Raw genomic sequence first — 72,089 nt, forward strand, 5'->3', positions numbered from 1 at the left:
GACGGTCTATGTGTACCACTTTGAATGTCCCTCTTGGTTGCTTTTGAATCCTGTAAGTCACATCATTCAGTCGGGTAACCACTTTGTATGGACCGTCCCACTTGGTCTGCAACTTTGGCGATTTCCCTTTCCGGCGGGTTGGGTTATGCAGCCACACCAGTGACCCTTCCTTGAAGCCGGTCGTGTTCGATTTCCGGTCGTATCTGGTTTTCATGTTCTCGCTTGAATGTAACCCATTTTCCCGAACCAAGGCGTGTATATAGCGCATTTTTTCCCTTAAATCGCTGACATAGTCTTGTACGGTATTTGGTCCCTCCGGTGCCCCTCCAGTCAATAGGTCTACTGGTATTCGTAATTCTCTACCGTAATTGACATACGCCGGGGTAGCTTTTATGCTCTCATGCTCGGCGGTTCGGTACGACAGAAGGAAGAGTGGTATATACTTGTCCCAATCTTTTTGTTTGTCGTCTACCAATTTCGCCAAATGCCTCTCCAGAGTCTGGTTAAATCTCTCAACCATTCCATCAGACTGTGGATGGTACGCGGTGGTCCTCGTCTTATACATGCCCAAAATTCTGCACACTTCCTGGAATACTTGCGATTCGAAGTTCCTGCCCTGATCGGAATGGATTTCTAGAGGCACGCCAAAGCGACATATCACTTCTTCGACTAACTTAGAAGCGACTGTTGTAGCTTCTTGGTTTGGTATGGCGAACACTTCGGGCCATTTGGTGAAGTAGTCCATGACGACCATAAAATACTTGTTTCCCGATTCCATTACAGGAAATGGCCCCGCTACGTCAACTGCAATTCGTTCCCACGGTGCACCGACGTTATACAACCGCAGATTCCCACGGCTCCTGGTCTGTGGTCCTTTTACAGCAGCGCAAGTAGTACATTTGCGGCACCAATCCTGTACATCATCTCGACAATGCAACCAGTAGAATCGTTTTCGCACTTTTGTTAACGTCCTCTCGACACCTAGATGACCTCCTGATACGCCATCATGTATTTCACGGAGAACATCTGGTACTCTCGTTCTTGGGACAATTATCTGAAGGTGGAACTCTCTGCCGTTAGTCTTCTCCCATTTCCGGTAGAGTATTCCGTTTTGAAGTATCAGACTGTCCCATTGAGCCCAGTACGCCTTAGTGACAGCGCCAGTGGGTGCAACCTCACTCCAGATTGGTTTTACGTCACCCCGTTTCTTCCATGTGATGATGTGCTGAAGGTCGTCATCTCTTTCTTGAGCTTCCCTCATAGCATCACTCTCCCAGATACCCAAAGGACTTGTTCTTGTTAGCTTTAATGTTACTTCATTAGATTCTTGCTTAACACAATGTTTGCAGTCTTCCGAACACGGCCTTCGTGAGAGTGCATCGGCATTCCCATGCATCTTTCCGCTGCGGTGTTCCACCTTGAAGTCGTACTCCTGAAGCTGCTCAATCCATCGAGCTACTTGACCTTCTGGGTTCTTGAATTGCAGTAGCCACTTCAAGGCTGCGTGATCAGTTCGCAGTAAGAACTGTCTGCCGATGAGATACTTGTTGAAATGTTGTAGCGTCTTTACAACAGCCAAGAGTTCTCTTCTTGTCACACAGTAGTTTCTCTCTGGCTTGGATAAAGATTTGCTGAAATATGCAATAACTACTTCTCTTTCACCCTGTTTTTGAGATAACACCCCTCCAATGGCCGTGTTGCTTGCATCCGTGTCGACTATAAATCGACCTTCGGTTTGTGGATATCCCAGGATTGGTGTTTCACACAGATGTTTTTTTAGTTTCTGAAAAGAATCTTCACAAGTCCCATCCCAACTAAATTGTCGTTTATCTTCTGTCAGCCGATGTAATGGCTTGGCTATCTCTGAGAATCCTTTAACAAAACGCCTGTAGTATGAGCACAGTCCGAGGAATGCCCGCACTTCGGTTTTGTCCTTAGGGCATTTTTGGACTGCTTCCAGTTTCTCCGGGTCTGTCTGGATTCCATCACTGGAGATAACATGGCCGAGATAACTGACCTTATTCCTGAATAAACAACACTTTTTCAGGTTCAACTTTAATTTGGCCCCCTCTATTTTAGCGAAAACTCGCTCCAAGTTTTGCAAATGGTCCTCGAAGTCACGGCCGACAATGATGACGTCATCTAAATAGACTAAGCAAGCCTCTCCAACTAAGCCTGCCAGTACACACTCCATGAGTCGCTCGAATGTGGCAGGCATTGCACAATCCGAAGGGCATGACTTTAAATTGCCATAAACCTTTACCGGTCGAGAAAGCTATCTTCTCCTTGTCTTTTGGATGAATTTCCACCTGCCAGTATCCAGATTTTAGATCCAGGGTTGAGAACCATTTCATGCCACTCAGGGTATCCAAAGTGTCGTCAATTCGAGGTAACGGGTAACTGTCCTTCTTAGAGACATCATTGAGACGCCTATAGTCCACACAAAATCTCGTGCTACCATCTTTCTTTTTCACCAATACAACAGGTGAGCACCACGGGCTTGCAGACGGTTCAATAATCTTATTCCTTCTCATGTCCTCCAAAAGGACTTCAACTTCTTTTTCCTTTGCGATTGGTATCCGTCTTGCTCGTTGACGAATTGGTCTCTCGCTTCCGATATCTATCCTGTGCTGGACCACCGACGTTCTTCCAAGGTCCCCTTCGTGACTGGAGAAGATATTCGCGTAGCGCTGTAAAAACTTCTTGGCTTTCATGCTCTGCGAATAAGTAAGATTACTCTTGCAGTCATCGAGTAGCTCAGTCACTAATTCGTAGTTGTTGCTCTTTGCCAAGTCTGCGCCTGTCATCGAACTACACTTTTTCATCCAGACAACTTCTTCACATGTGGCGACATCTATCGCGCGAAATACGAACGACTACAAACTACGTAATTAGAGAAAACTGACGTATGCTACATCGCGCTATCAGAGTTTTCAAAGTGATTAAGTATATATATAAGATCCCGACAACAACCGTCAGGGGCCAGTAGCCCGCCAGACACAACACCCGTCTGGCCGGAGGATCCTCCCTTTTCGATGGCGGACGCGATTCTTCACACTACGTTCACACGCTTCGCCAAACACATTTTCCAATGACGTCACCTTTGTTCAAGCAGATCTCGCGATCATCAAGGTTCAAAACCTTGACCACAGCGTTACTGCTTCCACTAACAAGGGTTCTCGCCGTCATCAGTTTTTGCGCCGATGTCTTGGTAGGTGTGTCTTCGATCAACACGCATCTGTTTGACTTTTTCTTTCCAGTTGTCGGTAGTTTCACCAACACCCGAGCTTCCGCTCTTCCAGGTATAATGACTTTCTTTACACATGCAACTTTCCCGCAAGCACCGCCAAGAATGAAGATTTCTTCTTCACCACACTTGAAAACTCCGTCAGTGACATTAATTCTGCAGTTGTGTTTCTTCATAAAATCCAAACCCAAGATGCAATCATCCATAATCTCAGCCACGATAACGTTATGAGAGTATGAGGACCCCCCTACATACATCGTAACTGACATTTCTCCCAGGACGGGTATTGGCTGACCGGAGGCCGTAAGAAGCCGACAGTTAATTCTCCTCTTGTGTCCCCTTGCGGCTTTTACCAGCTTTGGGTTCACTATTGTTCTAGAGGCTCCTGTGTCTAGAGTCATTTTGCAATCCGTCCCGTTAATAGTCCCCTGAATCGCAAGACTATTCCCGCTGCATGCCTGGGAGATAACAGTTATTGGGGCTTCCTCCGCGTCAGCCAGTACTCGCCCCTTAGTCCTGGCTTTTATTCGTTTCCCTGCTCCCGGGCAGGGGACGAAGCCCCATGTTTCTTCAGCTCCTCTATTCGTTCCTCGATCCTTTTCATCCTTGCTATCTGGGTCTCCTTCTGCGGGCAGTTGAGCTGAAGATGGCCGCTTTCGCCGCACTTGTAGCACATGACTCCATAGCTTTTCTTCGTAGGAGCCTTGACCTCCTTAACTTCCTCAGAGACCTCGCGGATCTTATGGGTCTGCCGTATGTCATGGCGAACAGCCTCTACCTCCAAAGCATGCGCCAATGCTTCCTTTAACGAGGTATGGTGTCGAAGTCTCACTGCAGCTCTAACCTCCAGGTCTTTGATTCCGTCAACAAATGCTTGAACAATATTCGGTCTACCATCTTGGTGTCGGCTCCTGGGTGTGCCTTCCTGACGAGTTTTTCAATTTCCAACGCCCATTGTGGTAGTCCTTCTCTCCTGAGCGTTGGACTCTGTCACGCAGTTGGGCACGGAACACGTGTTCCAGGTGTCGCTCTCCGTATCGGGATTCAAGTGCCTCAATCAAGCCGTGGAACTCGTTTCCTGTATGTGGCAGTGCTTCCAGAACCGACAAAGCTTGCCCTCTGAGCGCAACAGTGAGAGCGGTCAGGCATTGCTCTTCCGTCCATCCGTTGGCAGTAGCAACAGTCTGGAATTGTTGACGATAAGCGTTCCACGGAGTAGTGCCGTCGTACGGAGGCACTTTCACTCTCGGTCCTTGCGCCACTCCGGTACTTCCACTAGACATCGCGACTCCCGTGGTTTCAAGGCGCACTACTTTCTTCTGTAATTCAGTGAGGCCGGTTTTCACATTTTCAACATCCAATCCTAACCCGGTAACTCGTTCTTCCACTACGTCGACATCTTTTCGAAGCTTGGTCACCGCGTCACTAACATCTTTTACAGCCCCAAGCGTTTTTTCTTGGAGCTCTTTTTGTTGCTCTTGTAATTCTTGCAAAGCACCACGAATTTCAGCCTTTTGTTGCTCTTGTGATTTTTGCAAAGCACCACGAATTTCAGCCTTTTGTTGCTCTTGTGATTCTTGCAAAGCACGAATTTCAGCCTTTTGTTGCTCTTGTGATTTTTGCAAAGCACCACGAATTTCAGCCTTTTGTTGCTCTTGTGATTTTTGCAAAGCACCACGAATTTCAGCCTTTTGTTGCTCTTGTGATTCTTGTAAAGCACCACGAATTTCAGCCTTTTGCAGCTTCATTAATTTAATTAAACTTGCTAATTGAAGAGCCACTTGAGAGTCTGTAGAAGTTACGGTGTCACTGGTGGGCGCGGTAAGGTGGACGGGTCCGGTGGGCGGGGCTTGATACAAAGTGGGCAGGGCCTGTGTCCGAGTGGGCGGGGCCTGACTCGGAGTGGGCGGGGCCTGAGCCTGGGTGGGCGGGGCCCGGTGGGCGTGGTCAGTGGGCGGGGCATGATATGCGGGGTCAGTGGGCGGGGCTTGGTCCACGGTGGGCGGAGCTTGGTCCCCAGTAGGTGTGGCCTCCGCAGCTCGTTGCGCCCTTGTCCTGACGCCCTTGACGTCCTTAAAGTCTTCTCTCGGAGTCAATGGCATCTCCAAATCTCACTTCCGACACCAGTTGTTACGTGTTAGGGTTCGAAGGATTTGGAGAGAAAGACCTGCTGACTCTTTTCAAGACTTTATTCACTAACACTAGGTCCAACACAAAGCACTAGGTTCAAACACTAAGCACTAACGATGTCCTAAGTCGTAGCCAATGTCGTAGGTTTCGCTGGTATCACTCTTGATCACTAGTTTTCACTCTTGAAGTCGCCTCGAAGATCGCTCAAACTGAACTGTCTCGCTCGCCTCGCTGCGGCTATTTATATCGCCCGAGACGAGGTCCAGACCATTCTGGAAAGTTCGCGCATGTACCCGGTTTTCGAGACTATACTTCTATATAGTTCCACAGTTGCTCCTCTAACGCCATCTAGTATTGAGTAGAGAGTTTCATGTGGTCTCCTGTCTTTGCGTGGTTTCAATGGTTGCCGCTAGATGGCGCTAGTTTCTTTGTGTGTCCTTAACAATATTTAATTCTATAATATATATATATATATATATATATTATAGAATTAAATATTTATGTACGTACGGTACGTATATTAAACCTATAATAATCTCTATCTATATATATATCTAATCTCTATATATATATATATATATATATATATATATATATATATATATATATAGGAAGTCACGAGATAATCAATTAAGTACCTAATTTAAAAAATATGATTCCATCAATTAACTAATTTAGAAATAACTAAATTAGAAAAGAAAAAATGCTCCAAAAACCTGTTTTAACATAAAAAAATTTGCTATAACTAAAAGTTAATGTATCGATATTTCTTAGTAGAAACAGTTCTTAAAAATGATAGTTCGGTGCACTTTGATATGACTTTGAATATACGAGTACCTCATTCTAATTTTAAAACTAAACATTACAATACTAGTTAAATTATCACGGTTATTAGTGTTAATAGACACGTCCGTTAGCTACAAATAAGGATGAGTACAAACTATACAAACGAAAGTGAACACGAGAAAATGAACTTTGCAAATGATTTTTGTAATAGTTAACATAAAAGTGGGGAAGTATCTGTCGGTTCGAGTTTGCTCGCGTGTTTGTACTTAGCCTTAAGTTGCATTGTCTGACAGACAGTCTTGTGCATTCCGTTGACCAAACGACACATACGTTGTTTTTATTTTTATTTTCCATTTTGAAAATTATATCTTTTTATCAACAAATATAATTTGATAAAAGTTTTGATTGAATTCTTTTTGAAAATAGTCATCGAAATGGACTCCAACGGACATTCTTTCTTGGACAGGGTTATTGCGATCCTGAAGGAAGAAGCATCTGATCAAGTTCCACTTATTAATTTTAAGCACCCTAAGGAGTTGGAGGTGAGAAAAAAAAATGTGTTCAAATTAAAATTAATATTGATATATATTTAATAATTGAATATTATTACTATCTATTCAAAACATTTTTGGTACTTTGTGGAATACATACCAAGTTAAATCTTGAATTTAAAGTAGTTAAGAAGAATCGAAAGTAATTTCTTTGACCCCATTAGGAAGTTTAAATAGAAATGATCTTTTTTGTCAAGTTATATATTCTATTTTAATTTTTAACACTAACATTTTATAAAGAAAAGACTTATTTTTTGTTATTACACTACCAATCTAAGAACGTTTTATATTTTCTAATTTATATGATTATTAATTATATAATATATATAATATATATATATATATATATATATATATATATATATATATATATATATATATATATATATTATATAATTAATAATCATATAAATTATCATTATATAAATCATATAAATATAAAAATAATATATATATATATATATATATATATATATATATATATTATTAATAATAATACAGGAACTTTTCCTTAGATAAAGTTCCTGTTAATTGTAAAACATATAGCAGTGGAAACTTTACTTTAAATTAAAACAGTGATAGAATGTATTCTATGTATATTATAGAGGTATATAATTATATAGGTACATTAAGGAAATTTCGAAATTTTTGGTATTGCCCTTTGATTCTATAATTGATATTGATACGAAAAATGTATTCTTTTATTGTTTTCGAATGGATTTGAGTGCAATTTGGCACACATTTTCTATACTATGTGCAAGGAAACTTAAACCCGATTCGCTTTGTTTCCCCTGGGAGAAGGAAAAAAAACCGGCCAAGTGCGAGTCGGACTCGCGCACCGAAGGTTCCGTACAAACAAAATTATTGAAAATATTTTTATTAATAATTATATTTAATTATAAAAAAAAATTATGCTTTTTTGCAATTTTTCTTTATCTGTGTTATATAAGCCAGACGCTGCGTTGGCGCAGCGGTCACAACCATGGATTGTACCTGTTGCGCTGGCGGTTGTGGGTTCGAACCCCGCACACGACAAACATTTGTATTGGCCATACAGGTGTTTGCCGTGCTCTGGGTGTTTGTGCAGTCCTAGTGGGTCTCCCCACCGTGCCTCGGAGAGCACGTTAAGCCGTCGGCCCCGGTTGTTATTATGTACACCTGATAGCGATCGTTACTCATAGTAGGGAATATATCCGCCAACTCGCATTGGAGCAGCGTGGTGGATTAAACTCTGATCCATCTCCTACATGGGGAAAGAGGCTTATGCCCAGTAGTGGGATATTAGCGGCTGATGTGATAAGATATATACAAGACATTGCTTATACATTGCTTCGTACCAAATTTCAAGCTTCTGGCTTAGAAGTTTGATTTTTTTAAAACTTTAAGAGACAGTAGACTTGAGTATTTGATATGAATCTCAGCTTGGTTACAACCACTCCACGCGTTTTTGAGTAAAAGAGTCTTAACAGACAGACGGACAACAAAGTGATGCTATAAGGGTTCCGTTTTTTCCTTTTGAGGTACGGAACCCTAAAAAACAAAATACGTAATCGTGAATGCAAAACGAAGCTGCGGGTACAACTTGAGTAACGATATGTTTAAATATAAAAATCATAAATAAATATATTTAACCTACATATATTTTATATATGTAACAGCCAGCCGCACTGCACACCGTGTGCAGTTTGATCCAACTTGAAAGATAGGGTATATTTTGTTTTGATATATGTAATTATTATATTTAAGAAAAAAAATAAAGCGATACGAAGTTTGCCAGGTCAGCTAGTATATATATATATTAATATCGAGTATCGTATTCAGAACTAGCAAACTGCGCCAACGTCAAACTCATATGAAGTATGTAATCGTGGTGTCATAAATTACGATAACACAATTAATTATATATTAAGTATCATTATTTCTAACATTCAATTCTTATGACAGAAATATTTCCGTATTTATATTAGAATAAATTATTTACATTACGTATTCTCTTAATTACTTATGCGCAAGACAAAGAATGTTGTCCTTTTAAAACTAGAAGTCTTTCGTATATAATCTAGTTTAGAATTCTGCTTATGAGCTTGAAAATACTTATATTGCTACTTATAGCTTATATTCAACTAGCTGTGCCCGCAACTTCGTCCGCGCGGAATTAAAGGAAATGTTGTTCACTTAGAATATAAAAAAGAATCTAAAATAAAAGTAGCCCTAGTTACTAATTACATCAGCTATCTGCTAGTGAAAGTCCCGTCAAAATTGGTCCACCCGTTTCAGAGATTAGCCGGAACAAACAAAATACACCTATATAGCTGAAACATCTGCAACTGACACAGGTGCTACTATCATGTTAAAGGAAAAACAACCAACTTTCAGTGCTTTGAGTTCGATGGAATCAGAGGACCGTACCCGACGGTCCAACCTACAAACGTAGAAGCCGTGAGAGCGTTTTTGCCTCAGTACAGATAAATAGATATATTTGCAGTTCGTTAAAAAGCCGGCTGGGAAAAGAAACTATATTTTTTTTTCTTAAAATCGTATTTTCAACAATTTATGATTTAATTATTATTTTGTTAGGAAACAAATTACAATTGTTAAATTAAGAGTATATATGACGTGTCAAATAAAATTTATAGTAACATATAATATGATATAATAAACAAAAACCTGTAGTTTCAACTCGATTATAAAATATTATTTTAAGAGTGCGGGATTGATCCATCGCGCGTTTCGATTTAATGTTTCGATTGATTGCAATCCCTATTTATTATACTTGGACTGACAATTACGTTGTTATAAAATTATTACTGATGTACTTATTTGGGACTTAAGATTAGCAAATATTGCAGTTGCCTTATATGTGATAGAGATTAGAATGAATATAACAAAGAACAAACTTAAAATTATAAAATAAAATTTTATAACATGATTATTTCTAAGGAATATATAATTTTTTCTAAGGAAATTTTGAAAGAAGATTTGGATATCTCCCAACCAGTAAATGATAACGCACTGGAGCGATCCGTCAGAAGAATGCTGCAATACAGTGTGAAAACGAACAAAGCGACATTTAGGAACCAACTTTATGGTGGCACAGATCGTTATGGCCTTGCTGGGTCTTGGATTGCTGAGGCATTCAACACTAGTCAGTAAGTATACTCGTAATTACGTGTATCTAATATGTATAAAGTATAATAGACAGTCTAGTTTATACGACTATTCGACCTGTGAGATTCCACTGCTAGGCATAGGCTTCAAGTTTATACAGAAACAGATGAGAATAAATAAGGAATTTCTTATTTAATTTATGAATTAAAAAAACCTTTGCTTCATTTGGTATTATTAACCGACTTCAAAAAAGGAGGAAGTTACTCAATTCGACCGTGTAAATATATATATATATATATATATATATTTTATATTTTTTTAAATGTATTTTCGGGCATAACTTCGTCATATATGAACCGATTTTATAATTCTTTTTTTGTTGAAAAGGGGATATTCCAAGGGTGGTACAATGATAAGGGGCCCAGGATCTGATGATGAAATCCCAGAGAAATCGAGGGGGACCCTCGAAAATCGTAGTGACGAACTAGTACGTTTGTTATTTTTTTTTTCGTCTACTGATGTAATTCGAGATTTCGTCTGCTAGTAAACACAATCATTATGTTATGTACGAGTAAGTATGAGCAAAATGGGTTTATTGAAAGTCAGGGCGAGTAAAGCAGGGAACATCCGAAGTACCTCAACCTTACAGAAGATCACACATCGTGTTCCTGTAAGGTGTGAACTCTGTGTAGGGTATCTAGAGCTTCTGGGGATCTTGTAGGCATCCATAGGTTACAGTAACCACTTACGTTCAGGTAGACCATACGCTTGGTGGCCATCCTACTGATACGAAAATTGATTCATAAGATCAGGACTATAATAGCTAATATTTATTCCTAGCATATAGCATATGTAGCATAGCAAAATGCGAAAGTATTGGGAGTACCCAATAAATCTAATTTCAATTATAGTATTTTAATTTATGTACCTTTTTCATTAAAAATGTTCATTTATTTATAGATACACATTCGAGGTAGCACCAGTTTTTACACTCGTAGAAATTAAAATCATGAAACACATTCTAAAATTGTTTGGTATTCCTGATGGGGATGGAATCTTTAGTCCTGGAGGTAGCATATCGATGTTGTACGCATTAGTGGCAGCAAGGTACAAAGCTTTTCCTGAAGTTAAGGCTAAAGGAATGCGGAATCTTCCAGAGATGATAATATTTACTTCTGAAGATGTAAGGAGCTTTTGCATGTAATATATAAATATAATAAACGTTAACGCCTCACACTTAACGGCCCTAGTAGGATTTACTGCTGTATCAGAGATCCGGAAACACACAATACACAAGCACAAAAGCGCAGACTAAAGAAAAACATCTATATGGCCAATACAAATGTATGCCGTGTGTGGTGATCGAACTCGAAGCCACCAGTGCAACAGTCATGAGCAAATGCCGTAGCCGTTGTGCCAGCGCTTATAATATTACAAACATTAAAACAAGATTTAAGACTAAACAAAACCAAATAAATTATACCCAAATAAATTTACTTCGTTACAGAGTTTATCTATTATCAATACAGCATTGGCATGGAAACCAATTAATTAAAAAAAAAGAAATAATTAATTATAAACAATTAATTTTCAGAGTCATTATTCAATAAGAAAAGCGGCTCATTGGCTTGGTTTTGGAACCGAAAATGTTAGATTGATAAAAACTAACAGTCTTGGTCAGATCGAAATTTCAGAACTAGATTCTGCTATACAGAAAGAATTAGCTATGGGAAAGTACCCAATAATGGTAAATGCAACAGCTGGTACTACAGTACTAGGAGCTATTGACGACTTGGATGCCGCGGCAGACATATGCAGGAAATATGGAATTTGGATGCATGTCGATGTAAATTATCTTTGGAATTTTCAGTATATTTAAAAAAAGAAGCCTTAGGTCGTTAATATTATTTATCAAATATTTCAGGCGTGTTGGGGCGGATCTTTAATTTTGTCGAGCAAGCTGCGAGACAGATTAAAAGGCATTGAACGGTATGTACTCAAATAAAAATGTGTTTATTGAATAGATATTTGTGCAATTGTAACTGAAAATTATTTTTTCATTTCTACGTTAAAGATGCTGACTGTTATTAACAGAGGTTTTACTGAGGTAGGGTACAGTAGGATATATCCTGCTCAAAAACTGGAGCAGCAAGACTAATGAAGTACTTTAACCTTATAGAAGACCACAAAATAATAAGCTAAATTACATTGCCCTTAAGTAGCGTTAGGTTCTTTTGGTGAGTAAGGTGGCTAAAGTTCCTGAGGAGGGTCGGGACAGAGTCGACAACGCGCTTGCGATGGATCTGGTGTTGCAGGCGTCTATAGGCTACGTAACCATTTACTATCAACTGGGCGGTATTAACATACCCTAGTATTTCATATCTATTAATATAAATGGTATGGTCACCAATCCACCTGCCCAGCGTGGTGAATATGGGCAACACAAATGAGTTCACGCCATTTTTGGCGCGAACTTGTGGAGACATATGTCCAGCAGTGGGCTGCGATAGGCTGAAGTGATGATGTTGATGATGACTAATATAAAAATAAAACAGAAATCTTTTAAATTTAACGTCTACTAAGTAAATCTATTTGTTATAAAACTATAACCAAGCATTTTTTTTATTTAAGCGCAAACTCAATATCATGGAATCCACATAAAATGATGGGAGTACCGTTACAGTGTTCAGCATTTCTGCTTCGGGAGAAAGGTCTACTGCACGAGACTAACGCTGCTGCTGCTCAGTACCTGTTCCAACAGGATAAGTTCTATGATGTGAGATATGACACGGGGGACAAAAGTATTCAGTGTGGGAGAAAGGTAATTAAAAATTTAATAATACATAATATTTAACAAGTTCTAAACGATTTATTACTTTTGGGGTATTTTTACCTGTAACCGCCAAAATCCGCAGTATAGCAGCGTTATAGAATAAACTCCTAGCCTTCTATTATATGGAGAAGTAAGCCTTTTTGTTTGTAACACAGTTGCAAGAATGAGTATTTTGAATGAAATACCGTAAGATTAGTTACTCCAAGTAATTGTTGCGTCCTCGTTTTTATTTTATTGTTATTAATTGTTATAACAGTTACTTATAACTAACAAGGCGCTCATGTAGAGAGCTCGCATTGAGTTTTGATACCGAGAGATTGTTGACTGAATTGTAATTTAGTTACTTTTCCATTTCTACAAGTTATAATATGGTGTTTTGTAGTCTTCCACAATAAATAACTTTTTTAAGTGGACTTTGATCTTAAAAGTGTTGCGTTCAAATAATCCAACACTATCTACAGCTGCATACATCCAAGGCTCAATTTTATCTCGCGAAATTAATCTTCCGTTAATAACCAATTGAAAATTTTAATTAAGTTTAAACGGTTGCAAATTATTTTGTCTTATCGTTAAATGTATATCAAACTTTACTATCAATTCCTTAAGTTGTGACTGTTGATTACGGAAAATAATGTATGAAAATAATAAACCATGGAATATATCACATTATGAGGTTGTTCGCTTGTCGTAACTAATCGTCAGCATACAATTGCGATAGGAGAAACAATACGCTTGCGAAATGATAAATGTAATAATAAATACTTAATTACCGTTCGATAATAATGTTTATTTGTTCTTAATTGCTCATCATAAATTTCTGTATTTATTATTACTAGTGCTCGCCCAGAGGTCGAAATTCGACCATAATTAAAAATTTAAATTAAAGAAAACAAAAAAATTATGAAAATAAAGAACCTTTTCTAAAAAAATTCAATTTGACTACAGACTTTGACAATCAACAAAAGAGTATAATATACGTCTGTGTGTCAAATACATGGTAATGTGTGTAATGTTTTTTTTTGATTTAATATATTTTTATGCTTAATTAAAAAAAATTAGCATTCTGCACTTGTCTTCTGTATAACCTATAAGTGTACGAAATTTCATACTCCTCCGTTTCCGCTTCGGTCACGTAGAAATTGATAATATTTACAAAGATAGTAGTATAGGGGCTAAAATAGTGTATCATAATTATATTACAACAATCTACAATATCTTTGTATACCACATTTACGGTTCAGATTTGTACGCTAGAACTACAAGACTGCTCACAGAGCTTCTTCTCAATCACGCTTAATGGAATAGTCGCGCGAAAAACAGTCTTCCATTAGGTCTTCTTATTTAGGTATAGGTCTTAGGTATTTTCAAGCCATTTTTACCAATTTCAGTAATACGTAATCTCCCATTTTATCAAACAGCAATACAAGCGATTTAATACTTATTTTTATTAAAAAAATTATGCTTCTAAAATTTATTACTTTTTAATTTATTACTTTTTAATTTATTACTTTACAAATTTTCTACCCCTGATATCCTTCAGAGGTATAATTTTTCAAAATCTATTCTTAGTGGACGTCTGTTAACTATAGATAACATAATAAATGGCCGCGTTGGCGCAACGGTTACAGCCATAGATTGTAACTGTTGCGCTGGCGGTTGCGAGTTCGATCCCCGCACATGACAAACATTTTGTATTGGCCATACAGTGGCCAGTAGGGTAGTGGTTTGTATATCCTTGTGGGTCTCCCCACCGTACCTCGGAGAGCACGTTAAGCCGTCGGTCCCTGTTGTTATCATGTACACCTGATAGCGATCGTTACTCATAGTAGGAAATATATCGGCCAACCCGCATTGGAGCAGCGTGATGGATTAAGCTCTGATCCTTCTCCTACATGGGGAAAGAGGCCTATGCCCAGTAGTGGGATATTACAGGCTGAAGCTCAACATAATAAATGAAGGAATTTCATAAAAACTTGTGAAAACCCTTAGGATACCACAATCTGGTCCTGTCACAAAGTTCGTTCTTAGCAGACGTTTGCTAATTATAAACCACACCAATTCAAGTTTGTAACATAAAAAATATATTATTTTAATAAAATGTTCAAGCGCCCTTAGAGTCTAGCTTTTTAGAACGCCCTATCGCAAAATGCGTTCTTGGTGGACTTACACTAATTATAAACTATTTCTCGGTCAAATTTTAAGTTCATATCACAAAAGATTAAGGACTTTTGTAAAAACTTGACCTAGTTGAAAAAATCCGTCATTAGCGGACGTTTACTAACTACACAATACGCTCCTGCCAGATTTCATCTTAAGCGTCCTTGTATCTTATGCGTCCTGCAGTTTTTGAGCTTTCGTGATCAGCGAATAGTAGATTTTGAATACATAGATTAAAAAAAGTTACTGCATCAAGTTCAAGAATTATATACCAATTTTGCTTTTAATTATAATTGAATTAAATGAAGAGTTATGAACTTTCAATTACTTTCTTTTTCAGTTCTGACTATTTTACACTCTTCCTAACAATTCCAAAAAAATATTTTTATTGTCTCTTGATGTTACTAAGTTCCTTTTTTATATTTATTTTTCTTTATAATTGATTCAGACGTAAAAAACAGGCTTTTTGACATGCGATCATCGTCCGATACCCGATAACGGTATGTCCTTCAGTATCCTATCTGTATCGAATGTAAAATGTTTTTAATTGGCTAAAGTAGTGAAATTTTATTTTTAAACACGTTTCTTGAATAAAATGTTGATAAAAAATGAGGTTCTTAACGTATGACGTAGTTTTTGGTATTTAATTTATGACTTATAAAATATTTTAAAAAGAAGATTTGGTTTATAATATTGTTACGTGTTAGGGTTCGAAGGATTTGGAGAGAAAGACCTGCTGACTCTTTACAAGACTTTATTCACTAGCACTAGGTCCAACACAAAGCACTAGGTTCAAACACTAAGCACTAAGTTCAAACACTAAGCACTCACGATGTCCTCAGTCGTAGCCAATGTCGTAGGTTTCGCTAGTACCACTCTTGATCACTAGTTTTCACTCTTGAAGTCGCTTCGAAGATCGCTCAAACTGAACTGTACTCGCTCGCCTACCTGCGGCTATTTATATCGGCCGACGCGAGGCCCAGACCATTCTGGAAAGTTCGCGCATGTACCCAGTTTTCGAGACTATACTTCTATATAGTTCCACAGTAGTACCTCTAACGCCATCTAGTATTGAGTAGAGAGTTTCATGCGGTCTCTGTATTTGCGTGGTTTCAATGGTTGCCGCTAGATGGCGCTAGTTTCTTTGTGTGTCCTTAACACTACTCCCCTCTTAGAGATGCTCGTCCCGAGCATCGTTGTTACTGCCATGGTAACGCGCCAGACGGTCTATGTGTACCACTTTGAATGTCCCTCTTGGTTGCTTTTGAATCCTGTAAGTCACATCATTCAGTCGGGTAACCACTTTGTATGGACCGTCCCACTTGGTCTGCAACTTTGGCGATTTCCCTTTCCGGCGGGTTGCATGCGGGAAATGTTATGCAGCCACACCAGTGACCCTTCCTTGAAGCCGCTCGTGTTCGATTTCCGGTCGTATCTGGTTTTCATGTTCTCGCTTGAATGTAACCCATTTTCCCGAACCAAGGCGTGTATATAGCGCATTTTTTCCCTTAAATCGCTGACATAGTCTTGTACGGTATTTGGTCCCTCCGGTGCCCCTCCAGTCAATAGGTCTACTGGTATTCGTAATTCTCTACCGTAATTGACATACGCCGGGGTAGCTTTTATGCTCTCATGCTCGGCGGTTCGGTACGACAGAAGGAAGAGTGGTATATACTTGTCCCAATCGTTTTGTTTGTCGTCTACCAATTTCGCCAAATGCCTCTCAAGGGTCTGGTTAAATCTCTCAACCATTCCATCTGACTGTGGATGGTACGCGGTGGTCCTCGTCTTATGCATGCCCAAAATTCTGCACACTTTCTGGAATACTTGCGATTCGAAGTTCCTGCCCTGATCGGAATGGATTTCTAGAGGCACGCCAAAGCGACATATCACTTCTTCGACTAACTTAGAAGCGACTGTTGTAGCTTCTTGGTTTGGTATGGCGAACACTTCGGGTCATTTGGTGAAGTAGTCCATGACGACCATAAAATACTTGTTTCCCGATTCCGTTACAGGAAATGGCCCCGCTACGTCAACTGCAATTCGTTCCCACGGTGCACCGACGTTATACAACCGCAGATTCCCACGGCCCCTGGTCTGTGGTCCTTTTACAGCAGCGCAAGTAGTACATTTGCGGCACCAATCCTGTACATCATCCCGACAATGCAACCAGTAGAATCGTTCTCGCACTTTTGTTAACGTCCTCTTGATACCTAGATGACCTCCTGATACGCCATCATGTATTTCACGGAAAACATCTGGTACTCTCGTTCTTGGGACAATTATCTGAAGGTGGAACTCTCTGCCGTTAGTCTTCTCCCATTTCCGGTAGAGTATTCCGTTTTGAAGTATCAGACTGTCCCATTGAGCCCAGTACGCCTTAGTGACAGCGCCAGTGGGTGCAACCTCACTCCAGATTGGTTTTACGTCACCCCGTTTCTTCCATGTGATGATGTGCCGAAGGTCGTCATCTCTTTCTTGAGCCTCCCTCATAGCATCACTCTCCCCGATACCCGAAGGACTTGTTCTTGTTAGCTTTAATGTGACTTCATTAGATTCTTGCTTAACACAATGTTTGCAGTCTTCCGAACACGGCCTTCGTGAGAGTGCGTCGGCATTCCCATGCAACTTTCCGCTGCGGTGTTTCGTCTTGAAGTCATACTCTTGATCCCGGGCAGGAGGCGAAGCCCTTTGCTTCTTCAGCTCCTCTATTTGTTCCTCGATCCTTTTCATCCTTGCTATCTGGGTCTTCTTTTGCAGACAGTTGAGCTGAAGATGGCCCCTCTCGCCGCACTTGTAGCACATGACCCCAGAACTTTTCTTCGTAGGAGCCTTAACTACTTTGACTTCCTCAGAGACCTCGCGGATCTTATGGGTCTGCCGTATGTCATGGCGAACAGCCTCGACCTCCAAAGCATGCGCCAATGCTTCCTTTAACGAGGTGTGGTGACGAAGCCTCACTGCAGCTCTGACCTCCAGGTCTTTGATTCCGTCGACAAATGCTTGAACAATATTCGTGTCTACCATCTTGGTGTCTGCTCCTGGGTGTGCCTTCCTGACGAGTTTCTCAATTTCCAACGCCCATTGTTGTAGTCCTTCTCCTGAGCGTTGAACTCTGTCACGTAGTTGGGCACGGAACACGTGCTCCAGGTGTCGCTCCCCGTATCGGGATTCAAGTGCCTCCATCAAGTCTTGGAACCCGTTTCCTGTATGTGGCAGTGCTTCCAAAATCGACAAAGCTTGCCCTCTGAGCGCAACAGTGAGAGCAGTCAGGCATTGCTCTTCCGTCCATCCGTTGGCAGTAGCAACAGTCTGGAATTGTTGACGATAAGCGTTCCACGGAGTAGTGCCATCGTACGGAGGCACTTTCACTCTTGGTCCTTGCGCCACTCCGGTACTTCCACTAGACATCGCGACTCCCGTGGTTTCAAGGCGCACTACTTTCTTCTGTAGTTCAGTGAGGCCGGTTTTCACATTTTCAACATCCAATCCTAACCCGGTAACTCGTTCTTCCACTACGTCGACATCTTTTCGAAGCTTAGTCACCGCGTCGCTAACATCTTTTATAGCCCAAAGCGTTTTTTCTTGGAGCTCTTTTTGTTGCTCTTGTAATTCTTGCAAAGCACCACGAATTTCAGCCTTTTGTTGCTCTTGTGATTTTTGCAAAGCACCACGAATTTCAGCCTTTTGTTGCTCTTGTGATTCTTGCAATTTGAAATTTGTTTGTTCTTGTAATTCTTGCAATTTAAAACTTGTTTGCTCTTGTGATTCTTGCAAAGCACTACGAATTTCAGCCCTTTGCAGCTCCATTAATTTAATTAAACTTCCTAATTGAAGAGCCACTTGAGGGTCTGTAGAAGTTACGGTGTCTGGTGGGCGTGGTAAGGTGGACGGGTCCGGTGGGCGGGGCCTGATACAAAGTGGGCGGGGTTGAGCCCGAGTGGGCGGGGCCTGTATCCTAGTGGGCGGAGCCTGACTCTGAGTGGGCGGGGCCTGACTCTGAGTGGGCGGAGCCTGACTCTGAGTGGGCGGGGCCTGTGTCCGAGTGGGCGGAGCCTGACTCTGAATGGGCGGGGCCTGACTCTGAGTGGGCAGAGCCTGACTCTGAGTGGGCGGGGCCTGAGCCCGAGTAGGTGTGGCCTCCGCAGCTCGTTGCGCCCTTGTCCTGACGCCCTTGACGTCCTTAAAGTCTTCTCTCGGAGTCAATGGCATCTCCAAATCTCACTTCCGACACCAGTTGTTACGTGTTAGGGTTCGAAGGATTTGGAGAGAAAGACCTGCTGACTCTTTACAAGACTTTATTCACTAGCACTAGGTCCAACACAAAGCACTAGGTTCAAACACTAAGCACTAAGTTCAAACACTAAGCACTCACGATGTCCTCAGTCGTAGCCAATGTCGTAGGTTTCGCTAGTACCACTCTTGATCACTAGTTTTCACTCTTGAAGTCGCTTCGAAGATCGCTCAAACTGAACTGTACTCGCTCGCCTACCTGCGGCTATTTATATCGGCCGACGCGAGGCCCAGACCATTCTGGAAAGTTCGCGCATGTACCCAGTTTTCGAGACTATACTTCTATATAGTTCCACAGTAGTACCTCTAACGCCATCTAGTATTGAGTAGAGAGTTTCATGCGGTCTCTGTATTTGCGTGGTTTCAATGGTTGCCGCTAGATGGCGCTAGTTTCTTTGTGTGTCCTTAACAATATGCAGTGGTTCGAAGCGTTTTTCCATGGAAAAGTGTCAAACAGCTGCTGATGTTATATTTAATACGTTTGCAACAAAATTATTGGTAACCAGCTCATACACTGTTACGTCTTAATTTTATACGAATTATTTCAGATAGACGCTTTCAAGCTTTGGATGATATGGAAAGCCCGAAGTGATATCGGTCTCGAACACTTAACTGACCACGTGATGGAAATAGCAGAGTTTTGTTTAGGTGCTATTGCTCGTAAGGACGGCTTCAGACTAGTCACGGCACCAATTCAGTGTCCAAATGTATGCTTTTGGTATATACCTACTTTCATGAGGGATAAAGAGGAGGATGAGAAATGGTGGGACACAATGCATAAGGTTAGTTTCACTTATGTTTAAATCAAAATGTCCTAGTCCACGGTAGCCTGACTGGGGAAGTACCCTGTGGGAATATAATTCAAGCTTATAGAAGATCATAACTAAATATGCTTTGATGCTTTCAAGCCGTATTATCTTCCGGAGGTAGTGAGTTGAGTGTGGAAGTCACAGCTCTTGGTGATGTGCTGGTGTTGACAGCGGGGGTAGGCTTTCCAATGCACTTGTGATGCTTCTGTTGTATTGTAGGCGTCTCAAGATTACGGTTATCACTTCCCCCAGCTAGACCGTACGCATTATTGCCTCCTTAGTAGTGTAAAAATCACCAGAACTCGCGTATTGAACTATAAATCGAAGTTAAGTATGCTTTTCACGGTTTTCTAATAATTATTTATAAACATATTAGAACTGAACGAATATATTTGTATGTTTTTAAGAGTATACTTATAATATCCGTGCAAAGTTATTAAAATAAGTGTAAATTAAAATATAATATATACCCATATACTTGTACCTATGAATCTCTTTCTATTTTATTTTATAAGGAAGTATTAATGAAATATGGCACTATATAAATTCGAGTTATTGTGTCTTTCAGATTACTCCGAAAATTAAGGAACTCCTTACGATGAGTTCCAGTCTGATGGTCGCTTATTCTCCACTGCATCATCACAAGAATTTCTTCAGACTGGCTTTTACTTTCCATCCAGTATTGGAAGAAAAGCAAGTCTTGGAAATGTTGCAATCTATTGAAGAGTGCGGTGAGAAGGTTACGTTATCCATGCTTCAAATTTGAATTGTCAAATAATTGGCTGTAGTATATTATTTATCAAATAAAGAAAACATTATAGTACTTCTTTAATTATTTGTTGAATATTCGGATATTCCACAAAGCCTGTTGATTTAGTTCATCCGTAATACATGTCAAATCAATATTTGCTTCACACACACATAAATCAGCCTATCGCAGTTCACTGCTGAACATAGGCTTCCACAAGTTCGCGCCAAAAATGGCGTGAACTCATGTGTGTTGCCCATAGTCACCACGCTGGGCAGGTGGGTTGGTGACCGCAGGGCTGGCTTTGTCGCACCGAAGACGCTGCTGCCCGTCTTCGGCCTGTGAATTTCAAAGCCAGCAGTTGGATGTCTATCCCGCCATCGGTCGGCTTTAGAAGTTCCAAGGTGGTAGTGGAACTGTGTTATCTCTTAGTCGCCTCTTACGACACCCACGGGAAGAGAGGGGGTGGCTATATTCTTTGGATATTTTATAATATTTGCTTAAGACATCTTTATGTTTCACTCTATAAACCCAAGTTCTTAACATTATCAAAACATAAGTAGACGTTCTTGGGTGGATAAAATTATTTATAATTCTTTTTCACGGCGAAGACTCATTACCTTGGTGATCTCTATGACTATTATCTTTACAACAATAATATAACTCATTACAAGTCTATTAAAACGCCAGTACTCAAAACGCGACGGTGTCCAGCAATATGTGGAGTATAGAGTCCGCTAAAAACATTCTATGACACGAAGAAAGTTTAAATTCAGGGCTTGATCCTGGTGAAACCATAATCTTAAGTTGATTATTTATTGGGTCAGAACTGATCGTTTTGTCTTAAATTAAAGAGAGAAAAATCATACATTTTAAGACATCGTTTTTACTATTCAAATCTAATAGATCAAAAAGTTAAGCGCAGATTATTCGTAATGTTAGCTTAGAAGAGAGCATTCTGCAGAATCCACTCCAGGTATTGATCGACGCGCGTGTAGAGGCCTGGATGCGAGGCCTCCCCGCAACGTACACCCCAGGACACCACTCCTATTACTGTCCAGCGACCGCTGGGCAGTTGGTACATCAGTGGACCACCACTATCACCCTGTGGATTAAGAATAGTTTTAATAACCAGTTCATCCACCAAAGCAGGTAGTGGAACAGAAGCGTATAGAGATTTCAGGATTTAAATGAATTTTATATTAGACGATAAACTTGTTTAATTTTAGAAAATCACATACAATATAGTTCTCGTTGGCTTTAATCAGCTAAGTTTAGCAATATCTAACTCAGGGGTTAGTAAAATCAGTAATATTCGTAACTGTATACCTGACAAGCATCTTTACCGCCTTCTTTTCCTCCAGCGCATATAGTTTCATTGAAGATCGAGTCACTGAATGATCTTACACATGTCTCGTGAACCCATATCGGCACCGACACTTCCATTAAGACGTCACTGTGGGGACCTCCATACCACTGCGTCCCCCAACCTTGTAAAAATTATTGCATTCAAAAAGCTTATTTAAAAGTCATAAAAAACTATGAGTATTTTTACCTTTCTTGAAATAATCTCTCTTTCTTTTACCGTGTGTTAAGAAATACGAACTTGATTTAGCAAGCATTAAGCATCTCCCCAATATCATCTTTCATTGCAGAATCATGTATCTATAATTTACGATTTTGGGTATATTTTTTTACCGGTCTAGATTTAAATAAATCAGATCGCACTGATTGTAAAAAAACGTCAACATTGCGAGGTGAGCCACCTCAGTTACTCAACTCAGAGCAACGTTGCCTAAGCTTTCTTTGAATGTTGGGATGTTCTAGCTACTACTTACACTCATGGTAACACAAAAACAAACTAGGTTTTAAGTAGTTAGTAAAGGCTTTAAGTAGTTTTTGTTAAATAGTTTTTAGATTATATTGTATTCAGATTGAGTGCAGATATGCATGCAGATGAAAATTGTTATTAATGAATTTCATCGTCTTGTCGATAGATAAGAATATATTTCAACACATATTATTTTATTATTTTTCGGCGGAGGTTTCAACTATATACTTCGTAAAGGATGTCATTGGCTAAAATTTAGAGACTAAATAGTCTCTTATTTATCAACTTATCAACGAAAGTAAATAATTATTCTATTATTCTTCATTATTCTATTATTATATCTTCTTTTAATGTTGTTTCTTATTCTTTATTAATCTAAGTACTATATTACCTATTATAGTTGCGATTTCATTCTCCAACTGCAATCCCCGAGGCGGTAGACATATCGGCCAAACGTATGTGTTAAACACGGCTGCTCTATGAAGTTTTAATATCGCAATATCATTATGATAGTTCGATTTGTCGAAAAATTCGTGTTGGCGTATCTCGATAACTCGAAAGTTGTAGGAGCGAGAATCGTTGGTACGAACGAGGTCGTATTCTCCTAGACGCACGAATAATTCACTAGCCTTCCATCTGCGAAATTGAATACATTTTAATTCTAAGTTTCAAGTAGTTTATGTATGAAAATTTATATATATATATATATATATATATATTTGCCACATAAGTTGATAAATCACGTAAGTTAGTGATTAAAATGTTTGAAGCAAGTTTTTATGTCCTTTGTAGAGACATCATGAGTCCAGTTTAAAAGAAAAATTAATCACAAATTTTAGAGTCATTACACAGACAAAATAAATATTTAGTAAAGATAAGTTATAATTAATAGGCTATAATTAGCCGATCGACGTAGTGTCACTTAAGTGAACTGAGCTGATGGTATGATGAAATCAGATGAACTGAACCTTTATACCACACTCTTAGAGCAAATTAACCTGAGGCTTTGAAAAACAAGCCTGAAATGAATATTACCTTCTATCTTTTTCCTATTTCTTAGTCCTTTCTTATATAGACGCATAAAGACAGTGATGGTTACTTTATATCAAGTTAATTGCTTTATAGTTATCTGGATGCCGTGTCGTACTTCACTCTAATCTGTCGCTGATACTGTCGTATAATTAACGCAAGATACTAGCCACTATGGTTATAAAAAAGTAAAGATTCTCAAAATTATTTATAATCGAAATAGATGATACCTGCGAGTGCAGTGGGCCGCAGTCAACACGTGTCGATCAGTGATTAAGGCTCCGCCGCAATACTGTTTGAAACCTTCGGGAGTTACGGACGCCATCCAGGGCCACTCGCGAGGGTTAGCAGGCCGCGATCCAGTTACCCTGGTCTGAGCTCGAGTACTAAGTCCACAACCTGAAATAATCGAATACTTATGTACTAATATGTAAAAGGTGCTAACAAAACAAATGTCTTTATTTTGATATACTTTTTCTTTATAGCGTACACATTATCGTTTGTTCCTACGGTACGCAACTTAATGCTTGTTATAGGTATAACTTTATTTATTTACGTATTTATTAGGTTACACTTATAACGGTTCTGTTAGCACATTTAACATATAAATACACAATTATCCGTTAATTTTATAACAACCGACTGTTATAGAAAAACATTTTTTATTCATAAGTATACATAGAAATAAATAGAAATATTACACACAGACTCAGGCGGGAATCGAAACCAGCAGAAAAGAAAGCAGGGCCACTACAAACAGCGCCAACGAGGTAGTTAACTTATTTGTTAGTAGCAGTGCCCGCGACTTCATACGCGTGGAATTTAACAAAAAAGTTTTTGTTCAGTTCTCAGGGTTATAAAATAAATACATTTCTAAAATAAAAGTAGCCTAAGTTACTTCTTATTATATCAGCTATCTGCCAATGAAAGTTCCGTTAAAATCGGACTAGCCGGAACAAAAAGACAGACAGACAGACAGACAAAAATTGAAAAAAAATGTTATTTTGGTATATGTACCGTGTATACATCCTTTATGCATTTAGTAAAAAGTGGTTATTTTAATATTACAAACAGACACTCTAATTTTATTTATTTGTATAGATGTATAATGATAATAAACGCTTCACACTCAACGGATCCCCCAGTAGGATTTTCTCCTGTGTCGGGGGTCCGGAAACACACACAATACACAAGCACAACGCCCAGACCACGACTAACATCTTTATGGTCGATACAAATGTCTGTCGTGAGCAGGAATGGGACCCGCGGCCGCTAGCTTAACAGCCAGTGCTATGACCGCTGCGCCAACGCGTCGTCTACTACTAGTTGTATAGATGTGTAATCTATATAAATAAAAATTAATTGCTGAAATACAAATGACCAGTGGCGTGCATAAAATTTTTAGACAGGGTAGGCAGTCAAAAAAACATTTGAACAGCCACACTGCACTTACTTTCTCGCAATTTTTTCCTAACTTATTTTAATTTTGTTGGGAATAGAGGCTTTTAGATAATTTCAAGAACAGACAAGTAAATTATTGGATACGTAAAATGCATTTATCCTAACAATGCAGGCATACAAATACACGTACAGCAACCAACTGATACCTATTAGACTTGGGTAACTCATGAGTGAGTAATACAAATGAAACATCAAACAAATCAGTTACTGGATAGACACAGTGACCTCATAAGGCCGGCACTCTGATAATTTCGGTTGTGTCAAACATAGGAAATCATTGATAACACTATTAATTAGTTACGAAATTGTATTCTTAATGAAAGTACTTGTTTATTTATTATTAATGAAAAATTATAACGTATTTACTTATGTGTTAAATCGCCTGAACAATTTTTAATTTATCTGTAAAATTGAACGTGTTGAATTTCGATGCACTATTTACTTTCATCAAACACACGTTTCTGTTACATATTTCACAAGTAAACTTATTCATCACTAATATATTAATATTTTCACTAATAGCAAGAACGCACAAACGAAAAATTTAAAGTGCATTATCTTAATATTACTCTGTGGAATGTTGCGATTACGCGACTGTGTCAAAAATCATAATTATTAGTACAAACGGTATCGAATTCAAGACAATTTAATTTGACAAGTTATTCTTAGGCAGTGCCTAATTTTGTTGTTAAACCGATCAATGTTAAAAACACAATACTTTGTTCGTATTCCATATGACGCGCGCGCAGTATAAAATTGTAGGATTATATAATGTCTTACTGTCATTGCTAACATTTATTATGCGATTATAGGCAGAAGTTTCATAAAAGGCCCGTCGTCGATGCGCACGACGCGCTGATATCGCATATACGACGGCGGGTTTTTTTGAAGCGGATTTAAATTGCATTATAATTTATGTCTTTTTCAAAAATATGTCTTCAAAAATAATTGTAATGTTCTTGTTTTATATCATTTTTAGTAACATGTCAGGGTAGGCAGTGCCTTTCTGCCTATATGAAATGCACGCTACGGCAAACGACTGCACCTAATAGGTTTTTTTGAAGTAAAACTTCTTTACAAACGCTTGACTTGTGGAGTAAGCTGGTGAATACTTGACGAGAGCGTTATGAAAAGTGTTATCGGGCGAAGAAGTGAAGATAGAGAGTTACGTTTCGTAAGTTTTACTTCAGTCGTGTGATCTAAAGCACACTCGTTTTTTAAGTGTTTTTTTTATTGTCAAGATAAGGGTTGTATAAAATAAACAATCGATTAACTCTCGAAAAAAATAAAATATGGTGGTACGAAGTTAGACCGCTAAGCTAGTATAATTTCAAAGAAGTTTTTTTGTATGTTTAAATTGATCGGTTTTAAAGTGGCTGTATCAACAGGTTAAAAATTCATCGTTACTATAATGTATAAAATATATAATAATGAATGCACAGCGTTAAGCGCTTTTAATGTAAAATAGAGTATACCTCGGTTTTCAGCGCGGTCGATCTTAAAAGCGATAGCATTTTCGTCTTTAGGAGCAGTTGCAGGCAAATCTCCTGCTATGACGTCCATTGCACCTTCCACCATGCCGTCCGGGCAGCAGACTCCGATGGCCCTGTCGTAAAATTATTATCATTTAGAATTATATAACCTTGACTCAATATTTTTTTCTTTGTCACACTTTTTACACGACTTGGTAACCACGCACTTTGAGTTTCTAACCCTTACATTTTTATGAAATTGGATTAGCAATTTCTGTGCTTATTACGATTAAATATATTCTGAAGAAGTCTGTTTCACTGCTGACAAGGTTTATCTCGATTCTCAGCAACACGTAAAATGGCAGGTCTGGGCTTGTTTTATTTCAAGTAGTAAACTATTAACTTATTTGGCTTTACAGCCTGAGATTAGAAATTCGAGTTTGATCTTAAAGAAAAGTATATTGCAACATTTTATCAGTTGGATATCGTTATCTTTAGGACTTTAACTTTTTATCACATTGTGCAAAATTTGCAAATTTTGAAATAGGCTTTGTCACTTACGAGTGTTGGATAATGCACAGATAGTCCATGAATTTCATGAAGTTATTCTTAAAATCTTCCTGGATGCAATAATGCAGGTGTCTACAGTGCCCTGTCTTTCCGTTCGGAAGAATACACGCTTGAAACGGTATATTGGGCTGAAATTGATTATTTTTTTTACACATTTAAAAAGAGGAGGTTTTAGTTCCAGTTTTTTTTAGTTTATTGGCTTATACATAACAAATACATAATATTTTAAAAATATAAGTATCACGAAAACCTTTCGTGTTTATTTGGATACAGAGAGTCATTCAATTCATAAAGTTTGTTTTACCAAAAAGTATTGTATTAACCGTGATTTCATTTTATTTGTACTTTTGTACGTTTCATGCAGATCTTTGATCAGTTCGTTGATCTCTTCTTCAGTTATCAGATATCTTTCTATACTTATTATTAATTTTGTGGTAAGTGGTATTTATGTTGTAAGCCTTTAGGTGTAGCGACATTTATCTTCCACACTCCGCCAAAAGCTCTATATTTTTTACTAGCGACCGCCCCGGCTTAGCACGGTAGCCTCCTCTACTATGTTATGCATGTATTATACGTATAAACCTTTTTTTACTCGATTCTACTTGAATCTACTCGATTTTATTTGATTTTATTCGATTCTCCTCGATTCTACGCGAATATACTCAAATCTCCTCGGTTCTGCTTGATTCTACGTTTCTACACGATTATAATCGAATCTACTCGAATCTGCTCGATTCTGCTCGAATATGCTCGATTGTTTGATATTTGTTATCTTATATTTATTCTACACTACTCTACTTTTATTCTATTCTATTCCGCTCTATTCCATTCTATTCCGTTCTATTTCGTTTTATCCGTCCTATTTCGTTCTATTCTACTATTTAATCTATAAAAATAAATAAAATTGGAGTGTGTTAGTAATTTTAAAATAATTGCTTTTACTCAATACATTTTTATGTATAAACGTTACATATACCAAAATACTTTTTTTTTACAATTTTTGCCTGCCTGTCTGTCTGTTTGTTCCAGTTAATCTCTGAAAAAGCTGGACCGATTTTGATGGGATTTTCCTCAGTAGACAGCTGAGATTATAAGGAGTAACTTAAGCTATTCTTATTTTAGAAACTTATTTATTTTATAACTGCGAATTGAACAATAATTTTTTTTAATTCTACGCGGATGAAGTCGCGTGCACAGTTAGTTTAGCATATATACTCATAACATTACAACTGTCAAAGAGCTGATCATATTTATCTTTATGATTATTTGTTAGGTACAGTTATTTTTAGTTATCTTTTTTGCAAGTTGTAAATGTCATTATGTCTCGTAAATTATTTTTGATTTTGTTATACTTAGTTTGCTTAAATATCTAGTCAAACAAAAACTGTAGAGATACTCGCCTGGTTTTCGTTTAGCTCTACAAATCGTTTAGTCCGTCCATGCCCGATGTGCATTCCGCCTGCGTCAATAATATTCCGCCATTCTGGATCAACTAGTTCCGCTAAAATATGATTAGGATAGTCACTGTTTGAATAAAGTTCTGATCGAAAAAATATCATCCGTAAATATGGGATTACATAAAAAATATGGGTTTAAACAAGTTTCCTGCTGTAGGATTTGATTTGATTTAGCTACACTGTGTCTTCCATAGTATCTTCTATATATAGGCCAGCGGGACGCCTACACGATCAATTATTTAAAAGCCTAATTAATATCCTAAAATATATATATCTAAAAAGTTTGTTACGCGAGGAATTTTTTCAACTTGATATATTCCATAATAGCTTTTATCCGCGGCTTCACACAGATTGATTTTTTTCTACTTCTAATACCTCCAAGAATATGTGTACAAAGTTTCATGATGATCGGTTAAGTAGTTTTCGCGTGAAAGCGTAACAAACAAACTCACATTCACATTTATAATATTAGAACGGACTTTTTATCTTTGTACTATAAAACCATAGTATTATAGTTAATAGCGACTGGGAAACACCGCCATTTTTCGCCCAACTATTTTACGAAGTCCGTTGCGGATTAGTACACGTAATTTTCTTTTTATTTTCGTCAAAGCAAATAAAAAAATAAAAAATAATAAACTTTCACTTTCAGAAGTGCCATTTTTTAATTTACGTCTAATATAAAATACAAAGTTATGAGTTTTGACAATTTTAGGATTGAATTTTATAAAAGGTATTGAAATGAATACTCACAGTTAGTTAATTTACTTTCGGCACATGAAACAAAAAGTATAATTAAAACGCAGAGACGCCACATGGTTACGGTATCTTTTGCGACTAAATGTTATTTATTAAAATACCCATTTAGGACGCGTCGGATGTTGATAATATGATAATAATAACCATAAAGTATAATCCGCAGGATGTCAGTTTGATAGCGGCAAAAAGTTACCACAAAATTTGCTAATTTTGTAAGAAGATATTTTATTACAAATGAATATCGCTACAAACGAAATTAAATCGTTTAATTTTCTTTCAAGACCTTTATTATTAAGTCTGTACTTTTGATTATTTTAAAGATATATATTTACGTCTACTTCGTGTAGTTGACTATCAACGCATTATATACCTATTCATATTTATATTGATGATTGATTGATTCAGCCAGTAACTTCCCACTGCATATGGCTCTATTTCCATGTATGAGGAATGTATGGCTAGGAATGTATTATTGATATGAATATAGCTTACTTATATACTCTAATTGTTAGGTACTCATTTACATCACATTTCATCTTTCCCTAGAAGAAAGTTCATCCAAATTATCCAACCTTATGATTGATTGATTGGTTTAATGGCTTTCAGTTGTGCCAAAGTAGCACGGTTGATTCCGCCAATGTCACGTAGAGTGGAGAACACACGAAGGAGATTAATTGGTCGGTGCAGTAGAGATAACAGTCTCTATTTAATTTTGAAAACAGGCAAAATAGACTTTCATTGTTACACCATAAACTAAAACAACACAAACATTTAATGTTAAACTAAGACTACAGCTGTTAGTAACTAAACTATTACAAAATAATTACACTAGGACAGACACGTGATTTATTTACAACTTAATTTTATTTATTTCAAAATATTTACACAAAAATCTACAATAGGGACTAAACACCAACATTAACAAACATTGAACATTTATAGGGCGGGGAATATCATGGGGAAGGATGTCGTATATAGGACGGATGAGTTTGGACAGGAAAAAAGGATGTGGGAAACCGTGCCTTCGTCAAGGCCACATTCACACAATGAACCATAAGATTGTCTGTAAGAAATTGCTAAAAAGGTCATAATACCGCCAATTGTATTATGCTTATTAACATTTTAATATTATTTCTTGATTTTTACAATACTTACAATAATGTGTTAAATAAAATAAAAAAGGAATAACACTTGCGCGACTCGGTCAGGTAGAGTTCCGCAAGTTCGTTAAAATAATACTCATATTCTCATAATCAAGATATTTAATTGTTATTAAATATTATGTATAAAACAGAATTTGTATAAAAACTAGGTCACCAACTAACATTTATATCAATTATACAATTGTTATTTTAAACAAGTGAGTTGATGTTATTAACATAAATAAATATTGCAGATAATTGCAGATATTCTCATAACGTCATACTGACCTGACATTATCATTACATTCTTTTAATAATTAAGTACAATACGAGACTTGCTTTTAGTCTATATTTTGCATATTAGTAGGTATGTAGTAAGAAAACATAGGCATTGTCGTTGAAGCATAATTATTGAATTTGTTTATATAGGTAAAAATGGCCTTTTCAATATCCGCATTAAGTAGGCTATATGTTTTAAGATATAAGTCTGAAAGACTGGGCCTATGGACTGAGACTATTTATAGATCTATGTAAATATAAAAATAAAAAAAATTCGGTCATCTTTATATTTTAAATCATAAGATTATTGAAAGTGTTGAGATCACGTCATTTTAGTGTACATCATTACAGCCTATACAGTCCACTGCTGGACATAGGCCTCCACAAGTTTACGCCAAAAATAACGTGAACTCATGTGTTTTGCCCATAGTCACCACGCTGGGCAGGCGGGTTGGTGACCGCAGTATTTCTGGCTTTGTCGCACCGAAGACGCTGCTGCACGTCTTCGGCCTGTGTATTTCAAAGCCAGCAGTTGGATGGTTATCCCGCCATCGGTCGGTTTCTTAAGTTCCAAGGTGGTAGTGGAACCTTGTTGTATCCCTTAGTCGCCTCTTACGACACCCACGGGAAGAGAGGGGGTGGCTAAATTCTTTAGTGCCGTAGCCACACAGCTTTAGTGTACAATCATATTAATATTAAAATATTGCAGCATAAAACTTGGCCTTAAATTCAATAAAAATTTGCAATCACTTTTAGTACGTGATATTTAATTTTAAACATGGCAGACGAAAAAAATTATTAGATTGCTGTAAAAGATGTTTGAAAAAAAATTAGGAATGAAAGAAAGCAGAGGGTTAGCGAAGAAAATATTTACCGATGCAAGATAAATCTTTTCTTACAATAATAATAATTTTATCCTTAAATTCTTCATAATTAAATTAAAAAACTAAAGTTTTAGTTAGTAGTGACGGTATAAAGTAATAATTACATTTTTTACAAGCTTCATCTTAGAATTAAAATTAAAGTTAAAATTAATTAAGAAAAGGTTTGTATGTAAACATTATTCGGTGCAAGAATATTGAATATCAAAGATGCGTAGGCATTGTAGCACTTAATGATTCAGCGCATATAACTTTTAGCTCTTACGGTCTTACTTTTTGATAGGATTGCTAAATTTCAAAAGAAACAACAATATGCAGCATTATCTGTTATTTATATTTAACTGGCTTGTACCCTGGGCGCGTTGCTACGCTATTTATTATTATTTTTCGGTCGTACCAACTCAGAAACCTTTGTGGGCTCATGCACAGCACTTTGCTGAAGATCATGACATGGTCAAATGCTTAGTTTACGATTCTATAAAGGACATACAGACAAACATTCATTTATATATCCACGTTTAGTAACGAAGGTAGGTTCCATCGACTATGGTAAATATCGTAAATTTGTGATACACGATAAAACACTTTAAGTGTTTTGTACAGGTTCCAATTCATGCTGGCGACGATAAGTTTTATATTAATTTTGCTATTAAAATTGATCTCTTGTTTGACAAGGAAGGAAAACGTCATGAGGAAACTTGCATGTTATAGAATATATTCTGAGATATCCGCTAATCCATGATCAACCAGTGTCGTTCCCACCACATGAGCTACACCCATTCACTTTCACCGGAAAAAGGCCTAACAACAAATGCATAAAAAAAAATATTCGAATTATAGCGCTAATCCTGACGGTTTATCGTATAAATTAAATCAAATTAGACTTGCAGAAAAAGCGTTTTAGTTAATTTTTTATTTTTCTAAGCCGCTTATATCTTTCTGTTTTAGAAAATTAAGGGTTTGGGATGGGGATTACTCTTACGTTTCTTTACTCATACTTAAATATTTACAAGAACATCTATACTTTTTGAGTTTCTGTTAAAAAAAAATTGCTAAAAACCGAGATTCTATACAAATTTCTTGTTTCTTTGTTTGTCCCTTTATTTATACGGACTAATCTCCGAAACGACTGGACCGGTTTAAATGAAATTTTGTATGGTGGTAGCTTATATCCCTGGTAAACATATAGGATAATTTTGATCCCGAAACATCAAAAAGTTACCGTGGGATAGTCAAAAAAACTTTAATTAAGTAATTAAGTACTGATTGATATTGCCGGTATCATCATACAATAAAACAATTTATACAGTAAAAAGACGAGATTCCGCGAAAAAGTAAAACCTTACAAAAACAGTGTCCAACATAGCATATTTCATCAGTATATTAAATAAACTTGATGGCGCTGATTATTGGCGCTGATATTTAATATTCATAGTATATACATATTCACTGCAATAGTCAACGCTTCAAAAATATTGTTCCAGTCTCTAATTCGTATTAAATGAACTGTGAATATGTGAATAAAAAAGTTTTTGCGTAAGGGTTGTCGTTTGGTTATTCGTTCGTGATGAAAACAAAGCTCAAACTCTACGTGTTGCGGGTGTGGACCTCAGCGTCAGCTGTTTCTCCCACAGCCAGCTCTATGTTGCTTTTTCCCATGTAAATCAGCCAACGAACCTATTTGTCCATGTTCCGAATCAGTTTACGTTGAATGCCGTCTATAAAGAAGCGTCAGAAAGTATTGCGATCTATAAAATTTTAATTGATGGAATTATAAATAGCTAGTGCATGAATATGTCACGTGCCAAGATTGGATGAACGTTGTCGAAAACGTGTTAGCTTACAAGTAAATGATTCGTACTTTGTGGCTATACGGCTTTGTACAAAAACCGTTACCCAATAGACTTCCAAACTCTTGTACAACAAGTTTATGATAATTTATACACCTATAACACGACTTTTTATGTTTATAAGTTATATTGTAACGTAGTAGCAGCGCTATATATTAGAAAAAGTATTTGTAATACAGTAAATTATAAGAACGAACATTTGTTAAAATTTCATTAAAAAGATATACCATAAGTAGGTATCGTAGATTTGAAATATATCAGAAGGTAACAAAATAATACACACTTATCAAAGTACAATGGTTTAATTACAAATATTACAGGCCGAGGTATTAAATACGATCAACCATAAAAGCGACACCGTCTTTATCCTTAGGAACCATTGCAATCTGGTTATCCGCAACACTGTCAGGGCAGCAGACACCAATAGCCCTAAAAATATTAGATATTACTATACTGTCATAATTATCTAATATATTAGATATATTTGATAGTGATGAACGTATCTTTTTATTTTATTACTTTGCTATTACTATTAATGTTTAACATCTTTTTCGCGCCATTGTCGTCGGATTTGTATTGAAACCAAACTAAGGACCTGGCTATATTACAATCGCTATGTCTTCTATTGTCTTTCTGCTATTTTCAGCGATAGTGATTAACAAAAATAATAATTGGTAGAGATTTTCCGGTAAGGAAATAAAAAATAAAAATAATTATCAATAAATAATTATATGGGCGTAGGTTAATTTGGTTGTGACTTACCTCTGTTGGATAATGCACATATAGTCCATGAACTTCATAAAGTCTATCTTAAAGTCATCCTGGATGCAATGGTGCAAGTGTCTGCAGTGCCCAGTAGAACCATCCGGTAGAAGACACGCTTGATGCGGTAAATTGGGCTGAAATAAATCATTTAGATTTTGAGTCGTAGAATAAAAAAAAAATCAAACCGCTAATTTTTGGTTTTATAAAAATTAAAATTATAATAATCTATATCGTTGTGATAACTAATTATGCTAGTTTTCGTAAACTATTTATTTAAAAATTGTGTTTAGTTATGTTGAATTATTAAATTGAATTAGTTCTTATAAAGTTATTTAGTTTGTATACAAAATTTTTATCTTATACAAAAATTGTTTTCGTTAACGGCAGGTTGATAGCAAACCCTAATTGTACTAATTTGAAATACAATAATATCTATTTATAGATATGATACATATGTATAAACAATGACGCCGCGTTGGCGCAACGGTCATAGCACTGGTTTGTGGCTGTTGTGGGCGATTGCGGGTTCGATCCTCGCACATGAAAAACATTTATATTGGTTATACCGATATTTGCCGTGGCCTGGGTGTTTGTGCTGTTATTGTGGGTCTCCCAGCCGTGCCTCGGAGAGCACAGATAGAGCAGAGCAGCAGAGGATAGCGATCGTTACTCATAGTAGGAATATATTAAACAACCTGCATTGGAGCAGCGTGGGTGATTAAGCTCTGATCCTTCTCCTACATGGGGAAAGAGGCCTATTACAGGAGTGGGATATGCTGATATAAGCTGAAGCGTATAAACAATGCAGTTATAACGGTATCGTAACAAAAAGACAAATCATACATCTATACTAAAACTACAAAGATGAAGAGTTTGTTTGTTTAAAAGCGCTAATCTCAGTAACTACTTGAATCACTCAGTAATTAATTGAAAAAATATTTTTGTATTGTATAGTTCATTTACCGAGGAAGGCTATATGCTATATAATATTAGTACATTTTTTCCTCAAATTAAATCATGTGAAACCGCAACGCACAGCTAGTCTAATACAAAATTTAGGTAAAAGTTAAGTTTATATCCATCATAAAAAAAATGATAGAAAAATGTTGCAAGTTTAATTTCTTAAACCAAAATTTATTATTTATACTAAAGTAACTTACGACTTGTAACACCCATCTTTTCCTCTAATCTTTTTATTTGGTTCGTAAACAGTAAACTTCTTAAAAATAAATCTTTATTAATATCATATACTTGATAATGGACCTTATTGTGAATAAATGACCCACAAAACACTATGAATGTGCAACAATAAAATAGTGCGAGCTTCTTAAGTGATATTCTCGTAACACATCATTCGAGAAGAAGCAATGTAACGTGGGCGCGACAGTCAGGCGCCATCGCTCGCAAAAGCCAAATGGTCACAGATAATTGAATTTGTTAACTCTCTCCTATTTGAATGCAACAATCATTCAAAATTGAAGTAGCTGCAAAGAGTTATAATGTTTTAGAGTTGTTAAACCTCGATTTATATTTTAAAATATACGATAAAACGATGACTATAACAGCATTTCAAAATTAATTACCGTTATATGTTCCGATTGATAAATTTCCGATTGATAAGTTTTTGTTGATGCTTTCGACATCATTCATTTCAATTGATACTCCGAATCATATTAAAGCAAGGATCGATGTTTGATCGAGATGGAATTCTATTTTAAAGACTTGACGTATCGAAAAGTACAATTTTAAAATAGTATTGAATAAAAACAATAATTACTTGCCTGGTTTTCATTGACTGCAACAAATCGTTTAGTCCGCCCGTGTCCGATGTACATTCCGCCTGCACTAACAAGATTCTGCCATTCTGGATCTGGTACTACCGCTGAACAAAAAATGGTTAATCGATAAGTGGAAAAAATTCTACTGGAAAGGTTCTCATAAGGAGTTGAGGAATTTTATGCTGAAAGAGATTTCCAGCGGATGTTAGTTTTTGTTTCAGAAATTATTTGGTTTCTAACTTTTTAAAAGTTTGCTTGTACTCGTAAACTTTTAATTTTTATTTTATTTATATTTTTATTTTAAACAATAAACTAACCGACTGAACTAAAATAACCTGTAACTGCCTCGCAATTGGGTAAAGGCTTTTTTTCCACACAAATGAGGAGGTTTTGGAGATTAATTCACCACGTTTCTCCCCTGTGGTAATTATAATATGAGTTATCAGGCGATTAACGAGGTAAGGTTTTTTTATATAACTAGGTCGGCAAACAAGCGTACGGCTCACCTGATGGTAAGCGATTACAGTAGGCTTATGCAACACCAGAAGCATCGCAACCAAGCATTGCATGCCCCCCCCCCCCCCGGGGAGGGCTAGAAGCTCTGGTCGTCTTACTCACCACGAGAAACACAATACTGCTTGAAAACAGTATTATTTTTTTGTAGTCTTATGTAAGGTTGAGGTATACTACCCCAGTTGGGCTGTTCATATTTTGAGCAGGAAATTTCCTGCTGAGCCCTAGTTACTAGGTCAGTTGTCAAGGCTGGAAAAAGAAAACATAATTATTTTCAAAATATTACAATTAATACTTACAAGTTGTTAATTTAGCCTCTAAGCCTACAACCAAAAATGTAACTAAAATAGAGAGACGCCACATGATCGTAGCACTGCTTGCAACTAAATGTTACTAAAAAGTATGTCCAGTAAACAGTGACGGATTTGCCCCGTCAGGGGTAAGGGGCAGTAAAAGCTAAAAAGGCCTCTACTAAATCACTATCTGTAATTTTGGTCTTATTTTTATTAGCGAGTATGTATATGCTTAGTTAAACAGTCGAAAATGAAATTTCAACCAGTTTACAATATATTATATAATAAAGTTATGGTTATATTTGACGACACGTTGGCACAGCGGTCATAGCACTGCCTGTTGCGCTGGCGGTCGCGGGTTCGATTCCCGCTCATGACAGATATTTGTATCGGCCATATAGATGTTTGTCGTGGTCTGGGCGTTGTGCTTGTGTATTTGTGTGTTTTCGGACCCCAAACAGAGGAGAAAATCCTACTGGGGGCCGTTGAGTCTGAAGCGTTTTTTATTTCTTTATTTATGAATACATTCGCAGTTATTCTACCTAAGAATCTAATAATCTTTTCTTCTCATGTAGCGTGTCAAAATTGAAATTTCGTAATGTTATTGTACCGTGGTACCGTTTAAAGTCAACAACACTAAACATAACGTATTTTTTTGGTGATAGCGAACTGAAATAATTATAAGTGTACGAGAGAGATATTGCTGACCTAGGAGAATAAAATTGATCAGTGGCCCGGGGCAGACTGTCCCTTTCGCCTCATTGTTAGTCCGCTACTGTCATTTTAGTTAGGTTAGGTACATCGGATGTTGATAAAATTATAATAATAACTATGTATAAAGTATAATCCCCAGGATGTCAACATGATAACAATAAACTACAATATAATGACCATTAAAATTGGTTTAAATTTTTTGCAAATAAGTATCAGTACCTAAGTCAAGCCATTTAATACTTGCTCCATGTCTTAATTCGTTTAATATATTTTCTTAATTTGATATACAACTGCTTCAACATTTTTCTGATTTCATATATCATTAATCGTTAGCACAAATGTTCCCTGTCATTTTTGATCACGTTTAAATCTTTATTCATATTCCATTTTATAAAAGAAGCTCAGCCTTGAAAGCAGTAAAAAAGTAATATGGATACGTCTTCGTTCTTTTATTTAGTTCAAACGTACCATTCTTAGAATCTACAGTATTGGTTTTAAAAAATATTCTTTTGCATTAGAAGGCTTATTTGTTGAAAAGTTTATAAAGTAAAAAATCTCAATAGTTTACAGAGAGTTTGATATATTTATAGCCAAAACCACCCGGGTTATCTATTTTAAATATTACTCCCAGACATGTACAATTGAAATTGAGATAACTTATTTAGAAAGCTAGTCTTTGATTTAAAATTATTGCACTTGTTCTAAGAATACGACCAGTTCCTGCGAGCAAATTCTGTCTCGCCTTTAACATTAAATGAAATATTTACTATCTCTTTGCACTTGATCTCTTCTAACAAACTCAGCATACGTGATTATGTAAGTTCGCATTGTGGGCGATCATTAAAATCCTTGAAGTCCAATTATTAATGTTGTTTAAAATGAGCGTTAGTGTGTCGAAACTAAATAGTACGGTACATTCCTGAGGGCAATTGTTTAGGCTACGGTGTACAGCATTATTTGAATACTCAAACGCCCATTCAAACGTTGCTCAAAAGTACACCACCTCGATAACAATAATATCATTCAAAACCAACCCTTATTTTATATCGGTCAAAGTTTAAAATAGTATCCGTTAATTTGTTGCTGTTATTTGTACTGAGTTGTTAATAATAATTTGTCTAATAGCAGGCAGCTCGAATAAACTTGAATAAGTTAAGGGCGAACTAGATTCTATAAATAGAACACAAGGTGCCATAGTTTCCTAATATTGGCAGTTTTATTACATCATTGCAAAGTGCTTGTGAATTTGTGCGACCACAGTCTAGACTATTTAGTTACAATATTTATGAATTTAATAAACGGGAACCTAAACAATAGCAATTCAGAAATTTGTTTCTTATGTTAAACAAAATGACTGGTACCTAATTTTTTAAACTGATGTATTTTTAATAATGTCATACATTTCTGATGTCATTTATGTAGCTTATATCACGTTAAAATCAAAATTTCTACCAACTTTAACGAATATGTACAAAGAATATTTCAGGCAATGAGATATACCCATATAGGGTACTATTAATCTACCTTGTTTTTCTTATTACGTGTATTTTGATTTTACAGGCTGATAAAAGAAAATTAATCTTTGTCAATTAAAAGAAAGTAAACAGATATGCAAACTTCAATAATGTCAAACGTAAGAAGTATATTGTTGGTTACACCAATACATAGCGAGGAATGGTTTTATTATCTTAAAATATATCGATTTTTTTTTAAAAGCGTAATAATAAATATGAGTACCTACTATTAAAGTGCTTTATAAGCATATGGTACGTCATAATCTCCATGTTCATAAAAATCAAACTAGAACATGTACACTATAGTGAGAACGACAACGACTAGACTCATTTAACTACCATTTTTAGCTGACTTCCAAATAATTGTGTTTGCAGGCAAACAAAGAAAAACCGACTTCAATTATATCGACAAGTAATACAACGTAGGTAGACGAAAAAATAGTCAAGTAAATACGTATTATCAAAGATTACTCCAAAAGTTATAATTAGATCTCGATGAAATTTAAATGTGACCACATGATAAACACCGGCTTTTGAATAAATTAAAAATAATTAAAATCGGTACACCCGGTAAAAAGTTATGCGGATTTTCGAGAGTTTCCCTCGATTTCTCTGGGATCCCACCATCAGATCCTGGTTTCCTTATCATGGTACGAAACTATGGATATCTCCTTTCCAACAAAAAAAGAGTGATCAAAATCGGTTCATATACGACGGAGTTATTCCCGAACATACATAAAAAGAAATGTATATATACGGTCGAATTGAGTAACCTCCTCCTTTTTTTGATGTCGGTTAAAAAGGGTTAGGTTTTCAATTAAATTGTATTTTTTTGTATTATATGTTGCCTCAGAATTTTCGACTACGCTACGCGCGCTACGCTTCAGCCTGTAATATCCCACTGCTGAGCATAGACATCTTTAACCATGTAGGGAAAGGAATTTTTGACTGTGTAGACTGATTCTGATATTTTAATGAAAAGGTAGTGCGTGTCATGTAGTATTTAAATTTAATTGAGATCTAACAAGTCCTTTTTGAGTTATATCTAATAATGCGTATTTACTGGACTATTTTTTCGTCGACCTGCGTTGTAATATACCTCATAACTTTTTACTAGTTGAACTGATTTTGATGATTCTTATTTTAGGCGAAAGCTGATGCTACTCTTGTAGTCCCATGTAAATTTAATCGAAATCTAATAACTACTTTTTGAGTAAGCTTTGATAACGACGTCGATGTAATTGAAGTCGGTTTTTTTTTCGTTTGTGAGTCAATACAATTATAATGTGATAGTGGCGAAAAAAGTTAAAAATAAAGACTTATTAAAACTCTCAAAATATTATAGATTGTGTTGTATATATTATATATTGTATTTTATTTGAAATATTTCAATAAGAATAATATGAAATACAGTTTGCATCTAATGTTAACTGTTATTATATGCAATCTTAAAACGTACAGAGAAAACGTACGGCTCAAACCTCCATTATCCCTAAAGAAAAGTGATAAAAAATAAATATACTTATATTCACTAAGTTCCAAGGTAGTAGTGGAACTGTGTTATGCTATATTCTTTACTACCGTAGCCACACACCTTGGAACTTATAGAAACGACCGGTGACGGAATAACCATCCAACTGCTGGCTTTGAAATACACAGGCCTAAGACGGGTAGCAGCGTCTTCGGTGCGACAAAGTCAACCTTGCGTTCGCCAACCCCCCTGCCCAGCGTGGTGACTATGGGCAAAACGCATGAGTTCACGCCATTTTTAGTGCGAACTTGTGGAGGCCTATGTCAAGTAGTGGACTGCGATAGGCTGAAGTGATGATGATGATGATACATACTAATGTTTTCACAATATTTAATATTTAATAATAGGGATGTGCCAAGTCGCTCTTTTGTGGAGTCGAGTCATCTCAAGATGGTTTATACGGTATTCGAATCATTATTCGAGTCTGCGATTTCACCCTAGTACTCGAATACTTGTCCTCTCGGACACCCAAGTCCAGGATTCATGTCAAAGACTCAAGTTTGGGATTCGAATCCGAGATGATTCGATCTACGAATTCGAGTTTGATTAAAGAACAAAAAGAATGGCAAAATAAAAAATTAGAATGTCGTTCAGGTACCAGTAGCTGCGCAGGCTAGGTTTTTTGCCTATCTTTTTTGGACTCCTGGACTTGGACTCGAGTCTTGGATTCGAGTCCTGGACTCGAGTCAAAATAAATTAGCACTCGAGTTTACGAATCCAATACAGGAATCGAGTGTGAGTTGTTGGTACATCACTACTTAATGTTTTTTTTATGCGTCAGCGGTCAGGAATCGAGCATACAGCTCATCTGATGGTAAGCGGGTACCAGAAGCTTTTGCGATGCTGCACGTTACCGACCCTAACCTCTGAACTTCCCCAGGAGCTCTGGCCAAGTTAATCATCATAAGAATACGACACTACTTGAAAACAGTGTTATTTAGCTTTGATCTTCTGTAAGGTGGATGTATATCAAAAAAGAAAAACCTTCCGGAGTACATCAAGCTTAATATTTCTAGAAAGTACGTTAAAAAAGTGTTCTTAGGTAAGGGTTGTATATCTGTCCTACAGAAGCCGCTTTTGTTCTTATACAAATTGTATATCAAGCATTCGAGGTATCCCGACTGCTGGAAACTGTCGAGAGTCACTCCGATTCCCAAACGTTCAGGTAACGATGTTACCACATTTAGACCAATTGCGGTACAGTCTGTGTTTGCCAAGATATTTGAAACAATTCTTAACTATCTCATTAGCCATCAAATTGGTGACCTATTGCACCATAGTCAACATGGTTTTCGTTAAGCGAGATCTACCACTACAAACTTAATAGCACTTAGTGACTATGTATGTTCTCAACTTGATTTAAGGCGCCAAGTCGACGCAGCATATTTTGACTTCAAGAAGGCCTTCGACTTGGTTGACAATGACAATCTCTTGAATAAGATGGCCCTGATGGGTTTTACTCCTAAATTACTTGACTTTTTCAGTGACTATCTCAAGGATAGGTGTCAGTTTGTCAAAGTTGATGGCTTTGAATCATTTAAATTTTACACAATGTCTGGCGTGAGTCAAGGTAGTACCTTAGGACCTACGCTTTTCTTGATTATGATTAATGATCTCCCTGATATTGTTCAAACTGCACAGTGTCTTCTTTTTGCTGATGACTTGAAATTATACATGGGAATTACCGATGCAGCTGATGCACAAGCCTTACAGGTTGATATTGACGCAGTTGCAGAGTGGAGTAGTAGAAATTCTCTTCCTCTTAATATTGACAAATGCAAATCTATTACTTTTACTCGTAAACGCAACTGCATCCAGGTAGTGTATAAATTATGTGACGCTCCTTTGGAAAGAGTTAATTCTATTTGTGATCTTGGATTGACATTGGATAGTAATTTTGACTTTCGTGAACATGTGACTAATATTTGTGAGGTTGCCAACAAGTCTCTTGGTTTTATCATAAGAACTTCTTCGCAGTTTAGTAGCTTAAGTATAGCTAGAATACTGTTTAATTGCTACGTTCGTAGTAAACTTGAATATGCAGCTATCATCTGGGACCCTCATGTAGATAAACAAAATATTACTGTTGAACGGGTTCAGCGGAAATTTGCTCGATATTTGTACAAGCGTCAGTATGGGTACTATCCTTATCTTTACCCCTCTTTATTCGTGTATGGTATGGTTGGGCTAGAAACGCTATGTTTTAGACGTAAACTATTTCTCTTAATACACTATCTTCGCATTTTACATAACAAAGTAGATCGTCCAGTGTTATTGGAGAGCTTAAATATTCTAGTTCCTTCCTGTATTCCCCAAAATAATCTCGGAATTGACGCATCGCGGCGTCGTCCGCGCTTACTGCACAAGCCAGCTACCCGCACGCGGTACGCGGCACACGCCCCAACAATACGCGCACTACATTTGATCAGCGATTTGCTCACTCATTGTGAGGACATAGACTTATTTGCCGATTAGATCTCTGTTTTTTGTAAAAATAGCTATAAATATCTTTGTACGTTATAAATTTATTCTATTGTATAATTTAATCCTGACATTAGTAATTATTATTGGTAATTATTAGTTTTATTTTTTTAATTTTGACGTTTTTTTTTTTTTCGTTTTGACATCTAATATACACGAATGTATTTTTATAAACAGAATTCTGAATTTTGACTATAATATTTTATTTTCACATTGTTATATTGTAATTTCTACATAATATGAATTTCTTAACAAAATTATTGATATTTAGTTCTTTCATTATTACCAACTGAGTAGGTATATTTTTATTGACATTGTAAATTTGTTTTTATTTTGATAAGATTGTATATTTCTAATTCTACATTTATCATTATTTTCTTCATTGGTCATACCTGTGTTTTTGCGTTTTTTTTTTAATTTTGATTGACTTACTTGTGTCTGGAGCAAAGCTCTGTAAACTTGTATGTATGAAATAAATAAATAAATAAAACTCCAGAAAATTCTCAGATTCACGATAAACACATGAGCTTTTAATAATTACCCAGAACAAAATAAAATAAGTTTAACAACTAGAGTAACAAGAAGCCTTTTAGCGTTTCAATTGTTTTGTAAAGCAGGTGGTTGTTATTAATGGAATTTAATAATGACGTTTAATTGTAGATATTCGCATAACATTTAGATGCAAACATACCATCTTATCATTTACATACCTTTGTTACATAAGTTAAAATAAATACGACACTTGTAATGTGATCGGATACATTTTTGCAATTGCAATGTATTATTAGACAAAAAAAAACATACTCTTGCATGTGTAGCATTACTACGTTTTGGAAGAATATAGGTATGTAGGCTTTTTTTTATTGTAAAGGTGAAAAAGAAGCGTATCCCCTGGGTGGTAAGATACCGTAGCTTATGGGTGCTAACAACACCAGGAGCATAGCCAGCGCGTTACTGACCCTACCTTACTTACCACACTTACCTTACTTATCACAGGAACACTATTTGAGAACGGTGTTATTTAGCTGTGACTTTTGTATAGTTGAAGTAATTCCTCAGTTATGCTGCATCAAATTTTGAGCAAGATATTTCCCGTTACACAAATACCTTGATATACGAAATTCGAAAAAAAGCATTGTAGTTTAGAAGTTTTTTGGAAGATAGATAAGTTTCAATATATTTTACTATTATGTTCAAAACTTTGTATCGTTTGGTAAAACAATAAAGAATTCTACCTTATTTTGAGATACCAATTTTTTTTTATCGTTACACCTCGTTTATTTTTATTCTCACATTTGTTAAAAAGGTAGAATTCTTTTTAATACAAATTAAAGTTTTATGCTAATAAGCTTAAATTTTTAGTAGCAACGCATAGCCTTGTAGTTTTTGCATATTTCACAAATCAGGGAAATCATTTAAACGTGATCAGTTTGCAAATAGTTTACTTACAGATTGCAGTAATAGAATGCAGGTATTGGATTAAGTTGCAATTAAAATACAAGTCACATTATTTTAGTTCGGGCGCCGGCGCGGGCGGAGTCTGCGCATTGCCTAATGATTTAGCCGTGCTCTCTTTAATCTTCGAGGTAATTGTTAAAATCTTTTCCTATCGCAATACACTATCTCACTATCGCTAGATGTCAAACATCTCCGCTATTCCGTTCATTTTACATAAAGTCAATTTTTTTTCTATAAACGATTTTACATCCATTATGACAAAAAAAAGTCGAATGTTGCTATTGTAGCAAATATTTTAAAAAGCATAAGCAATCATTGAAAAAGCTGTGTAAATTTGCGAAAGGAGATTTTTTTCCAATAGATTATTTAAGGATACATTTACAGTGAACAAATGAAAAAAAAATCGATAATTGCTTAGCAAGTAGGTACAATAATTTACGTGATATAAAAATATATTCGAAAAGCGTTAATAAATTAAATGAACAAACATAATCTTAAAAATTCTCTTTTTTTAAGTTTATTGTTGCTTTTTAATAGAGTACATTAATAAGAGGCATTCTTGTAAATAAAATGAAAATCATTAAATTGGTCTACTGTAAAAAAAAAAAAAAAAAAAAAAAAAAAAAAAAAAAAAAAAAAAAAAAAAAAAAAAAAAAAAAACATTACTGTAAAAAAAAAAAAAATATGATATTAGTCCCGCTGAGTTTCTTCCGCCAGTTCTTCTCAGGTCAGAGGCTTCTTCTTTCCGAACTGGTAGTAGACTCATGACGTTCAGTAAGAAATTGTAATAATTTTATGCTGAATAAAATATTTTGAATTTGAATTTGAATTTGTACAAGAGTATTGTAGTTACTTTGATTTAACTATTAATAAGTTTCAAAGTTAGTAGTTAGTAAGTTTCAAAGGTACTTTTAAAATTATTTAAATATTTGAATGGCATAACAAAGCTTTAAGCTATTTTACTTGAACGCTTAAACAGAGCATAGTATATATCAAATGTTAACTACCGTAACATATTGACATATTCTGGTCAATTAAATGAAAATAACTCAACGACAAATTATTATATTATAAAACGATCATTTAATACATAAAACTTTTTATACATTTAAACATAATACGACTAAATGTAAAGGTTTTTCTTCTCGTCGAGTCTGTACAGTTGTTTCTAGTTTTAATCATAAGCAAGTGCGTCTGTCCTTCAACAAAACAGTAAGTTACACAGATATCTTATAACTAGTGAAGGGAACGCGTAGGTAGTCGTTTTGATTACATTTAGTAGCTCGGATTGAAATTACCGATGCCTACAGAGATGCTTTATAGTTATAGCAGAATCATTCGTCAAATATGATTGAATGTAAGGAGTTCGTAATTTGTAATCATCAATAGTTACTCGATTTTGTTATTTAGTGTAAGTAATTAAAGGGCAAAATGGCGTGACAATAATTTACTATTCAGATTTGTGTTACAATGATACGATGTAATTTCTCACGGTAAAAACTCGAAACTGTCTTTTATTTATTTGAAAAGGCGAATTTTTGATCTTAAATTGGACACTTCTAACATATTAATTAACTTATCAGCATTACCAAATATAGGTACCATTATTTTCTTTAAAAATTGTCAACAAAGATTTTGAGAATACAGAAGATCACGTATAGAATAAGCCATTGGACATCTAAAGAAATGACTACTTTTGTGTGTATAATTGCAATTTTTTACCATTCATTAGAAATTTACTTAGTCAAAATATATTTATTTAAATATTTCTATTAAAATGTATGTAATTCACGAATATTTCGACCAGTGCCGAGTAAGGTTATCATTTATATCATTTAATAAATATTTCAAACAATGGGTTCTCATAGGGAAATGTAGTTCATCACGTTTTATAAATACGAACATGAGGTCCAATCATGGCCTGACCACGCCTTTGACCCGGTCTGATCCTAAGTCTCCAGACAATCTAGATTTACGTACGGATTTGATTCGCTTACACGCGAACACAGTGAGATCGTAGCCGAACTAGCTTACAATGTTTTCACTTCTTGTTAGTTTGAAATAGGCCGTTAAAATTATAGTATATATATTACAATAATTATTTGTTACCAGTTCAGCTTATAATTAATGTATTTATTGGTGTCTAAATAACAATATAATAATAAAAAAAAAAAACAATTAAAAAGTAATACCTACCAGTAAATACCTACCAGTTTTCATATACTGATGGTATTTTCTAGCTCGGATTTTACAGACATAAATATAACACATTATATGCACATAAAGGTTTTATATTACAGCAAAATGTATAAATGTTACAAAGTAAAGTTAATTTAAAATATTTTAAGAACATGGAGGTACCTATTTTCTTTTGACATAAACTTACGAACTTAATTATAATTTGTTAATTTTAAGATACAATATACGACGAATTTATTTACATGAATACAATTTTTTATTTATATTCAATTCATTTATATTCAAGTAATAACCATGCGACGTCATGATGATGCCTAATGTTGCAGAAATGAAACCTAGGTTGAAGTACGCTTCCTCAGAAAATACTATTTATTCCTGTTTTAAATCACTAACTGAGAAAAAAATCTTAAGTATGAAACCTGAGCTTTATCAAGTTTATTTTGTAAATTATATGCAACATTATACAACATTGTAATGAATATTCTTATATTAATAGGCGTTTCAACACATCAAATTAAGTGAGAAATATGCATAGAAAAGCAAGTTTACGAGTACACATACACAGATGCATTTGATGATTTGTTTTCTTCCTCTATTACTTGATAGTCTCGTTAATGTCAAAGTCGTCCAGTCAGTCACGTTTAATTCCATAATTACATACTTTATTAATGTCGTTCTATGTTTTTATGTGTGTAGGAACTACTTTCATTATAAGTATGTGGAGTTACATGTAAAATAATTCGACTTACAAACATAGCAGCAACATGAATAACTTCATTTAGGGTAAATCCGGGAAATATGCCCAAGCGGGCTAGACGCCTCGATGCGATTGTGTGAATTCGAAGACACGTGAGCTTCTGAAAGTTATTTTATAACACAAACACACCCCTCTCCCACTTCAGTGTGCCACAAAGGGTTGGCGTTTGCAGCCTTGCGTTGGAGAGTTTTTGGCGGTGGTGAGAGAGTACAGTCGTGAATTTACTTTGCAACTGACTTTCGATCTTCTATAACTTTCGATATAGCAAGTATCCGTAGCGTGCATTTCATATAGGCAGAAAGGCACTGCCTACCCTGGTATGTTACTAAAAATGAACATTACAATTATTTTTGAATACATATTTTTGTCTGTTCTTGAAATTATCTAAAAGCCTCTATTCCCAACAAATTTAAAATAAGTTAGGAAAAAATTGGAGAGAGTAAGTGCAGTGTGGCTGTTCAAATTTTTTTTGACTGCCTACCCTGTCTAAAAACTTTATGCACGCCACTGGCAAGTATATATATATATATACCTACTTGTTACAAAAATGATCAATAAAACAAAATCTCAATGAGTGTTTTAATTACTTTAAAGAATCAAAAGAACCGATAGAGGCTTGTGACAAAACAAACAAGTTGAAACTTTCATTCAAACCAAAGTCGGCCTTCTTCGAGCGGTTCGCGTCTCGATAATTTAAATTCCCGAATCTCAAGTGGCTCGTTTTCTCAATGATGATTCTTTGTATTGCTACTGGTTTTTTCCTCTAATAGGAAATTATTGTGCGCATCACGAACGTACACAAAATACTGGATGACAATCTCCACGATATTGCTGGCAATATTCTAACGATATTATTCTGGGCACGAAACTAAATTTAAAATAAGCTGTAGTATGTCGTTCGTATTAAGTGTAATTTATTTTAAACGATATTTATGTTTTTAATTATTTCAAATAATCTAACTTGATTAGTCCGGGCAAATAATTACACGATAAATTGTCCGTTATTAAATATAGGTTCATGTTTTGCTTGTGCTCAATTGAGGAGATTAGAAGCTGACGTAAATATGAGAGGGCAATAAGAAATGTACACACGCTTAACTTCGAAAATGAGTATTACACGATCTATCAGATGCGAGAGCTGTCATAATCATTTATTCTAATGCATGTTAACTAGCTGAGGCGAAAACTCGTTGCCTTTATGATTCGAATCGAACATCAAATTGGAAGGATTTTTTGTGCGCGTCCGTTTTCAAGTTCTCTTACCTCATAAGTAGCCGGAATAAGAATGTAGCGGTAGGGTTCAGGATTGTTAGCAATTAGACGTCTTTTTACAGAGCTGGTTTACAGTTAGTGCGTCCAGGTCGCTTTCCTTCTAAGGAGACCCGTCCCGGTCACAGGAATGTGTCAATATTCTGCCGTTGACGTTCCGCCTCGCGGTCAATGTCTGCTTTCTATTTTGTTCTCATTGATCAAATTGAACCTAGGCGCCATTTAATTCGCACAGGGATAAGGTCAAAACAAAGTGGCTTCCCATTTTTATTTATATTTTGTTACCAGCGATCATTTATAACTAATATCCATTTCAAATTACCGCTAGTTAAATACACAAGAATTTCTTTTGAGAATTCTTTATGGAATGGAAAAAAGTTGATTACTTTTATAACATAAACTCACATACATACCGATATTGTATGAATTTAAAGTATTTAAAGATTTTATTTACTGTTTTAATCTCGTTGGAAAAAAATGTTGCTGGTGGTCTTTTAGTTTATTCTTTTACATTTCATTTTATTTTTCCTTTATGGTTACTAAGATTCTTTTTATCCGTCTCGAGCTGTCTTTTTTACAGCTCAAACGATGTCCAGTCGAATTGAATTCATTGAGAGCTCGATCACGTATGAGACGCCACGCGGGGTCCGCTGAATAGCGGACGCAGCCCATTACGGTCTTCGAGAAAATCTCATTACATCAGACGTGAACTTACAACTCTCTAATATAGAATCCAATTGAAATACCACAAAATATCATTATGTACTTCAATTCTAATCGTCAAAATCCATCAATTAACGTAAGATGTTAATAGCTCCATCTTGGAGCAATTTCGTGCGCTTCTGCGTTCGCTTTGCGGTCAAATTCTCATTGAAATTGCTTAGAATGATTTACAATGATCGTAAGACGCTATTCAAGCACCGTTTTACCTCGTTAATGTGTCTAGAAAACATTAATGAACGGGTTATATCAAGTTATTCGTTTTTTATGCACATTTGCTAAGAGACATGCTGCATGCACGTCCAATTTGAGATTGGAAAGTACATAGTTGATATGTGAAATGGGAGCAATGGTAGCGAATAATAGATGTTTCTGCCCTTGCAAATATATATAATTAGTTACACTCACGTACATACTGGTGTTGATAAGATTGTGTAGTTTTATTTCTTGCATAAAACCTTCTATGCGTAATATATCTAATATTATATTCATATAATCTTTGATATAAATGCGTGTTCGTGATTTATTACAACGCTATAATAAATGTTGATGCAAATTACTTTTTTGCCGTCTGCTTTTTGGATGGCGAACGATAACAATCAGCAGAGATTAAGTATTCTTTCGTTAGCTTATACCATTGCTTATGGTGTATGAATATAAATTATTAATTTTAGCATATCATAGCTTCAATTCATTGATAAAAAAAACAGTATGCAACAAAATACTGTTGGTTATTGACTTTGCTTTGTTCTGTGAGAATACAAACTTATGATTTAGCGTATGTTGAATTTTACGCACGTCTTCTTTAATTATATATTTTTGTAACCATCGTATCTTGTGTATTAGTGAGTTGAATATCAAATATTTTAGTATTGGATTTGAATTTTACATCCAAGACTACTAGATTTTGAGTCAAAATCGTGATAATAATAATGCAGTTATTATTATTTGAAGTAATGAATGACCGTATTTAATAACTGTTGAAGGATTTATTGCATAGTAATTAGTAATAGGGATTGTTACATGCTTATGAAATTAGCTAAGAAGGGAAAAATTGACTTTGTGATCCAAAACGAAGTAAATGACATAGTCTCCAACCAACTCTTACATTCAAATAAATATTTAGGTACATGAAAATCTTTGCAGGTAGAAATAAATACGGTCTCTTATTTTTTATGTTGGGTGCAAAACTACGATATATGTATTTAGGGTACATAACGCAGATTAGAAATAAGAAACTTTCTCAACCAATAAGATGACGATATAACAGATAAAGGGGGGATATTTCTTCGTGAAACAGCTAGAAACTTCTAACATTTTTGTACTATTATGGAAATACTAGACTATTTTTTCTAAGAAAGAATGTTTATTTTATGCATCATTAGTTTCTTAGAATAAATAAATGTGTGGCAAAGTTTTCGAGAGCTGTGACAAATTTATATGTTTTATAGGCGTGAATAATGTTGTTCATTAATTACTATTTTCCAGTTTAATATAACTATGACCAACGTAGGCGCCGCCGAGTTAATCTGTTGATTTATTGCCTGTCAAACCAGATTTTAAGTAGAATGGTATTTTAGAATCTTTTAAAATAAATGATTCTCGAAATTGCCATAATCATATTTCGCGTTGATTTTACGCATTAGCTTTATTGGATGAGAGACACTTTTGTTTTTTTTTTAAACTTTATTGAACCCAGTTTTTGGGTCACAGCCTCTGCTTTAAAACATTCAATGATATAATTTTGAATGTATATTCGATGACGACGACGCGTTGACTCAAAGGTTGCCTGTTGCGTTAGCCATTGCGAGTTCGATCTGGCCCATGACAAACAATATATATATATATATATATATATTGTATGTATATATATATATATATATATTGTATGTATATATATATATATATATATATATATATATATATTGTATGTATTGTATATATATATATATATATATATATATATATGGAACTTATAAAACCGATCGATGGCGGGATAGCTATCCAACTGCTGACTTTGAAATACACAGGCCGAAGACGGGCAGCAGCGTCTTAGGTGCGAAAAAGCCAGCCCTGCGGTCACCAACCCGCCTGACCAGCGTGGTGACTATACTATAGGCAAAACACCCCTGGTGGAGGCCCATGTCCAACAGTGGATTGCGACAGGCTGAAGTGATGATGATATATATTTTATAACTGGAAAAGACATAATACATATAAATACAGATATTACATCCAGACTCAGGCGAGAATCAAAGGCACTACCCCCGGAACAGAAAACAGGACCACTACAAACTGCGACACCGGGCTCGCAAATATTTAGGTAGCACGCTACATAGGTACCTGTTTTCTATATTTCTTTTGTTTGCCTTGAAACGTAAAAAAAATAAAATATAACCGTTGTTATTTGTAAAAACAAAGAAGTTCGATGTCGGCGGAAATCTAAAATACTTAATATAATTAACACATCAGCCTAAGGATATGAGAACGATCACGGCCAAATGTATTTCATTCCCTCACTTCCTTGTTCGGGTAACTACAAAAAAATATGTAAAGGTAATAATCGTTAAGTAAATAACCGTTTAAAAATAATTAAAAATATACCCGGGACAAAAATGATACATAATTTCTTTTATTTAATTAAAATTGCTAGGACTTTATATATATTTAAAGTGTTTTTATATGTTTTTTTTTGGTATAAGATATTTTTTTTTTTAATTGCAATCATTCCAAAAAGGTTTAATATTTTTTTTTATAATTTAAATAATATGATATATAGAAAAACTTTTTAGCGCCCTTGCATTCCGAAATTTTAGTGCAATGATTACTCGATAAATAATATTATTATTTTTGTCCTGAATGTCACTCCGCCCGCCCAATACATAATAGATACATATATTATAATAACTACTTATATAAATAATATAGTAAATTTACTTATACTTACATATATAAATATAAGCGGGTGGAGGAATACGCCCCGGCAGGGAGATCAAACGGCCGGGGGTTAGGGCTGTAGGCTGAGAAACTGGCGGACAATCCTAGCCGAGTCAAGTAACACCGCCTTCTGCATCCTGGCTGCGAGCGAACCGTCCCGGATCTCCAGTTGCCTCAGATGGTGAGCGATGCTAACCGGGATCAAACCATTGGCAGATATTACGATAGGGTTATTATTTTAATTATTAATATATTTATTTTTATAAATTGGGTGGTAAATAAACAACGGTATTAGTAGTAAATAAGTAGTAAGATACGTTCTGCCCGATGATAAGGGGTTACCATAGGACAGGAGCACCTTCATCGCGTCAACGCGAGATAGAGTCGTCAACGACTCTATCTCCCGTGTCAACACAACGCATACCCAGAAGCTCTGGCTGCCATGCTCACTACAGGAATATACTCTTTGATATTATTTAGCTATTATTTATGATATGCTTGATCTTGATGATTGATACCCTTGATTGATAAGGTTGAAGTACTCCTCAAGTCAGGCTGCTCCAGATAATAAGATATTTCCTACTGCGCCTACCTTAATTGAACTACATATAAAATATTATGCAAATGTGAAGATGAAAGGAAAACCACGTAAAGATTGTGCCCTAGTGTACGTGCTGTCGGATACGCGTAGTACGGAACACGTTACCGACATAAGTAATTATATATGTATCCAGTAGCGGCCTTAAATATTGCGAGGTTTTCGCAGATGTGCTGTGGAGGCTTTCGTTCTTTCATTTTTAATAAAATTTTATTCAGGTTATTATATTACATATAAAAGGTGCAAACAAACGATACACAAACTTACAAAATATTTGTTATAATTATTATCAAGAACGATTAATTATAAACAAAAGGCAAAATATTAACTTTTTTATTTATTTTCTCTAAATATATCTATCTATCTAAGGTCACCAAACTGATTTCGATCTTATGGTGACCACGTTGATCATCGAGATCGCAATCTATTCACGGTTTAAAAAATACCAAGGGACTACGAAATTAAAAATGTTTACTTTTAATATTCTAGTCTAAAAATTTAGTGATTAGTGTTATTTGTAGTTTTTAATATTTAGCTACCTGACTGACGAGACAGGATATGCAGCCGAAGTCGAAATCGAAAGTTGGCTTAATCCGTAATTCATTAAGATATGGTAGACTGAAATGAGGACAGATTTTTATATTTATTTCATATTTATGACTTTACTTTTTAAACCTTTTTTTACACTTATGTTTGGTAATCAAATCTCGCTTGTTTCCCAACATCAACTTATCCCGTTTAAGCAAACGCGATTTTTAATTTTATGGTTATAGAGTTAAGACAGTTAAATTAAAACAAGTTTCATGTTAATTATGTGTATAATACAATACACATTACTATTAGATGTCATACGTCAATAGCTCGTTTAATTTTATTACTTTCTCGTTAAAGCTAATAACTATTATTGGTGCCTTCCCTCAATAAAACATCAGTAAAAAGAATTTCTCTTCATTACCCGTAGTTATATCCGCTTAATGTTAAGTCGTAAAACATTAACGATTAAACCGGAATTAATTATTAGACTACATATTATAAGTAATAATTGCATAAATCTGCAAGAAACAGTAATTACTTAATGGAAAAACGATTAAGTATCAAATCGAAGAACAGTTCAGTTCGTTCTAAGTTTATAAATATACATTTTGTTTCTCAATCAATTAATAGCCTTCACAAAGTCAATGTTCGAGTTCAGGCGCACAGTGGATACCGCAATCCCGCAGGATCCCGCACCAATTATTGACCTACGAGATCTCTTACTTCCATAATCCGGATCCGCAGAATCGCAAGCTTTAAAGTTAGTGCTAAACCGATTCTCTGGCTAAAAAATGCACCCGCCCTCCCGTCACCATTGGAGCCAATAAGGCGGGGAATTTTTTTATTTATATTTTTTTTAGCACCAGTACTACAAGGCCTAAGTCTTTCGACTGCAAATGCTACAAATATGTAATTTGGAATTAGTGAACAATATTTTTGTCGTTTAGTTGATTCAGCTTTTTTCACAGTCGCTCCTGCTCTGGAGGCTGTTTCCCTGACGTGAGATGGAGCAAGTGTGTCAACGCAGGTTGCATCCCACAAAAGCGCCGGACCCCTTTTCCAGGGAACCAACGTCAATCAATCAGGTTTTTTGCCGCTATCGCGACTAATTTCAGTAGGCTAGATAAGAGCAGGAATGTCGATGGTGGCAAGAGCTCTTTTTATGGTCTCATTTAGGAAACCGTGGCGGGAAAACTTACCTGAAGTTTTCTTGCAGGAAAAGCTGTGTAGTCCGAAAGAATCAACCTCCGCTCTGCAAGGACATCTGTGTTCAAAGCACAGTGGATATCCCAACTGGACACTGTTAGCAATTCTTAAACTTCTTAAAACGTCTAAAAGTGTCTCCAATTACTGCTGTTCGTCAAAAATCAGTAGGTGCACCTATTAGACAAAGTGTACTTATTGGAAGTATTTTTAAGTTATGACTAGCCCGTTGGCGCAGTTTGTAGTGACCCTGCTTTCTGCTCCGAGGGTTGTGGGTTCGATTCCCACCCCGAGTCTGGGTGTAATATAAATATTTATTTATATATTTATATATGTATTATTTATAAGTATGTTTATCGAAAAAAAAAATATATGTAGCTATATACCAGTCCAGGCTGTTACCTATAACACAAGCATTAAGTTGCTTACTTTAGGAACAGACGACCGTGTGTGTATTGTATAGATATTTATTTATTTATTTATTTATTTATAAGTTAGATGTAATATTATTAAATAATTCCGTTCCCAAATTAATTTTTGAAAGTGATAGAAAATGTATGAAAAGAATTTCACATTTAGAAAATTGGCACCGTTTACTTTGTCTCCTATGAGTCCATCATCAGGAACCATATGGTCGATATTAATTTTAAATTTGAGACGCATTTGGGGATGGATACCTTGAGAAAAAGAGCTGAACCTAGCGGATATCATTGCTGAACGCCGAAATTAGAAATAATAGTATTCTTACTAAAAAGTAGTTAGATAGTTAACTGTACTATATAACTAAACATAAGGGTAAATTTCAGGAAAATGTGATGATACTTTTTTAAGCAAGGTTGCTCTGTCTAAAGAATTAAAAGCATTCTTTACGTCAATTTTCAGCAGAACTTCAGCCTCATTACATCTTGAAAAAGTACGAGCCTCGTGAACTATTGCTTCAGCCTCCTTTACTTCGAAAGCGTTTTATTATCAAACGCTGCGAGAGTGTCGCTATTAATTAATTATTAAGAATTTGCATTACTTTATTTTTAAAATTTTTATTTGAGTCAGAATATAAAGGTCGTGAGAAGTTCTTAGGAATAATAATATGAATGTCTAATAAGCTATTCTATTTTAATTTGTTTGATAAAGAACCATTTTTGCTTTTATCAACATGTAAATATTTGTAGGAAAACGAAAGAAGACTTTGCCAGGCCTACTACTTTTCTGGATTATTTATACTGCATAGTATTTTGGGCTATTTTTTCTTTTATCTAATAGTCTTCTCGGAGTTATAACAGGATTATTGTCCAGAAATTTCTTTAGGGAAGATTTGTCCGGTTATTTAGGTAGCGCAAATGCTATACGACCTCTGCGACTTCAGAAGGCGAGCCTGTAACTATGTAAAAATTAGATGTTTATGATTACAACTGGGGAGGACGACTTCACGTGCTCTCTGAAGGATTACTGCGAGACCCACAAGAACTCAAGTCAGACATATTTAAAAATTTGCTACAAATAGATAGATCGGGTAGACGGTTATCACTGAATATAATTTCTACTAAATAAAATTTTAAAAGGAGGCAGACTACATTAAAGTTTTGCAATGAAATTATTTAACCTATACTAAAACTGAATAATGTAGATTGTTTGATAACGGTTTATACGTCAATAAAGACGTTAACGCCTAGACTCGGCACAAAGAGAGCGATTCGGTTAAGCACCTACGAGTAATAAAATCTGCGCCTGCGGCTAACAGAAGTGAAGAGAAAACGCGTCCCCAGCATAATATGATCTGTCAAGAAGGCGCTAGTTGCTTACAAATATGTTCAAAATTACTGTTATTTTGTAGTGTAGCTATTGGCCGTAGGTCATGACAAAATGGTCCGATGTGTAGAAAGTCGCAAGCTTACCATATTTGAGTGGGTAGGCAAGACCAGACTGTGGTCTTTCTGAATATCATATTTAATAAGTCGTCTAATAGCTAAACCGATAGCGGTATTTCAATCTGTAACACTATACAATATCTAACATGGTTTTTAGTTAAAATAACGCATAACTTAAAAAAGTATAATAAAAATTTGACCTACGGATTGTGTTCTGAGGCGTAAAATATAATCATTATACTTTTTTTGTCTGGTCGATCTGACCGGATATCACGTAGGTATAAGGACGGAGACTAATGTTTATAGACTACAGTTTGTATTTTTTAAATAGGTATAAATTCGTTTTTTGAATCGATTATGTTTAAAGCGAAGAAATAATACGTAGTTAGGAAATGTCTAAATAATTTAACTAAGAAATTAGATACGAAGCACCAATCATCTTGTAAAGTTATAGCGCTTAAATAATTAATATTTATTTTAGGATAGTATTAAGTCTATATTCATAAAACAAAAGTAATAAAAAAGTTAAAACAACTATAAAACTGACAACTCTAATCTATTAATCCATTCGTTTAAGTTAATTGAGTCTCAGTATGGCATTAGAAGTTATTAAAAGCAACACAGATTACCTGTATTTTAAATAAAGAAATCTGCTTAATGCAAGTACCTATAAAGATTATTGCTTATTACCGGTATGAAGATTGACTCGTGGTCGAGTATAAAAGAACTTAATATGTATATTGAATTAGTTATGTTTGAATACAAGCTCGTATTAAATTGAAGTTATGTTAATAAATGGTGCTTGCGTGACCGAAGGCTTTGTTGCGATGAATCTGGGGTTACCATGTGTTTAGGATCTTAGTAGACAAAGTACAAATTAGGATAGAAAATTGATTTATTTAATTATTTATAACTTCATTAATATATTTTTCAATTTTGTTTTTTGTTATCGGTGAGCTTTAAAGATTTTTTTTTGGTAAGAATAATAATCAATAATATTAGTAAGTAGGACGGACAACTTACGTATAGACAGCCACCAGACAGACAGACGCCGCGTTAGCGTAACGGTCACAGCCATGGATTGTGCCTGTTGCGCTGGCGGTTGCGGATTCGATCCCCGCACATGACAAACATTTTTATTAGCCATACAGGTGTTTGCCGTGGTCTGTGTGTTTGTGCAGTCCTTGTGGTTCTCCCCACCGTGCCTCGGAGAGCACGTTAAGCCGTCGGTCCCGGTTGTTATCATCTAGGCCTGATAGCGATCGTTACTCATAATAGGGAATATATCCGTCAACCCGCATTGGAGCAGCGTAGCGGATTAAGCTCTGATCCTTCCCCAACACTGGGAAAGAGGCCTATGCCCAGTAGTGGGATATTACAGGTTGAAGCGTTAGCGTTAAGCGTTAGAATAACTTAGCATCATTATTACATTTTATCACAAACATTCATATTTATGCTTTATACGTAAGTTTATTCTTCTTTTGAGAGGATTTGTATGGTGTCTCAGTATTCGTATTATATATGTATCAGTTAATTGTCTACAACCAAATTTCGCACAAATAAAAAATTGAGAACAAGTCTATGAACTATGTTATTATGAATAACAAGATTTATTTGCAGGTTGGTAATTAAAAAATAAAAAGATCAGGCGATTATTTCATACACAGAAACGTGTGGTGACCCTACGCAACCTTCGTCATTAGCATGTGCAACGGTAATCTATTTTACAGCCTTGTATTAGAACATCCGTACTCAAAACCAATAAAAAAATGTTTTTGAAGTTCACTTGGAATGCGGCCAAAGCTTTAAAGGTGAAAATAACAACTTTCAACGTTCAGTAATATTTTGTATATTTTATTTGAAAATTTTGAAAAGGAATTCGTAAATGCAACGCCACAAGTAAATTCGTTTTTTTTTTTTTAAATTTCTGTACAAGTTAAAACACTGCAACAGTTTTACACATATTTGTTTTTATTTTTTATCTGTATTTTTTAGAATATAAATATATGAATAGTAAATATGTTTTTATGTTCTTTCAAGTTTCTTATTCATTTCCAAACGCCTCTAATGATTAAAGTGTATGTTTAGTGTCGATGTAATCCTTATCTCAACCCAGATGATATGTTAGATAAAATCTAACTTCAACGATATTTATAATAATTAGTTGTTTATTTGTATTACATATTATTATATTTATTTAAATGTATTGCGTCACTTTTTTTAAACAGACGGAATTACATTTACGTAGAATTGGTTTTGTTTTGCAGTGGTGCACTTTAATTACAATTATTTATTTATTTACAGAAAAAAAAAATAGATACAATTTATATGATAAACATTGCAGCAAAAACAATTAACAGTTTACAGTGCACTGTGTTTCTAAACTAATAATACTTAGGTACGTACACACGATATTAATTAAAACAAATTTTGTTAACACGAATTAAACCAAAATAAAGTTGTTTAATGATTTGTAATTATGTTAAATAGATACTTTGTGGTAGTATTTTAAGAAAAATGTCTTTCAATGCCTTTCGAATCAACGATGTTTGTCTCAAAATGTTAGATTGAAGAGATTCAACATACATACTACTCATGTGCTAACTAAACAATTTACGCAAACTTCATTATCTTAAATTGTCATCAGACAGTGATCATCATATATCAAGAATCCAATCATAGAGGCAAGGGTCAAGGCTACTGACCTACTATATCTTAACCATTGTATTATCAGCATTCATAGCAGGACAATAAAAAAAAAATAAACTTATCTAATATTCGTTTTTCCTTTTCCATCGTCACAATATATTATTATCTTCAAATCTTTCTATCGCGTTGTGTATACAATAAATCTTAGATCTATATGATTAAATTAATAATCGAACTTTATGCGGCTTCAGGTGAAACTACATCGTATCTATATAAAATTAACAACTTAAGAACTTTTTTAAATGAAGTGTATTATAGTGCTAAATTATTACTAGATCTTAATACTATTAATACAAACTCTATAGCAGTTTTGGTACATAAATTGTCGGTTCAGACTTCTTTTATTTTATAAATCTTCTCATTCTGCATCGTGAGTTAAAAACACAATCCGTCACGCAAGTAACAATAAAAAGAGGATATTTACATGCGTATACGATAATAAAATGCAATATTATCATAGTATCGTGTTGACCTTTAAAATAGTAACATACGTCCGTGTGTTCACGCCAAGGTCTTATATCGGATTTAATGCAATTTATACTATTTTATAGTCCTTATAAACTATACGTACTATCTAATGTTTCGATAGTAAAATTATTAGTTTTTATCAGAATGTAAATGTTTAAAATAAATTATATTTAGTGGTGAATTTGGTTCCTTATTGTTTTAAATCTTTGAATTATTGAATGTAGTTAATTATTATCAAATAAAATTACTGTTCAATTTGTGTATTTTCTGTTATATAATATACACTACTATATACACTACAATCAACAAATTTATATTATTCATTTATGTATTTAATTATATTTTTGTTTTAATCGTATAATTATACGTCTCCTGCATTTAATTTCTGTCTGTAATTCTTTCTTTTCGAGTGTGCTTGAAGAAATCTCTTCGATAGATAACCATACCCTTTACACTTATATTCTAATATCTGATTATCTGTATATGTATATAAGTCTCTCTATATCTCTAGAAAAAATAGATACATGAAGTGTTAAATGACCACTTTATTGTAATTATTAAATAAATAAATGTATTAATTTAATATATGTACGAGTATGTACGTATTACTTTTACCTTTTTCGGTCTATTAACTTCTCCCGCGTAAGGTTGCATATAAAAATTGCAAAGAGATGTGCTGTTCCGCGCTATTTACATAATGGTGTATGTATACAATTTGCTTGCAACAGTAATAAATATATAATATGTCAAGATTTTATGATGCACAGGCAAATAGCAAAGTATGAACAAGGTTTACTATTTTATATGTGCAAAATAAAACTATTTTCTCAATATTGTTATTTCTTGCACTGTGTCCCCCGCTATGTGACACTCTCTCTCATGACCATTGGTTGACTGGAAGAGATCTCTTCTAGGGATAAGTCCACCTTTGCCATCAACTATATATGTAATTTTCTGTATATTCTGTTCTTAAGTGCAATAAAGTATATAATAACAAATAAATGTATTTATTTTATAAACCTTTTCAGCGAAAATTATTCCATGTGATATAAATAAGTTATTCTTATGTAAAAAATATAATAGGTAGGTATATATGATCTGTCTGTACATCCTATATTGTCGAACTGATGCAGGTAATATGACCCTTTTCCGAATTTCGCTTATGGATAACTCTTTACAGTTACATTTTTTCATAAAAAGATAAGATAAATTTTTTTTTCTGATTAATATTTATGTACAGTTTCAACATTTGATAAGCTCAGTTGACGTCATACCTGCAGGTGACGTCAGAGTTATAAATAGTCTCCCAAAATTAAAGTCAATCCTAATTAACAGTTACATCGCATTGTTGTATAAAATATATATTTATAAACAGTTTATCAATGGAGTTTTCAGAGAAAATTTACAACTTTCAGTAAATCTCTTAATGTAACAAAGCATTTTTTTTAAATAGAAAATAATGTTTTTTTTATCGATCGACAGATGACATTTAATAATCGTGTTTGCAGCTAAACGAAAAAAAAACCGATTTCAGTTATATCGACAAGTAATACAACGTAGGTAGACGAAAAATTAGTCAAGTCAATACGCATTATCAAAGATTATTCCAAAAGTTGTAATCAGGTCTCAATGAAATTTAAATGTGACCACATGATAAACATCGGCTTTCGATTAATTTAAAAATTATTAAAATTGGTACACCCAGTAAAAAGTTATGCGGATTTTCGAGAGTTTCCCTCGATTTCTCTGGGATACCATCATCAGATCCTGGTTTCCTTAAAATGGCACCAAACTAGGGATATCTCCTTTCCAACAAAAAAAAAAAAGAATTATCAAAAACGGTTCATAAACTACGAGTTATCCCCTTTTTTGAAGTCGATTAAAAATGCTATTTTTTGATAATGAATTTTAAAATGTTATGTCATCATTTATTCATAGTTATTTTCACTATTATTGAAAGGTAAGATTACTTTAAGTAACGTAAAAATTGGTAGTCTCTCAAGCTTTTTTCTGACAATTTTTCAGCTACAATATAGCCATGGACGTATTTAACCAAGGGCCAAAATGGTCATGCCTTAATTTATGAGGCAACAAATCAAAATGGTACAAGGCACTAAATCTTAAAATATGCTACTGAATTGTATAGGACTATCTCTAAACAAGTATTCTCTACGTCTTTGCTGATATTTAGCAGTTAAATAATTGTGTTTGCTTACAAACGAAATAAAGCCGACTGAAATTACACCGACAAGTAATACAACGTAAGTAGATAAAATAAATTATAGTTTAAAAAAAATTAAAAAACCACATTTTTATAGCTAATCGAACTAAAACGTAGAAAATAATTTTTTATTACAAAGAGTTATACAGTAGTAGAAGACCGAATAATCAATCATAATCAGTTACTTCAAAATAAAATTACAATAAAATTTAAGTTATTAAGAGAATAATTCAATTCAGAGTAAAAAACATGGGGTGCATTTTACTATAGGTATTTTCATAACTTTTTACTATGTTTTTAAAACTATTCGCAAATAGTTGCAAGTAGAATAAATGTTACATTTAATATATAGCGTAATTTTTAGTTTTTTTTTTAAACTATAATTTAATTTTTATTTTTTAGTTCGATTTTTCAATTAATTATTTTTAAAAATTATGCTCAAAGATTCCATTACATACATACATACAACCCAAGCTAATAAAAGCGTGGTAAAAATTATGAATTAAGAACCTCCTCCTTTTTTGGAAGTCGATTAAAAACAAGCAGTTACAATTTTAATATAAATTGTATAATAAATAATGCTACATTGATGTATTAGGATAAGTACTATGTTATTTAATAGCTTGTAGTGTGTAGTGATATCATTACTCATACACTATTATTAATATCTACGATAAAATATTATTTATAAAATAATATGCCTGTGTTTATAGATTTATACTATTGAATGGCGACAACCGCAGTAAAAACCGCATTAACGTTTATATTTACTGTTCTCCTTCTGTAAGCCTTAGCTTAGTGTGTTTAATTTTTTAATAATGTATCAATCAATGTTTCCCAAAGTGGGCGATAACGTAGATACCCTTGTGGGCGTTGCAGTACTAAGAGACCTAAAAAAAAAAATGGTGCCGTTGTTTAGAGGCTTGGGGGGCGATTTGTCATTTAATCTATAAAGACTCTCGACTACAACTTGTGAACATCAACTAATATTCATTAAAAGATTGCTCAAAGGGGCACTATCAAATAATTTATTCTCTTAGTGGGCAGTAGACAAAATAAGTTTGGGAACCCCTGATGTATATAATTAGAACATAAGTACAAATGGATGTAAAGATATATATCTATTATCTCTTTATGTTCTTTATATTTAATAGTAAATATAAAAATTAGGTTCTAAGGGCTATCCAGGCACAGATTTCTAGGTATAAAGTAATTTTTCAGATAGTTCAGTAGACCAGTTAGGACAATCAAACTGGAGTAAATAAAATACGTCGATCGTGATTGAACTTAAAAATCATTTATTACAGTTTAATTTACATAGCATCATGAGGTAGTTTTCCATGCTTCCGTGGCCTTCGATCGAAGTGGACCAAGATATCTAAACAAGGACTTCATGGCCGATCTGACAAAATACACTGCTTTTAGTACGATGAAAAAACTATTATTAATTTATTAGGAGTTGCGTTTGTTCTTTTACTTAATACTTTCATAAAAGACAGGATTTGTTTAAGAGCAGTCGGTTCTATGCAACCTAAAATTACGTTATTTCTTGAATGTATTTTTATGAATTTCGCTGAGCTGAAACTCAACGGTCAACATATCTAAATGGTTGTTAGGTTGTTTCTATTAATTCCTATTAGTTTGTTTAATGAATGTTTTTACTTATGTTTTTGCCAAGTTGCATATGAATTTCCTTTGGCTTTCTAGTTTAGTATGTTTTAAACGTAGATAGTAACAATTGTATATTTGACAGGTAATAATTTCGATTACCTACGATTTTTATCCGTCAACGTGCCGTGCAGCAGCGTGGTGGAGAGAGGCACAACCCTTCAACATGGAGAAAGATACCTATGCCCAGCAGTGGGATGTTACAGGCTTAATCTTGAACTATGATTCCATTATTGTACGCGGCAAGAACAACCTATGTCAAATAATTAATATTTGCATATGGTGGTATTTTTGACGAAATGTTTCTAAAATGACGCTTCGAAAATATGTTTTGAGCTTTAGGCATACTTCTGTTAGAATTTAAAACCATTTTTAATAATCTTGGTAAGAGATTTTGAAATATTCGAGATAATTGATGTTTTTAATCATCTATTGCCATTGATAGAGGCTTTTAGTTAGTCGTTAAAATTTTATTACGTCGATAGTTCAGCTAAATAGTCATTAGTTGTATTTGTCGGTGACTTTCCGTTTTTCTGACGTTAAGAAGTGCTAATTAGCCTAGTGTTAGCTTAACCAGACGCATTCTATTCGAAGCATGTGTGACATAATAAGCTGCAAGAGTATATATATTTCTTTGAAGGCAATAATAACTGGTTGTATAGTATACTAAGAGTAAAAATAGGTACCCTATTTGTGGTTTGCTTTTAAAACTTTTGTTGCGTTAAAATATCTTATTATTAGGATATATTACAGCCAATGAAGTCGAGTAATAAAATATAATGATACATCGTATAGGAGCGGAGCACTAAACATAAATCGGATCATCTAGTTAACTATAAAATGAAATGGCTTGGAGGCTGGACAATGTTCTTGACTAGATATTGGCCCTTGTGATATAGCTTATTTTAGACATAAGTTTTTAGGTTTTCAAGGTCATTAGCACTTTCAACCGACTTCTAAAAGGGATGAGATTATCAATTTGATTGTATCTTTTTATGTTAGTTACCTAATAACTCTTTACTGGGTTGACTGATTTCGATAATTCCTTTTTAATCAAAAGGTGGTGCTTATTTTTTGGTCTCTTTTAAATTTAATTGAGATCTGACTATTATTTTTTGAGTTATCTCAAATAATGCGTATTTGCGTAATTAATGTTTGCCGAGCTACTTTGTATTGTACCTCATAACTTGTAAGTGGGTGTACTGATTTTAATGATTCTTTTTTTAGACAAATGTTGGTGCTTGTTATGTGGTTCACTTTAAGTTTGATCGAGATCAGGTGATTACTTTTTGGGTAATCTTTAAAGATGTGAATTTGCTTGACTATTTTTTCGTCTATTACGTTGTATTACTGGTCGATATATAATTAAAGCCGGTTTTTTTCGTTTACGAGCAAACACAATTATAATTAATTACTAACTCCGATGATCATTTTGAGATTCCGATATCTCGGCAATATTGTAGACGCCATGAGACCATGGCGTGTCATGGTCGTCATTGGCGGATATATACACAGTAAGCCCCATAGAAGTAAAACAATACTAGAATTATTAATTTACTGTCAGTTAAATCGTTTATAAATTCTCTTTGATTAATAGTTTAAAGACAAAATGATATCATCAGAGATAAGTAAGTTACCTATTGTGTTATAGTGTTTGACCAATGGACCATTGACTATAACGGCTCGATTTAACAGGTTCTTGTATGTCATTATGGGGCTGTCGGTTTCTTAAACCTACTGTTATGTTACTATATTGTACTATGCCGAATATAAAACTAAAAGTTTTCAGTTTTACATACTTTACCAAAAGTGGATATTTATGTATTTGTCGTCGCTTGTTCTGGTTAATTCCTCGAAAAGGTTAGGTACATGATAATAATAATATTAAAAATTTAACTGTATCAGTTAACTATGTTTTCAATTATAAAATAATATAAAACTTTAAAGTTAAAGTAGATTGTGCTAGAAGTTATAAACTGGTACCGCTGTAATTTATTTCCCATAAAAGGACTTTTTATTTAAAATTCTTGTTAGCCTATTGTTTTATTACGTCGTCCAGCTGTGGCTATATATTATCCAGACTTCGTGTTTTTATTGCTTATGTAGCTTAATCTGCTGGATATTTGCACATAACGATGCTACACATAGGTTGGTAACTTCACTTGTTTTATTGTCAGTGGCTTGTTCTGTTCACTTATGAATTCTTACAAAATAGTATAAAGAACAGCAACAAAATATGCTTGACTGAATTACCTATTAAAGATATTAGATTTTATGTATATAGGTATAATTAATGTATTTGGATAAAGACAAAGCGAAATGTGGGAAGATGGGAAAAAAATGGCAACCCTGCTTATTCAGTTTCTAATAACACCATATGTGCAATATATTATCTCAAGCTCTCAGTGTGGCCGAGCGATAAGAATTTATGCTGTATTTTATATAAACTAAGTTGTTTGCAATATTCAATAAAGATGTATGTTTACTTTTATGCAGCAATTTAACACGACACTGATATGTTAAAGGGAAAGTAATATTACAGGATCGGTGTGCACAGAAAGCGATACAATAGCTTTTAGTTATGTTAATTTGAGTGAGATGAGAATCGGATGACGATTGCGGAGAACAGGGGTGTTTAACGCAAACTTGGGTATATATCTTGTAGATTGTGATAGGCTGATTTTATAGTTGTTTACATTGAGCACTTGACAGCAATCTAACTCGTTAATACTTCGATCACGGACCCAATAACAAATCAAGAAAAAACGAATTTTGAGGTTGTATTCTCGATCACACTTATTAATCTCATCAATCTCATCAATTTGACAAAATCATCAGTGCTAATTGGGCATACTTAATTCACAAAGATTAATCAAAATGATTAAATGGATATAAGTATAAACAAATAATCTACTATTTTGACATGATTGTAATATAAGCATGCGAGATTTGAAACGCGTTAAGGTTCGGTAAATAATGCTTATATTCTGAAAGAATCTTTTGCTATTGAACTGTATAGCACTATAGCTCTCTGCTTGTGAAGTATGCAAGCCCTTAAAATTATAAAATAAAGTTCATATAAAGTTTCATTGACCATGTTTGGAATGTATCAGCATAAAGGTACGACATCTGCTTTAGATTGTTTGCACTAAAAGGAGAAAGGAAATGTATAAATAGTATTAACATTATTAAGATTTTAATTTTAAGAAATGTTTTCATTCTATTTATGGCGTTTATATTATTGTTAATGTCAATATTGCATCTTCATGAAATCGCTACTGGTTTTTAAATTTAAAATTTTATTTAAGTAATAACATCTGTATTATTACAAAAGCAGGTAAGTCTTTAATTTTTACCAGCTCTTTTTCTCTAAACGTTTTGTAAATTTAAAATGTTTTGAAATTTTTGACTAAACTCATTAGGTTTACCCGTTACTACTACTACAAAATATTTGTCTGTTGATTCGTAACCCTCTTTAAAAAGCAATTAACGTTCTGTCTGTGAAAGGTTGACTTATTTTGGAGATTAGCTCGAACAAACAGATAAAGACAAACAATAAAACAAGATAACATACAAAGATAGAACTTTTTTCTCGTACTTTGGTAATATTCGTATACATGACAAATTTTAGAAAAATAAATACAATTTCATAATCAAAACTAATCCTATGCCATAGGTTTATTTGTACTTATCTATAATAGACTTATCAATATTAATAATGTCACTTTTGAAGGTAAGAAGAGAAAACGCTATCCGTTTCCTCAAAACAAAAAAATGGGTATAATTACGAAAAAAAAACGAGTGTGCTTAAGATCACACGACTGAAGTAAAACTTACGAGAAAAAAAAAACTTCAAAAACACAAAATTTTATAATCTTATTTGATCCTATAGATAGGTGAATATGAACTTAATGTCAAGATATCAAAATTAGGTCTTAAAACCTCAAGGTTGGTAAGCGTCAGAGCAAACAACGTAGACACTGTGTACTCTAATGTTAGATCACTGATTGGAGTGATAAACTGTGATAAGCGACTAACGAGATACACTGATTGCACGCTGTTAAGTGTTACCTGTTATGTACTATCATGGTTTTCAAAGAAGTTTTAATAATTCATTTCTTTATCTTGGACTTATTTATAGCCTATGTTTAAACTACTTTCAGCCTAGGTTAGGTACTTATTACTTTGTTATTATTTTTAAGACAAAAATGTCAGAGTAATCCTTCACGTATACGAGTATATGTAACATATTTTGCAATTTATTGTTTAATTAGATGTTACTGACTGAATGCAACAACCAATTAAATAATAAAACTATTACAAGGGCTATGGTTCCGTGGTCACATTATTTGTATTTATATGTGTGACTTTAAAAATATTTTTCTTCTTTAAATTTAGTATTAGCTAAAGCTTTTCTTCGTTAAATATTTTGAAAATAGTACGATTTTTCATGTAGTAAGTATTATGTATTATAAAAGGTATTAGATAAGATATTTAGTTATTTATTTTAATATGACACAAAGTTGAAACCAAAATTATATTGTTTTAGTGATGCAATTGTTTTGATGTTTTTTCAAGTATGATAGAATACACTTTGATAAGATGATAAGAATGAGTAATAATACCAAAAGCGGTGTATAAATGATTAATTTGTTTTGAAGTATTGTAAGTTTGTGTCGTTACGGTGTATACGAGAAACATAATATGACAGGTAAATATGATAAAACTTATTTTAAACCGACATCAAAAAAGGGGGTTTCTCAATTCGATTCGAATCTCAATCCGTATATATATTTATGTATGTTTGCGGATAACTTCGTCATTTATAAACCGATTCAAGATCGAGGGGAACCTCTGAAAATCGTAGTGACGACTAGTGCATTTGTTAATTTGTTTCGTCTACTTACGTTTTATTACTTGTCGATGTAATTGAAGTCGGTTTTTTTCGTTTGCTAGCAAACACAATTATATGATATATTTATGTATATGTCTAAACTTTCAGACCAGATATTAAGCAAATAATAATCAATCAAGAAGTTCTGGAAATTAATTATTTATAATAAAATTTTTAGTAAAATATATGTTTTTAATATTTTAATGGAAGTATTTTGTTATTAATTTATTTAGGCTTGTCGTCTAAGTATCAATCTAAACGATCAGCACTAATTAACATTTGCAGGCCCTGTTTTATCGTTTACGGATAAAACTGATCTGACAGCTAACGGTATAAAATAGATAATATTTTATGATTTATGTTTCTTTTTACCCTCGAACTAAAATGCGTTATTTGTTCGTTGAGTCCGTAAGTAAGTTACCTAACGCACAATAAATAAATAATAAATAAGCGCTTCACACTCAACGGCCCCTAGTAGGTTTTTCTTCTGTGTCGGGGGTCCGGAAATACACAAGCACAAACGCCCAGACCACGACCAATATCTGTCGTGAACTCGCAACCTCCAGCGCAACAGCCAGTGCTGTGACCGTTGCGCTAACGCGCAAGAATAAGAACAAGCAAAAAAAAATACAAAACGGTTTACGTTGGATACAAAAATGAAAAGCGATTTAGAAAAAGAAAATTTTATCAAATATTCGACCCGGTCTGTTTTACTTGCTTCGACGTAGATGGTTACTGTGTCCGTAAACAGTGCGATGTTTTAAAGTCTAAGTTAATTTAATATATGCAGCTTTAGTTATTGAATCAGTTTAGTTATTCAGTAATAACATAGGTAGGTGTTTTTTATTAGCGTGACTTTTAAGAAAAACCGATGCTAATAGTTAATTTATTTATGAATGCGACGTTAATTAAGTTAAATATATTACGTTAGAGTCAAACATCGCGGTTAGTAACGACAACCATCTAGGTCTCTTGTCTAATTGACGAGAACTAGTCTTAGTTAAAATATCTACCGCTGTGTACCGTAAAGGTTACATGTCGTAATTCAAATAGTTTAGAGACGTCATACAACGTAGGTAGTTGAAAAAAATATCAATTGAATACGCAGTGATCACACGACAACTATCAGACAATGACGATTCAGCCTGTCACATTCCACTGCTGGGCACAGGCCTTTTTCTCCATGTAGGAGAATGATAACAAACATACGAAGAAAAAACATAAAGTCGAATTGAGAATCAGCTCCTTTTTGAAGTCGGTTAAAACACTAAAGGATACGTTTCAAATGATTTATTACGTCGCAGCGGGGTTATATAGATGAGACAGAGATGTACTTTATCTAACACACGGTAAAATAACTCTACCACAGATTTGTAATAGGTATAAAAGTGTCGAGTGAGAGTTATTGCTACATATTATTCTATTTTAAACGTTTTTTTTTGATGAGACTAATAAATGAATTCAATATATTAAATAATAATAATAAAAATGATAGTAAAAAAAATATTACGTTCCCGTATCGTTTCTTAAATCAATTTCAATGTCAATTTACCATAGGTTAGTAGCGTTTATTGTATTTATTAAATTATATATTTTGTTTTATTATATATTTTACATGATTTTCGGTGTAGGACAATTGTTTAATAAATGAGAAATACATATGTAAATTAATCTTGCTTTAACAGTGTGTACTTCATCAGTTCAGATATTATTTATTTAATGTTTAATTGTCTTCGGAAGAATTCCGGTACATGTTGTAGTTTCTCTAATAACAACCATTAACTGTATAATTCCATAAACTGTAAAATAAGTATGTTATAGCTACAGCGGTAACAATTTAAGGTTCATTAAAACTAATAGCTATGTACTTTCTCGAAACACAATCGAAATAACCCCTCATTGATACTATTGATAGAAACAGTAGTACAAAATCGCCGTGCAAGTTATTAATGTCAGAAATCTTTCATTGTTTACCTTAATTGAACTGGTATAATTAGAATGTAAGCGGGTTAAACAAACGGACGTAGGCGTCTGCGTATGTCTGTTCAAATAACTGATTTAATATTTTCTTCAAAACTAGAAATAAATGTAGACCTTAATTATCTGTAAGACTGTAATTATGTGTAAAAAACTGTAAGTTTCAATATAGTAATTAATTAGGAATTGCTAGTTATGGTGGCCTATATTATATAGTGGCGTACGGTAAGCGAGGATTTGCTATATCTACATATACATATATACATATATTGTTTTGTAAAAAGTATCATCAGTAGCTGATCCTTTAAATAAATAAATAAAGTTGATAAAGATGTTTGTTAGCATATGCTTATTTCAGCTTCAACAAAAACCATTCTCCATACAATTATTCTTTGGCTTTATACAAGACAGGTGTAACCGATTACTAATTCAAACATATGTCGCTTTAGAAATAAAATATAAAGTTCAAACTATTTTTATATTGCGAAGTATTTATTGATAAATATTTGTAGTATTTATGTATTTAACAAAATTACAAGTAAATTGCTGTTAGGTACAATAATTATAGGTTTGTTAGTTGACAGTGCGCATACAGATCGTTTTCTGATTAATATTTATAATCTAGAGGTGAGACTCGGCGGACCGGCGCCCGCGCAGATTTATGTACACGTCGATGTTTGGACATTTATGATTTTAAGCGTTTTGTGCCAGTCAGGTGCTTGTGTAACCTCTCTTGATTGTGTATCTGTAATAAAATGTGTTTTTTTTTGGTAATGATCCACTTCAAAAGGCTTTTTATAGTACGGCTAGGTTGGCAAACAAATGAACGTCCTACCTGATGGTATATGGTATGGTAACAGTAAACTGTAAGCCTATGGCTGCCTTCAACGCTATATGTAGCACATCGCAAGCAAGTTAACACCCCTATCCCGAAACTATCCACGAACTCTGGCTACTTTACTCGTCTACAGGAACACAACAATACCTCAGAGCAGTGTTATTTGGATGGGATCTCGTGTACGATTGATCCCCACGGTCGGGCTGCTCAAGATTTTGAGCAGGATACTTGCCGTATCTCAAAAAAATAATAATTTAATGTACTGAATTTTTACTTTAAGGTGCATTTAGTTGTTGGCACAGATATCAAATGATGACTAACTTCGTAAATAACTTTAGTTCGATTGAGATTCGATTTCGATTTCGATTGTGATATAAACGAAGTATTTTCATAATTAACATTAATTTGAATATTCGTAATCAAAACTTATTTATCGATAACCTTACGAAGACGTTCGTACAATCGTATCACGCTTGACCTAATATTTCTGTTTAGAGTTATCTAACTATTAAGTTAGTTAGTTTATTAATTCCAATAACGTCTTTTATTGTTTTTAATTTAAATAGGAAAATAATATGTTGTTCTGCATTTTACTTGGCTCTCATTTGTCACGACATTATTTTTTTTGTTAGTAATATAATTTGTTTAGGCTCGGTATAGTATATTTATTTATGAGTTTATATAAATAATTTGTAATTAATTATAAAAAAAACCAGATCGATTATTTTTAGTATCTAAATGAATGATTCAGGTATTGAAACCTTAATCCGTTATGTTAATATTTTTAAGTAT

The 72,089-nt window shown here is 34.6% G+C and overlaps 3 protein-coding genes across 3 annotated transcripts; 1 reads left to right on the forward strand and 2 right to left on the reverse strand.

The window, feature by feature from the left end:
- The first annotated feature begins 6,582 nt into the window (after positions 1-6,582).
- Positions 6,583-20,737, forward strand: LOC123663885 (glutamate decarboxylase 1). The gene is made up of 8 exons (XM_045598532.1): positions 6,583-6,705; positions 9,676-9,863; positions 10,783-11,005; positions 11,417-11,668; positions 11,747-11,811; positions 12,454-12,643; positions 19,654-19,887; positions 20,483-20,737. The coding sequence occupies exons 1-8, from the start codon at positions 6,598-6,600 to the stop codon at positions 20,678-20,680; spliced, it is 1,458 nt and encodes a 485-aa protein (XP_045454488.1). The 5' UTR covers positions 6,583-6,597; the 3' UTR covers positions 20,681-20,737.
- Positions 20,738-21,532: 795 nt separating this feature from the next.
- LOC123663913 (proclotting enzyme-like) lies at positions 21,533-27,060 on the reverse strand. The gene is made up of 6 exons (XM_045598557.1): positions 27,017-27,060; positions 26,459-26,589; positions 23,753-23,921; positions 22,885-23,129; positions 21,992-22,152; positions 21,533-21,767 (listed from the first exon to the last, which is right to left on the reverse strand). Exons 1-6 carry the CDS (start codon positions 27,052-27,054, stop codon positions 21,606-21,608), a joined length of 906 nt encoding a protein of 301 aa, XP_045454513.1. The 5' UTR covers positions 27,055-27,060; the 3' UTR covers positions 21,533-21,605.
- Positions 27,061-33,679: 6,619 nt separating this feature from the next.
- LOC123663811 lies at positions 33,680-36,867 on the reverse strand. Its single transcript, XM_045598449.1, has 4 exons — positions 36,749-36,867; positions 35,940-36,040; positions 34,156-34,292; positions 33,680-33,822 (listed from the first exon to the last, which is right to left on the reverse strand). Exons 1-4 carry the CDS (start codon positions 36,810-36,812, stop codon positions 33,723-33,725), a joined length of 402 nt encoding a protein of 133 aa, XP_045454405.1. The 5' UTR covers positions 36,813-36,867; the 3' UTR covers positions 33,680-33,722.
- Between the last annotated feature and the right edge of the window lie 35,222 nt (positions 36,868-72,089).

Source organism: Melitaea cinxia, chromosome 21, assembly GCF_905220565.1.
Source record: "Melitaea cinxia chromosome 21, ilMelCinx1.1, whole genome shotgun sequence".
NCBI lineage: Eukaryota > Metazoa > Arthropoda > Insecta > Lepidoptera > Nymphalidae > Melitaea > Melitaea cinxia.

Bases quoted from the DNA above. Each gene is read 5' to 3' on its own strand.
- LOC123663885 (XM_045598532.1), top strand. From the start codon at position 6,598: ATGGACTCCAACGGACATTCTTTCTTGGACAGGGTTATTGCGATCCTG. The intron at 11,812-12,453 runs GTATGTACTCAA...TTTTTATTTAAG, and splicing joins AGATTAAAAGGCATTGAACG to CGCAAACTCAATATCATGGA. The intron at 12,644-19,653 runs GTAATTAAAAAT...GAATTATTTCAG, and splicing joins GTATTCAGTGTGGGAGAAAG to ATAGACGCTTTCAAGCTTTG.
- LOC123663913 (XM_045598557.1), bottom strand. From the start codon at position 27,054: ATGAAATTCATGGACTATCTGTGCATTATCCAACACTC. The intron at 26,590-27,016 runs GTAAGTGACAAA...ATTTTACGACAG, and splicing joins CTGTGCATTATCCAACACTC to GGCCATCGGAGTCTGCTGCC. The intron at 21,768-21,991 runs GTATACAGTTAC...CTTAATCCACAG, and splicing joins GCGGTAAAGATGCTTGTCAG to GGTGATAGTGGTGGTCCACT.
- LOC123663811 (XM_045598449.1), bottom strand. From the start codon at position 36,812: ATGTGGCGTCTCTCTATTTTAGTTACATTTTTGGTTGTAGGCTTAGAG. The intron at 34,293-35,939 runs GCAAGTAATTAT...GATTTATTTCAG, and splicing joins TTGCAGTCAATGAAAACCAG to CCCAATTTACCGCATCAAGC. The intron at 33,823-34,155 runs GTAAGTCACAAC...TAATATTTTTAG, and splicing joins ATGTGCATTATCCAACAGAG to GGCTATTGGTGTCTGCTGCC.